This window comes from Vigna unguiculata, chromosome 10, assembly GCF_037176805.1.
Source record: "Vigna unguiculata cultivar grain cowpea cultivar isolate G323 ecotype 2 chromosome 10, ASM3717680v1, whole genome shotgun sequence".
Lineage (NCBI taxonomy): Eukaryota > Viridiplantae > Streptophyta > Magnoliopsida > Fabales > Fabaceae > Vigna > Vigna unguiculata.
The window spans coordinates 40,817,848-40,868,671 of record NC_140801.1 but is presented as its reverse complement, the minus strand read 5'-3'; the positions used below and the strand labels follow the sequence as shown (position 1 = coordinate 40,868,671).

Genomic DNA, 50,824 nt, shown 5'->3' with positions numbered 1-50,824 from the left:
TTTTGGAATTTATCATGCCACCCAGTGAAATCTAAGCTGTAACCCAGGATAGACCTTTTGGACAAATTACTTGTAGGATTTTTTTAATAAAATAATAATCCCTGGGCATTGGTGGACCCCATTTTGCTTCCCCCTTTGATGGCAGACAATATTTAATTTCTTTAACTCAGTGCAAATGTTATAAGTGAACCCCAAACATTGCTGGACCTTTTTGGAATTTATCATGCGACCCAGTGAAATCTAAGCTGTAACCCAGGATAGACTTTTTGGACAAATTACTTGTAGGATTTTTTTAATAAAATAATAATCCCAGGGCATTGGTGGACCTCAGTTTGTTTCCCCCTTTCATGGTAGACAATATTTAATTTCTTTAACTCAGTGCAAATGTTATAAGTGAACCCCAAACATTGGTGGACCTTTTTCGAATTTATCATGCCACCCAATGAAATCTAAGCTGTAACCCAGAATAGATTTTGGACAAATTACTTGTAGGATTTTTTTAATAAAATAATAATCCCAGGGCATTGGTGGACCCCAGTTTGTTTCCCCCTTTGATGGCAGACAATATTTAATTTCTTTTACGCAGTGCAAATGTTATAAGTGAACCCCAAACATTGGTGGACCTTTTTGGAATTTATCATGCCACCCAGTGAAATCTAAGCTGTAACCCAGGATAGACTTTTTGGACAAATTACTTGTAGGATTTTTTTAATAAAATAATAATCCCAGGGCATTGGTGGACCCCAGTTTGTTTCCCCCTTTCATGGCAGACAATATTTAAGTTCTTTAACTCAGTGCAAATGTTATAAGTGAACCCCAAACATTGGTGGACCTTTTTGGAATTTATCATGCCACCCAGTGAAATCTAAGCTGTAACCCAGGATAGACTTTTTGGACAAATTACTTGTAGGGTTCCTTTAATAAAATAATAATCCCAGGGCATTGGTGGACCCAAGTTTGTTTCCCCCTTTGATGGCAGACAATATTTAATTTCTTTTACGCAGTGCAAATGTTATAAGTGAACCCCAAACATTGGTGGACCTTTTTGGAATTTATCATGCCACCCAGTGAAATCTAAGCTGTAACCCAGGATAGACTTTTTGGACAAATTACTTGTAGGATTTTTTTAATAAAATAATAATCCCAGGGCATTGGTGGACCCCAGTTTGTTTCCCCCTTTCATGGCAGACAATATTTAAGTTCTTTAACTCAGTGCAAATGTTATAAGTGAACCCCAAACATTGGTGGACCTTTTTGGAATTTATCATGCCACCCAGTGAAATCTAAGCTGTAACCCAGGATAGACTTTTTGGACAAATTACTTGTAGGATTTTTTTAATAAAATAATAATCCCAGGGCATTGGTGGACCCCAGTTTGTTTCCCCCTTTCATGGTAGACAATATTTAATTTCTTTAACTCAGTGCAAATGTTATAAGTGAACCCCAAACATTGGTGGACCTTTTTCGAATTTATCATGCCACCCAATGAAATCTAAGCTGTAACCCAGGATAGACATTTTGGACAAATTACTTGTAGGATTTTTTTAATAAAATAATAATCCCAGGGCATTGGTGGACCCCAGTTTGTTTCCCCCTTTGATGGCAGACAATATTTAATTTCTTTTACGCAGTGCAAATGTTATAAGTGAACCCCAAACATTGGTGGACTTTTTTGGAATTTATCATGCCACCCAGTGAAATCTAAGCTGTAACCCAGGATAGACTTTTTGGACAAATTACTTGTAGGATTTTTTTAATAAAATAATAATCCCAGGGCATTGGTGGACCCCAGTTTGTTTCCCCCTTTCATGGCAGACAATATTTAAGTTCTTTAACTCAGTGCAAATGTTATAAGTGAACCCCAAACATTGGTGGACCTTTTTGGAATTTATCATGCCACCCAGTGAAATCTAAGCTGTAACCCAGGATAGACTTTTTGGACAAATTACTTGTAGGGTTCTTTTAATAAAATAATAATCCCAGGGCATTGGTGGACCCCAGTTTGTTTCCCCCTTTGATGGCAGACAATATTTAATTTCTTTTACGCAGTGCAAATGTTATAAGTGAACCCCAAACATTGGTGGACCTTTTTGGAATTTATCATGCCACCCAGTGAAATCTAAGCTGTAACCCAGGATAGACTTTTTGGACAAATTACTTGTAGGATTTTTTTAATAAAATAATAATCCCAGGGCATTGGTGGACCCCAGTTTGTTTCCCCCTTTCATGGCAGACAATATTTAAGTTCTTTAACTCAGTGCAAATGTTATAAGTGAACCCCAAACATTGGTGGACCTTTTTGGAATTTATCATGCCACCCAGTGAAATCTAAGCTGTAACCCAGGATAGACTTTTTGGACAAATTACTTGTAGGATTTTTTTAATAAAATAATAATCCCAGGGCATTGGTGGACCCCAGTTTGTTTCCCCCTTTCATGGCAGACAATATTTAAGTTCTTTAACTCAGTGCAAATGTTATAAGTGAACCCCAAACATTGGTGGACCTTTTTGGAATTTATCATGCCACCCAGTGAAATCTAAGCTGTAACCCAGGATAGACTTTTTGGACAAATTACTTGTAGGATTTTTTTAATAAAATAATAATCCCAGGGCATTGGTGGACCCCAGTTTGTTTCCCCCTTTGATGGCAGACAATATTTAATTTCTTTTACGCAGTGCAAATGTTATAAGTGAACCCCAAACATTGGTGGACTTTTTTGGAATTTATCATGCCACCCAGTGAAATCTAAGCTGTAACCCAGGATAGACTTTTTGGACAAATTACTTGTAGGATTTTTTTAATAAAATAATAATCCCAGGGCATTGGTGGACCCCAGTTTGTTTCCCCCTTTCATGGCAGACAATATTTAAGTTCTTTAACTCAGTGCAAATGTTATAAGTGAACCCCAAACATTGGTGGACCTTTTTGGAATTTATCATGCCACCCAGTGAAATATAAGCTGTAACCCAGGATAGACTTTTTGGACAAATTACTTGTAGGGTTCTTTTAATAAAATAATAATCCCAGGGCATTGGTGGACCCCAGTTTGTTTCCCCCTTTGATGGCAGACAATATTTAATTTCTTTTACGCAGTGCAAATGTTATAAGTGAACCCCAAACATTGGTGGACCTTTTTGGAATTTATCATGCCACCCAGTGAAATCTAAGCTGTAACCCAGGATAGACTTTTTGGACAAATTACTTGTAGGATTTTTTTAATAAAATAATAATCCCAGGGCATTGGTGGACCCCAGTTTGTTTCCCCCTTTCATGGCAGACAATATTTAAGTTCTTTAACTCAGTGCAAATGTTATAAGTGAACCCCAAACATTGGTGGACCTTTTTGGAATTTATCATGCCACCCAGTGAAATCTAAGCTGTAACCCAGGATAGACTTTTTGGACAAATTACTTGTAGGATTTTTTTAATAAAATAATAATCCCAGGGCATTGGTGGACCCCAGTTTGTTTCCCCCTTTCATGGCAGACAATATTTAAGTTCTTTAACTCAGTGCAAATGTTATAAGTGAACCCCAAACATTGGTGGACCTTTTTGGAATTTATCATGCCACCCAGTGAAATATAAGCTGTAACCCAGGATAGACTTTTTGGACAAATTACTTGTAGGGTTCTTTTAATAAAATAATAATCCCAGGGCATTGGTGGACCCCAGTTTGTTTCCCCCTTTGATGGCAGACAATATTTAATTTCTTTTACGCAGTGCAAATGTTATAAGTGAACCCCAAACATTGGTGGACCTTTTTGGAATTTATCATGCCACCCAGTGAAATCTAAGCTGTAACCCAGGATAGACTTTTTGGACAAATTACTTGTAGGATTTTTTTAATAAAATAATAATCCCAGGGCATTGGTGGACCCCAGTTTGTTTCCCCCTTTCATGGCAGACAATATTTAAGTTCTTTAACTCAGTGCAAATGTTATAAGTGAACCCCAAACATTGGTGGACCTTTTTGGAATTTATCATGCCACCCAGTGAAATCTAAGCTGTAACCCAGGATAGACTTTTTGGACAAATTACTTGTAGGATTTTTTTAATAAAATAATAATCCCAGGGCATTGGTGGACCCCAGTTTGTTTCCCCCTTTCATGGCAGACAATATTTAAGTTCTTTAACTCAGTGCAAATGTTACAAGTGAACCCCAAACATTGGTGGACCTTTTTGGAATTTATCATGCCACCCAGTGAAATCTAAGCTGTAACCCAGGATAGACTTTTTAGACAAATTACTTGTAGGGTTCTTTTAATAAAATAATAATCCCAGGGCATTGGTGGACCCCAGTTTGTTTCCCCCTTTGATGGCAGACAATATTTAATTTCTTTTACGCAGTGCAAATGTTATAAGTGAACCCCAAACATTGGTGGACCTTTTTGGAATTTATCATGCCACCCAGTGAAATCTAAGCTGTAACCCAGGATAAACTTTTTGGACAAATTACTTGTTGGATATTTTTAATAAAATAATAATCCCAGGGCATTGGTGGACCCCAGTTTGTTTCCCCCTTTCATGGCAGACAATATTTAATTTCTTTAACTCAGTGCAAATGTTATAAGTGAACCCCAAACATTGGTGGACCTTTTTCGAATTTATCATGCCACCCAATGAAATCTAAGCTGTAACCCAGGATAGACTTTTTGGACAAATTACTTGTAGGATTTTTTTAATAAAATAATAATCCCAGGGCATTGGTGGACCCCAGTTTGTTTCCCCCTTTGATGGCAGACAATATTTAATTTCTTTTACGCAGTGCAAATGTTATAAGTGAACCCCAAACATTGGTGGACCTTTTTGGAATTTATCATGCCACCCAGTGAAATCTAAGCTGTAACCCATGATAGACTTTTTGGACAAATTACTTGTAGGATTTTTTTAATAAAATAATAATCCCAGGGCATTGGTGGACCCCAGTTTGTTTCCCCCTTTCATGGCAGACAATATTTAAGTTCTTTAACTCAGTGGAAATGTTATAAGTGAACCCCAAACATTGGTGGACCTTTTTGGAATTTATCATGCCACCCAGTGAAATCTAAGCTGTAACCCAGGATAGACTTTTTGGACAAATTACTTGTAGGATTTTTTTAATAAAATAATAATCCCAGGGCATTGGTGGACCCCAGTTTGTTTCCCCCTTTCATGGCAGACAATATTTAAGTTCTTTAACTCAGTGCAAATGTTATAAGTGAACCCCAAACATTGGTGGACCTTTTTGGAATTTATCATGCCACCCAGTGAAATCTAAGCTGTAACCCAGGATAGACTTTTTGGACAAATTACTTGTAGGGTTCTTTTAATAAAATAATAATCCCAGGGCATTGGTGGACCCCAGTTTGTTTCCCCCTTTGATGGCAGACAATATTTAATTTCTTTTACGCAGTGCAAATGTTATAAGTGAACCCCAAACATTGGTGGACCTTTTTGGAATTTATCATGCCACCCAGTGAAATCTAAGCTGTAACCCAGGATAGACTTTTTGGACAAATTACTTGTAGGATTTTTTTAATAAAATAATAATCCCAGGGCATTGGTGGACCCCAGTTTGTTTCCTCCTTTCATGGCAGACAATATTTAATTTCTTTAACTCAGTGCAAATGTTATAAGTGAACCCCAAACATTGGTGGACCTTTTTCGAATTTATCACGCCACCCAATGAAATCTAAGCTGTAACCCAGGATAGACTTTTTGGACAAATTACTTGTAGGATTTTTTTAATAAAATAATAATCCCAGGGCATTGGTGGACCCCAGTTTGTTTCCCCCTTTGATGGCAGACAATATTTAATTTCTTTTACGCAGTGCAAATGTTATAAGTGAACCCCAAACATTGGTGGACCTTTTTGGAATTTATCATGCCACCCAGTGAAATCTAAGCTGTAACCCAGGATAGACTTTTTGGACAAATTACTTGTAGGATTTTTTTAATAAAATAATAATCCCAGGGCATTGGTGGACCCCAGTTTGTTTCCCCCTTTCATGGCAGACAATATTTAAGTTCTTTAACTCAGTGCAAATGTTATAAGTGAACCCCAAACATTGGTGGACCTTTTTGGAATTTATCATGCCACCCAGTGAAATCTAAGCTGTAACCCAGGATAGACTTTTTGGACAAATTACTTGTAGGGTTCTTTTAATAAAATAATAATCCCAGGGCATTGGTGGACCCCAGTTTGTTTCCCCCTTTGATGGCAGACAATATTTAATTTCTTTTACGCAGTGCAAATGTTATAAGTGAACCCCAAACATTGGTGGACCTTTTTGGAATTTATCATGCCACCCAGTGAAATCTAAGCTGTAACCCAGGATAGACTTTTTGGAGAAATTACTTGTAGGATTTTTTTAACAAAATAATAATCCCAGGGCATTGGTGGACCCCAGTTTGTTTCCCCCTTTCATGGCAGACAATATTTAAGTTCTTTAACTCAGTGCAAATGTTATAAGTGAACCCCAAACATTGGTGGACCTTTTTGGAATTTATCATGCCACCCAGTGAAATCTAAGCTGTAACCCAGGATAGACTTTTTGGACAAATTACTTGTAGGATTTTTTTAATAAAATAATAATCCCAGGGCATTGGTGGACCCCAGTTTGTTTCCCCCTTTCATGGTAGACAATATTTAATTTCTTTAACTCAGTGCAAATGTTATAAGTGAACCCCAAACATTGGTGGACCTTTTTCGAATTTATCATGCCACCCAATGAAATCTAAGCTATAACCCAGGATAGACTTTTTGGACAAATTACTTGTAGGATTTTTTTAATAAAATAATAATCCCAGGGCATTGGTGGACCCCAGTTTGTTTCCCCCTTTGATGGCAGACAATATTTAATTTCTTTTACGCAGTGCAAATGTTATAAGTGAACCCCAAACATTGGTGGACCTTTTTGGAATTTATCATGCCACCCAGTGAAATCTAAGCTGTAACCCAGGATAGACTTTTTGGACAAATTACTTGTAGGATTTTTTTAATAAAATAATAATCCCAGGTCATTGGTGGACCCCAGTTTGTTTCCCCCTTTCATGGCAGACAATATTTAAGTTCTTTAACTCAGTGCAAATGTTATAAGTGAACCCCAAACATTGGTGGACCTTTTTGGAATTTATCATGCCACCCAGTGAAATCTAAGCTGTAACCCAGGATAGACTTTTTGGACAAATTACTTGTAGGGTTTTTTTAATAAAATAATAATCCCAGGGCATTGGTGGACCCCAGTTTGTTTCCCCCTTTGATGGCAGACAATATTTTATTTCTTTTACTCAGTGCAAATGTTATAAGTGAACCCGAAACATTGGTGCACCTTTTTGGAATTTATCATGCCACCTAGTGAAATCTAAGCTGTAACCCAGGATAGACTTTTTGGACAAATTACTTGTAGGGTTCTTTTAATAAAATAATAATCACAGGGCATTGGTTGACCCCAGTTTGTTTCCCCCTTTGATGGTAGACAATATTTAATTTCTTTTGCTCATTGCATATGTTATAAGTGAACCCCAAACATTGGTGGACCTTTTTGGAATTTATCATGCCACCCAGTGAAATCTAAGCTGTAACCCAGGATAGACTTTTTGGACAAATTACTTGTAGGGTTCTTTTAATAAAATAATAATCCCAGGGCATTGGTGGACCCCAGTTTGTTTCCCCCTTTGATGGCAGACAATATTTAATTTCTTTTACTCATTGCATATGTTATAAGTGAACCCCAAACATTGGTGGACCTTTTTGGAATTTATCATGCCACCCATTGAAATCTAAGCTATAACCCAGGATAGACTTTTTGGACAAATTACTTGTAGGATTTTTTTAATAAAATAATAATCCCAGGGCATTGGTGGACCCCAGTTTGTTTCCCCCTTTCATGGCAGACAATATTTAATTTCTTTAACTCAGTGCAAATGTTATAAGTGAACCCCAAACATTGGTGGACCTTTTTGGAATTTATCATGCCACCCGGTGAAATCTAAGCTGTAACCCAGGATAGACTTTTTTGACAAATTACTTGGAGGGTTCTTTTAATAAAATAATAATCCCAGGGCATTGGTGAACCCCAGTTTGTTTCCCCCTTTGATGGCAGACAATATTTAATTTCTTTTACTCATTGCATATGTTATAACTGAACCCCAAACATTGGTGGACCTTTTTGGAATTTATCATGCCACCTGGTGAAATCTAAGCTGTAACCCAGGATAGACTTTTTGGACACACACATTGTAACAGATTAATATAGTTTGAGTGGAGCAGCATTTGTCACACAATTGTATATTGAAATGAACACAAACAAATGAATTTGTCATTCAGTACGACCCTGTCATTACCAATAACCAAAAATATAATTTTGTAAACAACATTCTTCATATATAAGGTCATAAAAAACTTGTAATTCAAAATATTGGACACAATAATAATTCCAAACTATTTCTTCAACCTCCTTATCCCATAACTCGCAAACGGAGTTCGAATAGAACGACTTTTGTAACGTGTGCGAGGTTGATGCTTCATTCGCGCATACATATTGCTTTCCTCCATTTCGTCACACATGTCATTGCTTTTATGAACTTCATCATCTTCCTCAACAGATTTGCCTCCCAAATCAAAACTATGATCATGTGTCGAAGAAGCACAACCATTGGTGTCATAACATGGATCATATTCCTTAGGCGGTTGTTTCCTCCTCTCCTTCATCTTTGTTTTTAGAATATCAATTGATTGCTTAAGTTCCTCAATAACAGCTTCTTGTTCTAAAATTTCACGCATAAGCTCTTCCTTCTCTTCTAAAAAACACCCTCCTTCATTTCTCCTTTCAACCTTGCCAAATCCACACCCATATTCATGAAAACCTTCTTGGACAACTACATGTTTAAGCTCTTCTTCTGACACGGCAACGTCATGCAAAACCTGCCATCATGAACAAAATAAACCAACAAGCAAACCAATAATAAATCATTCAATAAATTGATTGAGTAATAAACACAATCAAATTATAAATTATAAACAAAGATCAAACTAACCGCTTTCTTCTTCAAACTACGACTAACTATGGAATCCCCAACTTTAACATCCATCCAATGCAATATTCGTGGAAATTGACTGCTGGGAGTTCCTCCCTTTCTCTTCCAAATCAACAAATGCTCAAAAGCCCATACCTGTAACAAAATTTAAACAAAATTTTAACACCATTAGCGAATAATTCAAGATCATAATTAATAAAACAATCAATTAACGAATAATTTATTATACCTGTAACAAATAAACACAACCATCCACATGAAAGTATTTCGCATTTCCTTCGTCGCTCAACAACAATGAAGCAATACATAGACTCTCAACCAAGTACTCATACACAAGACTACCCCAATTATATTTTCCTAGACTTCCAAAGTCATCCACAATGTTGAACAATATCGGAAAAATTCTACCCCTACGACTAGACAATAGAAACTCACATATTCCTATCAAAACATACAATCTACAAAAATCAACTACACTTAAATCTCCAAGATGTTGCATTAAGAATTCATAAACCATTTTGACATCAACGTTTTCATCATCAAACTGTTTCCTACACTGACTCTGAATAAAACCCTCAGCCAAATCAATTTTAGTTCCAACAACCCGTAACCCTAAACCTAAGCATACATCTAATAAAGAAAATCTAACAATTTCTTTATTAAGGAGAAAACCTCCTATCCTCTCAACCCACACATTAACCAACTCATTTAGAAGATTTCTACTTATCTTCAGAGACTCTTTCAACTTCGGCATCCAAGCAAAGGGTGTTTGTTCTAGACAAATAATTTGTTCTTCTGTTAAGATCTTATTCAAAGAACCAAGAAAATGCGTTCGACATGAATGTCTAAAATAAATCTGCATCCACAAAAAAAAAGAATACATCAAGTCATTATTTAATACATATATTGAACAACCTTGTATGACAATTTCCAAACTCATACCTTCGTCTCAGTTGTACAACCATCGTCTTCACTGCCATCAGTCATGATTCCCAAATCAGATCTTCAGTTCACAAAAATCAATATAAATCAAATCATTCATAATGTATTCATAAACCATTTTCACATAAAAATTGCACACATGTATTCAAGTGCAATTATCAAATAACACAAACAAAACTAGTTCTGCAATATTAACCAACTGTTAGCTCAATCCACAAAACAATAATATGTATGTAGCCCCAACAAATTGCTCTAATCATTGCACCGATTGCACAAAACAATTGCACATATAAATAGACACGAACACAAACTAAGCGTGCCAAAAACTAGTACTTCAAAAAAGATAAACATGGTAACTAAGTCGCAGAAATCAACACTAATTGTAGAACATAATTTTAACAAAACAAAACAGCACAAATTGCACCACAGAAACAATAACATGGCATGAACAATGTTGAAAGAATATGGACCTTGCTCCTGGATCGTGCTCAGCCCGCCAGAGACTACTGGATCGTGCTCAGCCCATGAGACACAGAGGAAGGCTCGAAAATCCGTGGTTCAGTGTGGTGGATAGAGAGTAGGGTCGACGGATGAGGTTCAGTGGTCGACTGCGGCTTCAGTGGTTGGCCATGGGCTGGAGTTCGTGTACTAATTGAAAGTGAGGGAAAGATAGAGGGGAGGTTGAGGTTAGGTTATCAAATTGGGGAATTCGGAGTGTGGAGAGGGATTCGGGTTAGGGTTTCTCGCATGGAGGGGTTTTGGGGTTTGCGTCACTGAGGGAATAAATTCTCATAGGAAAATGGCAGGTGAGCCTCACCGGTGGGAGCAGCGGTGGTGACCGTTGAAATTGGGGCAAAATTTAGGTTAGGTTATGAAATTGGGGATTTGGGATTGTGGACAGGGATTCGGGGATTGACAAGCGAAGAAGATCACTGCGGTTTCTCGGGTTAGGGTTTCTCGCACACAGGGGTTTTGTGATGAGAACAATGACGACGGAAGGGGTTCGGGTGCGGGAGGGGATTTGTGGAGCGGTAAGGGATTTGAAGTCCTGGAGCAGAACTGTGTGTGGTGCGGGAAGGGTTCCAGAGGTGTGTGGGTGTGCGGGACGATGGTTGTGGGGCGCCGGCTTCGTGTCTGTGTGGTGCGGAACTGGGAGCTTTCGACGAACTGGGGAAAGGAACTGCGAGATTTGGGGAGAGTGGAGAAGCGGTGGAGCGCGGTGGAGAGTTTTCAAAAACCAAAAAATGTTAACGTTTGCGCTGGAGTGAGGAGTGGGAGAAGGCTGTGACAACACGCGCTTGTGCGGGAAATGTTGTCTCTGAATGCCAATTTCATTTTTCTGTTCAAAAATAAAAAAATAAAACCCAAATGCTGCTGCCACGTCAGGTGGTCATGAAAGTGGTAAAAATGGGGTGTCAATGTATCATTATTCTTATATAAATTATAAATCATAATCGTGCAACAACCCTCAAGAATTATTCATTACGTAAGATACACACTCATTCGTTTACTTTCCTGCAGTTAACACGAATTTCACCTTGATTCCCAGTGAGGGGCTGAATATTTCCCATCCTAATCATCGACTTTGCGAAATCTTCATAGAAATCTTCAGTATCGTAGCTGTACTGTTTGACAAGGTCATCAGTAGAACCACCATTGAAGAGTTCTTGATCAGAGTGAAGAAGCCCTTTCTTTTGGACCAAATTAGAATAATAGTTTTTGTCAAATTGAGCAGCAGTTGAGTCCAGAGGAGAAAGGTTGGAATCAGCACCAGCTGTAGGGCAAATGTATTTGAGATCTTTGGCAAAGTCTGGATCAATGTTGGAGTCGTTGTAGATATGAGCCCTAAAGGTAGCACACTGTGCATATCCGATGGAGTGGCCTCCAGCAAGAACAACAAGGTCCTTCTCATCAAGGCCATGGTTCCTGAAGTTGGTGATGAGTTGAGAGAGGCTGAAAAATGGTGCTGGAATGTTTGCATCTGCTGCTGCACGACTTGCTGTGGTGGAGTCTCTTCTCCCCAGTTTCACCTTCCATGATGGACCACCTAACTGCATCATGCATGCACATAATTCGCATAATCAACTTTCAGAACAGTCCAATTCAAGTCAAAACGATGGTAAACAGTACGCGAAGAAAGTTGTTGTTATCAGTTTATAATGAACTATTGTTACTCACCGCAACGACAGAGTCACGAGCTGCAACAGCCAATATGTCTGCGCAAGAAACAACAGGTTTCCCACATGCTTCGTCCACAGCCTGCTTGATCTCATCCACCACTTCAAACCCTCTAGCTGATTGGAAATTCGCATTTGAATTCTTCTCGCTGTCAATGGAAGATGTTGAATCTAGAAGAATCGAACCATCGCAGCCCTGAAATCACCCTCAGAAACCAAGTAAAATTTATCAGACTCATTCGAAACATGCACTATGTGGAGAATGCACATGCTGGACACAAGCATAGATTGTCTTACGTTAACAAAGCAATCATGGAAGTGCAGGCGTGTCAAGGATGCTCCCATACGACGTTCTTTCTGTACCGCCGCCTCCACAGCAGTTTTGATGGTGCTCAAAGCTTTGGGGCAAGAGTAGTCATAGTAATGAGATGACAAATTTGAGAAGGCTGAGGTTGCAAGAGCAGCATACACAAAGACATGCACAAGAACAAAGAAATATCCACGCAATGCCATTCTATGTTAATATGCAATAAGTGATTGATCAAGTTCTATAGTACTATGAATTTGTTTGGATTAAATGTTATTGCCCCATTGCTGTATTTATAGAGGCACTGAAACGTGTGCTGTGAAAACCTTTTTTTTTTTAATTGTTCCATAAAGAAATATTAATAACTTAAACTGCACCATATCATACCGTGTAATTTTGTGGACTGAGCCATGAAAAAGACCGTTTCACCTTGAAGAAACGTTCATGGTAGGTTTAAAGCAGAAATAAAAAAATCGTAGAAAACGAAAACTTCAATGATTGATTTAGTCCACTGAGGGTAGTTTATTGATATATGTAGGCCACCTAAAGCGAGTAATAACAAAGGAATATACAATGGATGCATCGTTTTCAACTAAAGCACTAGCTACGTACTATGATACGCCATTAACGTTGAATGTTCAAGGAAAGAAATTTCGAATCTTAGTTAATGAAGTTCTTATTTTATTATAAGCACGTAGAAGTTTCAAAATCGTGGACGTGCACCAAATATAGAAAAAGAGATTTAGTTAATGTAATCCTCCCTTTTTTACCAATCCCACCACCTTTCTTTAAAACCAGATCTCAAGTCTGTTTTTCATACAACTAATTCAAATTCACAAATTTAGCCAAATGATATAAACTAATATTTTTTAAATTTGAATATAAATTTTTCTTATAATTCTAAAAAAATCGTGACTTTATAAAGTAAACGAATAACAATAATATATATATATATATATATATATATATATATATATACATATATATATATATATATATATATATATATATATATATATTGTTGAATTATAATTTTGACAATTAGTTTAAAAAGAAAAATCCTATATAAAAAATAACATTAAATTTTTTTATATTTTATTAGCAGGTAAATTTATAAGAAAAACGAGACTATTGTAGAGGTTATTTTACTGGGTTATCAAGTCCCAAATTAACTTCTTCTTTCTTTTTTGGCTTTAGGATTCTTTAATCATAATAATCACATAATTACAAAGTTTTTCTTATTTGAAAGCAAATTACATATACAAGGTTAGTGATTTTAATGTCGTACGGAAGGTAGAGAATAGAAGGTCTAATAGAGAGAAAACATACATGGTATATGGGTAATGTACCAAACAGTAGTGTGGCCTAATAATAAGAATTGATACCTCTTGAAATATCAGTTTATGAGAACCTTCGAGGCAAATGAGGGTTAGCTGGAAGACGAGTTGCTATACAGAGAAGGTATTGAACTCCTAATGAAATCGAAAGTAAAATTTACTTATAAAAGAATTTTCGAAGTTTAAGTCAGTAAGAAAATATAAATTGTATGAGTGTACGAAGTATTTAGTATTAAGTAAGAGTTATCCTTCATATTATTAAATACTCATGTATATATATGGTTTAATAGGTCTATTAGATATGCTAATATTTGTCATGTGCAGGAAAGAATCATATAAGGGAGGAGTGTCGTGCCCCTCTATAGTAAATCGAGAATTGATGAGAATTAAATTAAGTATCATTTATTTTATTAGACACAATATTTGATGTTAATAAATAATCAAATATAATAAAAAAAAATATTAAAATATTTTTTATTTTCTCTCTCATTGTTTTATTAAAATTTTGATTCAAAAGTTGAAAGAGGATGATTGCCAAGATTTATTAAAAGGTGTGATATTGTTTTGTGAATAACATCACATTGATATTCCTCATTTTAATTCTACTTGTGTTGCACGTCATGATCATCACTACAAGAAAAAATATTTTTAACGGAGGTTTATTTTTACATTATCCAGGGTTAAAACCTCTACTAAGTTCTTTACCCGGGGTTTCGATTTCCCCCGCTAAACCATCCCTGGAGAATGTGTTAGTCGGGGTTTTTATGAACCCCAGGAAGCACCAATCAATAACGGAGGTTTTTTATCCTCTTGTATTTAACATAGGTTTTAAAACCTTAGTTAAGTTTTGTGGGTTTAAAACCCCGGTTAAAATATCGTGGATTTTGAAACCTTCATAAAATATCGTGGATTTTGAAACCTCCATAAAATACTATGGGTTTTAGAACCTCCATAAAATAACATAGGTTTCAGAACCCCCATAAAATACCCTGGGTTTTCAAAACCTTCGTAAAATACTATAGGTTTCAAAACCTCCGTAAAGTACCATAGATTTTTAAATTATTATTATTATATTTTTTTAATCATTTATCATTTATATATTCATATATATTTTTTCAATCACAATTATTTACATTTATTCTATTTTTTTAATCTATATTTAATGAAATTATACCTAAATAGATATAAACTCATCAAATTGACAAATTATTTATAAATGACTAAATGTATATCAAAGTACAACAAATATACGAATTCAAATTCAAATTCAAGTACAATATTAGTCAGCAAAAACTATCATGAAGTATTGTAATGGTTCTCAAAACATTAAATGATTCAATTAACTTTCACATTATATTATATTCTTCAACTATCACATATGATTTTCGTCATGTCCAGAACTTGTTGTATTAGTTGGCACACTTCCTTGATCAGAAACCTACAATATAAATGTGAATCATAATTACAAATATAAACTCTGAAAAATAAAAGAAGTTATGCAATCTTTTCCACTTTATTTCTTCCACTTTCATGTCTTCCAAACATACCATAAAATCAAAGAATTTGACACAGAAAAACATGGCTTTTCACTTTTAAGTCTGTACATTAAAGAATTTAATCCATTCCTAGAAATATTGTAATATCATGTTAAGCATACCTAGTGCTGACATAAGGGGAACTGGAGCACTCTACCAACAAAGATACACTTTGTTTACAGCTGCTCCCAGTACAAAAGAGTATTTAATTACTTAAATAATCATTAAGATCAGAGAAGCAATTTAATGGAGAATCAAACCTCTTCAGGATCAGTGTAATCTATTCCATATGCTTCAGAAAGTGTTGATGCCATACTCCAATATGCTTCCTGCACGCCTTAAAAATTTAGAATATGATTGATGTATTTTTCCTGATTCAATTGATGTATGTGGATCAGGTTACATATAAATAGAACTAGAACAAAATGGAAAAGACAAAGACCTGAAGAGCAACAATCCTTTATGTGGTGACATCCCCGGGAAAGAAAGACATGAGGGCATGCAAGATGCTGTGGAGAATTTGAGAGAAGAATATATGTGTTGTCTTTAACCCCAGGATCATGAAAGAGTAGGATCTTAGCACAATCAAAAGAACTAAAACTACAACAATAATGGTGTAAATAGAAATAAACACAGAAGGATTGAAGAACTGTGCACGCTCTTCTGATGTTTCATATGCCAGCCAATAATCACTCGCTATCGTAGAAGCTTGCCACAACACAGAAAGAAAGATTACTCCTCCAATGCCCCACCACCCAAAAAGCCTTAGTGCAATAAAGTTTATAGATATGAAAGCTAACATTCCCAATTTCTCTTTCCTATTCTTTGATGAGTTTAGAAACTTCATTGTCAAACCTGGGCTCATCAAGAGGATTGCTTTCACCATTTGCTTCTCTGTTATTAAACATTGCCTTCGGTGATTTCATTTGTTAGTTCAGATTTTCCCCAGGCGCGACCGCACCTTGCTCCACAAGTTTCATAGATGTCTTATGTGCTGCAACAAGAGCACTAAAATCCATTCTAGAAGCAAGTAGATCATTGTACTTCCCTGATTGTACTATCATTCCATCCCTCATCACCTTTTCACCAAACAAACATGTGTATTAGAAATTTAGAATCACTCACCAAGTTCGATTGGAGATTGACTTAGACAAAACATTAAAAGATCATAAAAAGGACTTGCCACTATAAGATCCACATTCTGTAGGAAGTCTACTTGGTGTGTTACAAGAATAATGGTCTTGCCTTTAAGAGATCCCCTCACACATTCTTGCATAGAATTACTTTAATTTAAAATATGGCTATACTAGCAAGAAACTTGAACTAGCCAGTGGTCCAAAAAGCATGAATTAGTATAACTTATAGAATGCTGAGAGTAGGAAACATAAAAAGATATAAGATAATGACCTTGAAATTTCAGTGCTAGTATGTGCATCTATAGCACTGAAAACATCATCAAGAAGATATATATCATAATCTTGATCAGAACTTTTTGTCTCACACCAAAAGCTTTATTTTTATGAATTGATAATGCATGCTTTAATTTCACATCACTAATTAATGTACACTTTTATATCATAACTTCTACAGCACGGACAAATATTTCACATGGTGAAAATATGTAAAGTGTTACCACAAAAAAAGTATTAACTTCTGAAAATAAGGTGTATTCACAGATAAACTAAACTTTCAAATCAAATTTTTCTAGTTAACAAAAATCTTCCATTGCTCATGCAAATAATTGTAGAGACTAGAGACTGGAAACATGTGAACTTGTTATCGTTCAGGCCTCTTCTATTTGCCAAATAACCATGAGTCACATAAAAATATATTTTCACTGTATAGCATGACAAACATAAAAAATTAGGTGAATACCTTTAGCATTGACCATTGATCCTTTAAAAGGCTATACTACGTGACATAAACTTTGGCCATTTAGCCCCACTAAATATTTCAACATGAGGCAAATATATCTTTTTAACTTGGCCCAAAACAAAGCGATTTTCATCTTTGACTCCTTTGTGAGAAATATCCTTAGCTTCAAGAGACCTGTTGCCAAGACAAAGGGTTCCAGTTTGGAGGGAACTTTGGATTTCCTAATGGTCTTTAATTTCATGCAATAAATAAAGGTTTGAATGGGATTATGGTCCAGATACTAACCTATATTATATACAAATAGAATGGTGGGGTGGAAGAAGAGAAACAAAATACATGCCACCACTTCAATGCATGACATTCTAACAAAAGTTGAAACACCTACCTGACAGATGATGATTCTGAGAATATGTTAGCCTCGTTACACTCTGGAAAGCAGAATCAATATCATCCAGTGTGAACAGATCGAACTCCGACACTTGCTACAAAAGAGCAAAATATTTTAATATAACCATCCAGCTATGAAACACACATTTTCCAAATTCTGTCTAGTGATTAAAAAGACAAGTGAACATATAAGAACATGAGAGATCTAACATCCTACAAACCAAGAAGCACAAAAAATCTTCTTCTCAACAGCAAAACCAAACAAACCAGTGCGTAATTTCACCTTTCTTGAAAGGTACTGGTCATACACAGTGAGAAGGCCTAATCTGTAGACAGGCTCAGTTGAATAAACGGGAGCAGAGAGTCCAAGATGCTTCATGGCATATGGGAGGACACCAAGGTGAAGTGTATGAGCATATTGTGACTTTATGGATGCGAAGTTTAAAAACACTTGGCAACTGAATCACTAGATCAAACTGACGAAAGATATATTTACTAGCATATTGATATATCAGGGAATAATGTGCTAAATGTACGAATTAACTTCAAATAATGTGCTAAAGATATATAACAAATATACGAATTCAAATTCAAATTCAAGTACAATATTAGTCAGCAAAAACTATCATGAAGTACTACAATAGTTCTCAAAACATAAAATGATTCAATTAACTTCCACATTATATTATATTCTTCAACTATCACATATGATTTTCCTCATGTCCAGAACTTGTTGTATTAGTTGGCACACTTCCTTGATCAGAAACCTACAATATAAATGTGAATCATAATTACAAATGTAAACTCTGAAAAATAAAAGAAGTTATGCAATCTTAAACATTACCGGTGCAGGATTGAACATAGTCAACTCAGGAGGCAATTGACCTTGATAATTTTGAGAAAAGAAGTTCATGATTGCATCAAGTCTTTTGTCACGTTCTTCATTTCGTTTATTTTGTTCATCCAATTGTGACTTTAATGCAGTGACCTATATTAGAACACAATCTATTATTAAAATCGTAAAAAACACATAAACATTATAAAACACTCAACCTATCAACAAAAAATATACTACATTTCTTACTCCTACTTATAGAAAACAATCCAAAGCAACACAACAACAACATTAACAGTGTCCAATAATATTCAACATAACAACATTTACAACCTTGGCATGACAATCCAAAGCAAACAACATCATATTGCTACACATGACAATCCAAATCAATAACCTGATTTTGCAATTCTGAATAAGAAGGACAAGATGAGGATCTCCCAAAATGAAAATTCCTAGTATATCCAAACACACGAGAAGGGCAAGGTCCCAATCCCATTCCTCGGACACGACCACAATGTTCTTTACTTCCTAGAACATGAGCTAGTGAATCTTCAATTGATATATCTTGTGAAAGGGAAGATGTATTTGTCTCATATGCTTTAATTTTTTCCTACAAATAATACAAAATGTTATCAATGAAGGTAACATTCAATTTGATTCAGTATTTGTCTTTAGAAAACTTATACTTACTCCAATCTCTCTTGCTCCATCATTCACAAATTCCCCATTAGCATGTTTATGTGTTGCTATCCAAACTTCTCCCCTACTAACTTTGCGACCAAGCTCTTGCTCCTATAAAACTTAAGAAAATCATGAATCATATATGATATAATTAAAATGATTGATGAATAAAGTTACCATCTCATTCTTCTTCCGTGCAATGCTCTTCGATCCACCTGTGTGAGGAACTGTTTGCTTCTTTCTATTATCCTTATTTTTTTGGGCAATTTCCTAAGCATATATGTAGAAAATTACTAAAAATAAGTAAAGTAACACTTAAAAGAATAGAAAAGATAGTTTTTATTACCTTAGTCCTTGAATTTAAACGGTAGTCAACAAAAGAAGCCCATTGGTCTCTATTCATTCCTTCTGGACACATTGTAATAATTTCATCTCTATTGCGTGTTCCATCATCTCTTTGTTGCCATAGTTGTTGTCTATACTCACTCCATTTTATGTTAAGTGATTTGAATATATATGTCACATGAGCATCAGATTCCACTAGAAACTTAGCCTTCAAAATTATTACACAACTAGTTTAACAACAATTGACATATAACAAGAATCAAAACATATAAAAGAAATTATAGGTCAATTACTTGAATGGTTTTCTTAAGTATATCTTCTTTGTAATCATTGGTAATCTTCCTCCAACTTTGATAGCTGATTGGAAAGGCATTAACATTTCTTGCAACACGACCTAAAAACCTATTCAACAACGCTCCGCTATCATCAATTGGTTGGTTGTCACTATTCCATTTCACAAGAATCCTTTCATTGGAAGATAAAAACCAAACATCATTCAATGTTAATTGTTTTCTAACTTGTGTGCCTTCATCATCTGTCAAAATACATATGAAATATATTGTTGGTTTAAGATAAACATAAAACACAAATACTATATGGCTTGGACAATTACACATAAAAATCAATAAATTAACAATCTTACCAATGACATCAACAAGCCATGACCTTTTACGTGATACATGCTTTGATTGATTACTTTGCATCTCAATATCCACATTTTCTTCCCCTTCACTATCAGATTGTAACCTTGGTGTTGATTTAGATGTAGAATCATGCACAAACTCATTTCTGAGTTGATTGTTAAATTCAAATTCAAATTCATGTGCAGAATTGGTCTTGCTAGTGGAGAACAACCTCTTCTTCAAACATTCTACAAATTAACTCAAGTCACTAAATACATAGATAATACATGAAATTTAAAAGTACCAAAATGATATGCAAATGAGACATCTTACTAGATTTAGATGTTGAAAGCATTGAATTCATGTGAGGTGGGGGAGGAGGATGCTCATTATTATTCTCTATAGGATGAGAATTCATGTGACCTGCTGCATAATAATTAGATTAATACACAAGAAAAAGCAAGATACTTTTTAACATAGAAATATAATCATCATACCGAATTGAGATGCAAATTGAGGTGTTATGCTGGACTGTGGCGGAAATGAAAGTTGAGGTGGATTACTAGGCCCTGGAGTATGAGTAGGTGAAATTTTTCAATTCTTACTGTAGGTGAAACCCGTGGTGAAACTTAGTCAACTTACTTGGGCAAGATGGATGAGGCACAGGTGGACACATTGTAGATGATGGTTGGCCACTTCTATTTTGGGTAGGGATTGAAACTTGGTCATTAGTCTTCTTCATGCATATTTTCTTCATCATCAAGAATTCTATAAACAATAACATTAATACAAGTCAATTCACATTCATTAAATTATGATTATCTAATATAATGCATGTATAAGTAATATGGATGATAATTTAAACAAAAACTAATATAGAATTGTTCAATTTCTCTATGACCTTGTTAATGGTATATTCCCTTCTCCATCTGGAAATAAAGTTTCCAAATTTTGTTGTTCAAATGGTTCACATTCATGGAAAGTGACATCATTATCTCCACCAATGTCATATAAGTCTCGTGGCTTTAGATGCACAGGAATGCTCCATTTTTTATCTGATTCATCCACTACATAATAAACCATTTGAGCTTCTGCAGCCTGAATGTATGGTTCGTCATCATCATTATCACCAATGTGTATTAAACGTGTAAAGTTTACTAATCTAAATCCCAAGTCATCTGTTATAATCCCTCTAGAAGTAGTTGTATCAGCCCACATACATTTGAACAAAGTAACAGAGAATCGACCATTATAGTTGATCTCAATTATATCTACCAATTTTCCATAATAAGGCACATCCCCAAATTGCATTTGATTGTCAATGCTACTTGCATAGCTCCTTGTCCCAAAAGTACCAAATATTCCACTATTTTGTGTTTTAAGTCCATGATCTCTCTCTAACGTACGAAACTTGAAGCCATTAACATTGTAAGCATTGTAGCGTTTTGCACAATCAATTGGGCCCATAGCTAAGAACTTTAAATCATCTGAGTAAGGTCCATTTAAGTCATTCTTTATCTAAAAAAAAAAGAAAAATATGATCAACATAATTGGATATCTTTAATATTATCAAATTTAAGAATGTAAATTAGACATACCCGACGAGAAAACCATTCCACAAATTCTCTATGAACCCTCTTATCTATCATAGAGGATGATCGTGTACGACTTCTTAATTGTCTTCGTACAATTTCTCTAAATTCTCTAATTTAAATAAATGAAATAATTACATGGTTAGTCCTCAATGTAGATGAATTATAAAAAGTTGTAAAGATAAAGTACTTACTGAAGAAAAGGGTTAACTTGGGCACAATTAGTCAATACATGACGATGTGCTTGTAACTTTTCCTTTGTTGATAAAGAGAAGTAAGTAAAACCCCCAACTGGTTTTCCAACTGGTGGAAACAAACCACTTACACTAGATGCCATGGTGTCAGGTTCGTCATCAACACGCCTTATTCGATTAAATATAGTCTCAATTCCATCTAAATATCTAGAACAAAAGGTTAAGGACTCTTCAGCTAGGTAGCCTTCAGCTATTGAGCCTTCTGGTTGAGCCTTGTTACGCACATAAGACTTCAATTTTCCCAAATATCTCTCAATGGGATACATCCACCTATATTGGACAGGTCCTCCAATCTTGGCATCTTCCACCAAATGCACAATCAAATGAACCATGACTGTAAAAAATGCAGGAGGAAACAACATCTCCATGTGACATAATGTAAGAACAACTCTATTTTGCAATTGGTTAAGTTCATCCACTTTTAAAACTTTATTGCACAAGTGCTTAAAAAAGGAACACAGATCAATCAAAACAGAGCACACTTCTTTAGGGAGCGTCTTCCTCATTGCCAAAGGTAAAAGTTGCTCCATTAAAACATGAGAATCATGACTTTTCAATCCTGCAAGCTTAGATTGTTTGACATCAACACATCTACTAATGTTACTTGAGTAGCCATCTGGAACAGTGATGTTCTTCAATGTTTTCAGAAATATATGTTTATTTTCTTTTGTCAATGTATATATAGCCGGAAGATATCTGTTATTTGCATCAGGCCAAAGATCAGGTCTAACACCCCAATCTTTTAAGTCATTTCGTGCCTTTAGGTTGTCCTTTGACTTTTTACCTTGGTTCAACAATGTATAGACTACATTATCACATACATTTTTTTCAATGTGCATAACATCTAGATTGTGGTGCAATAAATTGTTCACCCAATAAGGAAGTTCAAAAAATATACTCTTTTTTCTCCATTGTAGAGGGCCATCAATAGGGTGGTGACCTTTCCGTTGTCTTTTCCCCCGTTCCTCAATTTCTGGTTCTTTCCCAAATACAATATTAAGATTCTGAATTTGTTGTAAGACATTTGTTCCTGATATTCTCAAAGGAGGATTTCTAGTTTCCACACTTCCATCAAAACGATTGCGGCATAATCTAAATTTGTGCCCTGCATTTAACCAACGTCGATGATTCATGAAACAAAATTTACCCTGAATCTTCTTAGGAGTTGTGTCAAAATTACACCTAGGGCAAGCCAACCCAGTATGTGTGTTCCATCCAGATAAGGTTCCAAGACCGGGAAAATCACTAATAGTCCATAATATAGCTGCATGCATATGAAACACTTCTTTCTTATGTGAATCAAAAGTTTCAACCCTAGTGTTCCATAGCTCTTTTAATTCTTCTATTAATGGCCTTAAATATACATCAATATCATTTCCTGGTGCTCTTTTACCAGGAATGATCATGGAAAGAATGAACGAACTTTGCTTCATACACATCCAAGGAGGAAGATTGTAAGGTATAAGTACAATAGGCCAAGTGCTATGACATGTACTCAAATCACCAAATGGATTGAACCCATCAGTAGCCAAACCAAGTCTGACATTTCGAGGGTCTGAAGCAAATTGAGGATTCATTAGATCAAAGTTCTTCCATGCTTCAGAATCACTTGGATGCCTTAATATGCCTTCATGTGTACTTCTTGATGCATGCCATTGCATATGCTCAGCTATTTTAGAAGACATAAACATTCGTTGTAAGCGTGGCTTCAATGGAAAATACCTCAAAACTTTAGCTGGAACTTTCTTTTGTCTTTTAGTAACACCAACAATACTATTGCTCTTCTTTGTTTTCTTCCATCTAGATTCATTGCATTTCATACAAAATTCCCTATCTTTATCTTCTCCATAGTATAACATGCAATCATTTGGGCAAGCATCAATTTTGGTGTAATGAAGGCCAAGCTTATTAATGATTTTCTTAGCTTCATAGAATGAAGATGGGATTTTAGCATAATCAAAAGCATCTGCTAACAACTCCAGTATCATTGACATTGCTTTGTCAGTCATTCTGCATAGACATTTGATATGGTACAATTTGAGCAAGAAAGAAAGTTTAGAATATTTGTCACATCCTTCATACAAACTTTGTTGTCCCTCATGCATAAACTTCATATACTGAGCAATTTCATCAGGCATCATGTGGCTTGATTCAGGTCGCATATTCTCATGATTATTTACAAAATTCCCGAATGCATCATTAACCATGCCACATATGGGATCATTAGCAAAACTTGTATCCTCATTCGATTCGAAAATTGGAGGTGTTGAAATCGTATGTTGTACATAATTTGTCTCACCATGTAGAAGCCAAAATGTATACCCTTTTGGAAAAGGATGAAGAATTAAGTGTTCATATGTTGCTCCTCGAGTTTGCCATTTGTTAAGATTGCATTTCGGACATGGACAAATTATCTTACCCTCCACGCTCTTATTAGCAAATGCAAAGTCCAAAAATTTTATTCAATCCATCCATGTATTGTTGTGTATTTCGAGGCAAATCAATCCAAGACTTATCCAAATCCATTAAGAATAGTCTGTTAATGATAACAAAAATAAATTTAATAAAGAAAAAAAATGTAACTAATGATATAAGAATAGAAAAATTTAATAAAGAAAAATCCAAATCCAAGACTTGTATCAATTCTAGTCAGAGGACAAATGTGAAGGGAAAAAAGTATTGTCATAAGGTATAGATGATATCATTATCTATTGCAGATTTTGATTATCTATCGTTGATTGATGTTGCTTAGGATTTGTTGTAGATTGTATTTTAGTAGGTTCTGGGACAGAAAAATATAACTTCATACTTTTCTACAACATTTACCACACTTTATAGTAGTTTGTGCTGTAAATTTAAACAATATTGTTGCAATTATACAAAATGACTCAAACAACTAAGATTATATATTGAGATTAAATTAATTCAGACCACTTTAAATTGAGGTAGTTATTTTAGTTTATTTTAAAATACGTAATTAGAATTAATAAAAATATCAATTTCTAATAATTATTTTAACCATCTGGAGTTATTATATAATCAATTACTTCCATTCAAAAATAACTACTTATTTTATTCTTCAGAGATGAAAACATGTGACTATATTAATTTAATTAACTACAGTCAACATATACTTTGAATTAAATTAGTTAAATTAACTGAGGCCAAAATTCATATTTGAATTGATAAAATTAAAGTAATCTCCAATAATATAATTAAATAATTATATAATTAACAACTACTTCTACCCCTAAACTCCAATCAACAACTACTTCCACCCCTAAACCTAATATTCTATCACACTTCAATTTTTCAGTATGATAATCACTTTTAAATTCAACCCCTTTTTTTATCTTTTAAATTCAAGTATATAAAGTATATATAGTACATACATAGGTAAAAACGAAACTTCAGTGGATACTCTGTTGTGGTATATAAGTGCATGTAGTATATATATATATATATATATATATATATATATTTATATATACATCTACATATACATCAGTGGATAGAAACTTTCTCCTCTCTAAGGCTCCTCCTATTTATTTCATTCCCTGTCATGCTGCCATTTTATTTTCTCATTTTGCTTCTCTCACCATAATAATAACCCTCTTATGTTTAACTCAAACCTTCATAACTCTTCCCCTCACTCCACCAAAACACCCTTTACTTTCCTCGCCATTCATTCTTCCTCCACGTAGGTTTCCACAAAAACCATTGTTGGATTCAACACTTTCTTAATCACCTACACATGGGTAGCTACTCATATCTTTGATTTTGTATAACCGTTTCCCATTCCAGCATGAACATTCCTCCATGTAAATTGATTTTCTTGAAAAGTTGTATTTTAGTTATCATATTGATGATATCCTTTTCAGTGGGAACCTTCCAAATTGGAGCTTCTCAGTGATAGCGATGTCGACCGTTACTTCTCTAAGCTTGATGATGAAGAATGGGAAGAATTAGAACTTCCTAAAAGGTTCAAAAATCTGCCTAATACGTTCAAAAATCCACAAAAACCTCCGTTACCAAATCTCCATTAAAATTAATTTTTTTTGTAGTGGAAGTACACCAAATACGTTTATGCATCCTAATATCAGGTTTCTTGTAAGTCAGCTTTATCTCATATTAACATTTAATGTGTGCCGGGGGTTTATAGACTTTTAAAGCTGAGATAATTGAGGTTTCCCAGTGCAGCTACATTGAATGCCACGCGGTATTGAGAGCTACAGCACATAGAGGTATTGCCCCAGCTATGAACTGAATAATTTCCCCTTACTCCTTCAGTTAATGCTCTTGCTGTCAACTTTTGACTTGGCTTCCTCGTTTACTAGTTTAAGTCAGCTCCTCACACACCCTCACCATACCTTTAACCTCTCTCATTTTACCTATAAATGTACATCACACAAAGGTTAGGCTTCGACACATGCTTTAGATCCTATCAAGTAAAGAGGAACAAAGGAAAACGACCTATTTTCCTTTAGAGCTCAAGAGGCTATAGAAAAGTAGAAACACAAGTATAAAGGCTGTGAAATAAAAGAGAGAGACAGCAAGGAGACATGGGAAGACTACCTTGTTGTGACAAAGAAGGAGTCAAGAAAGGGCTTTGGACTCCTGAAGAAGACATCATTTTGGTGTCTTATATGCAGGACCATGGTCCTGGCAATTGGAGGACAGTTCCTACCAAGACAGGTTAATCAGCCCTCCACCCAGTTTCATGATTTTCTGTACTGTTGGAGTTCTTAGATCATCATTTACAAAAGTTTTTGATTGAAATACAACTTTTTCATTGTTTTATGTAATTACTTAACTGAGATCTGAATTGGTTTTTCTTTTGGGATTTTGTTCAGGGTTGTCAAGATGCAGTAAGAGTTGTAGACTTAGATGGACAAATTACCTTCGGCCAGGAATCAAACGTGGTAACTTCACAGAACAAGAGGAGAAGATGATAATACACCTTCAAGATCTTTTAGGGAACAGGTAAAAACCATATTGATTCCAAGAAGTCTTCTGGTTTTAGAAAACATTAAAATTTACATTGAGTTTTGAAGATTTGTTTATTTTTAAATTTTGACTTGGGAAGTTCTTTGGATCTACAATCTTAACTTAACTAGAAGACATTGACTATGTTACAGATGGGCTGCAATAGCATCATACCTTCCACAGAGAACAGATAATGACATAAAGAACTATTGGGACACCAATTTAAGAAAGAAGTTGAAAAAGTTGCAAACAGGTTGTGAAGGTAGCATGGGAGATGCGTTTTCAGGCTCAAGGCAAATTCCTAGGGGGCAATGGGAAAGAAGGCTCCAAACAGATATCCAAATGGCGAAGAGAGCTCTGAGTGAAGCTCTTTCCCCTGAGAAACCATATTGTTTATATGGATCAAACTCAAACCCTTCAGATAGTAGCAGTTCCTTCTCTTCCACCAAACCATCTTAATCTTTGTGTTATGCTTCGAGTGCTGAGAACATAGCTCGCATGTTGAAGGGTTGGATGAAAAGCCCACCAAAGTCCTCAAGAACAAACTCATCTGTGACTCAGAACTCCTTCAACAACTTAGTCGCGGCAGGTGCTTATACTGCTTCTAGTGGAGCAAAGGGACCGAACAGTGTTGAATTGTCTGAGAATTTTGAATCCCTATTTGAGTTTCATCAGTCTTTGGAATCCTCAAACTCTGATCAGTTGTCTCAATCGTTTTCTCCCGAGGCCACTGTTTTGCAAGAAGAAAGGAAGCCTGATATTGGTGCAGAAATAATGCCCTTCTCTTTGCTTGAGAAATGCCCTTCTCTAACTCGCTTAACCTTTCCTTCTCTCCCAGCAACAGATTCATCTACTCCTTACAAGAAACAATTTGTTGAGTTGATCTTGAACCTCAAATATTCCATACTTAATGTACTTATAAGCATGCTTCCCAACAAGTTCCTCAAATCTCCCAAGGAAAGTTCCATATGCTGGCAACAAACAGGATGTTTTCTATGGATTTTATTATTTTCTCCCTTAACTCCTCATCACAGACAGACCATGCAGACAGAATGTTGCATGTCTCATCAAAGTGTTCGTTGAACCAATAAAGGTTGTCTTTCATCAACTTGGCTGCAACACTTGGATCCAAATTGGAACGAAGAAGAATGAGGGAATAACTGAAAGCTCCTCCAACAATGACTAACCATAGTTTTATTTTCATGATTTGTACAGTCAAAAGTCCACAAAAAAAGTACAGAAGATCAACCTCAAATCCTAAATGACTCAGTCTAGACAAGCCTAGAGACATGATACCAAATGCAACACTCGAAACAAGACTATATACATCTGGTTTCTCTTTCACATATTTATCAAGGAGAAAGGAGTATACACTGGTGACCAGCAAAGTAGAAAACGTTATGTGAGCTTCCAAACAGTTGGAGTACTCCCATGTCTTTGCAAACAAGGTGGAAAGGGAGATTAAGAAACTGAAAAGAATTTAAAGAAAGATCTTCCACCAACTCCAATTTCCAATTAAATGATTGAAAAAGGAGTTGAAGGCATAACAGACAAGTCCAACAATAGAGGAAGAAAAACACACAAATCTCCATACCTTTGGCTGATGTAGCATGAGCACTGTGTATTTTCTTAAGCACGGTTTACTTTCAGGAACAGGAACAAAGATGTCGACCACCGTTGGAGATGCAAAGCTACTGAAGGATGAAAGAGCAACAGAAACACACTTTAGATTTCAGAAAATGCGGCACCTATAATTGAATCTCTGAACAAAAACAAGCATCAAGGATTTCAAAGTCAGAATTTAACCACAAAACGAAAAAATTTGAAAACCTAAAGAAAAGAAAGGGAACACCATTACTGTTTGGAAACAAGGTGAAATCCGAACGAAATTGCGAGCAAATCGTTTGGAAGCAAGGAAGCAACTACAAATGCAACTGGTTTTACTGAGATTGAGATTAAGAGTGAAATTGAGAGTGAGATTGTGAAAAATGGATTTCGAACATACAAACTGAGTTTTTCGAACGTTGGTATAGCGTGTCTGTGTTGTTCGAACGTACGAAGTGATAAAAAGGTTTTTTAAAAAAATATATAGAAAGGATATGGAAAAAAAATGTGGAGGGAATTTTTCCTGGGGTTCATCAGAAAACCTCTAGTATTTATCAAAGGTTTAGAAAACCTTCACTATGTGTAAAAATTACCTGAGGTTTTATAACCTCCATTAATAAATCTCCATTAAAATTAATCTTTTTTGTAGTGCATTCTCCACATAAAAAAGATCATGTTATTGTGGAACATCATTTCTAGGTGAATATATTTTTTGTTATAGCCGATCAAGAATTAAATATAAATTTAGTGAGCAAACAATCAAACTTTTAACTCTAAGCAATGTTTTAGTTCCTAAGGATGGTTATAAATATTTTAACATTGATATGCACTCTTGTGAACAAATATTATCCTTTATATTTTAGTAAGAGGAGATTTTCAACTTCAATATTTTATTGTTGATGCTTCTAACCATCTAGATATGAAGAATTTATCAACCATGTTTGAATTATGTTAATCTTTCACAAGAACGGGAAAGTCCAGCAGATTTTACTTGATTGATCATTTAATTCATCTTACTTTAACTCTTCATGTTTAACACAGAAAGCTAATTTTCTACAATGAAGATTTATTAAAACAAGATTGTAGAATAAAATGGAAGATGAATTTATTTCCGACAATATGGTTATTTACATTTAAAAATAAATAATTGAAAATTTTAGTTTTGATTCCATTATTAAAGAGTTCAAGAATATGAAGGATCAAAGAGAAAATCCTTTAGATGTAAGTGATTTGTTCTATAGTTACCATTACACTAAATTATGTATTCATTTTTATTGTATTAGTGACAGTAATTAAATATATAAAATTTTGAAAGTATTGTTTTGGTTCTCCCCAAAATATTGATCAAGATCCGCCACCGGATATGTGATAATAAGATAAGAAACATATGATAAATTATCATATTTAATCAAACTTGAGTTGGGCCAGTATTGTCAATCTTTTGATTGAGGAGTTGAAGTTCTCCTGATTTTGTGCTTGGAGGGCCTCCATGTCCTTATGGTGCTAAGTAGAAGCATTTTCGTGTCCTAGCGATGTTGAACACGTATTTACTCGTACTGTTGAATGACGTTTTCAAACTAGCTTTGAATAGCACTAATAGCATTAGTGTCCATGTCACTACAAAAAATATATATATTTAATAGAGGTTATTTTGCAGAGGTTATGAAAACCTCCATAAATAAACATAACTTAAGGTAGTTTTGATAGGTTCTGTAAAAAAATTAACAATAACAAATAATAGCAGGGGTTTTAATGTTTTTCTTTAGAGGTTTATGACCTCCTCCACTGCTTATACTACATCTTTCAGGTTTCACTCTTTCCCTCACTTTTTTCAGCTTTACCTCCTAGACTTTTACTGTTTCTTCTCTCTGAATTTCAAGTTCTTCTTCTTCTCGACAATCAGAACACAACACCTAAAATGTGTAGATGTTTTTCTACTCCACACAATGAATGCATCAACTTCCTCCTTTACCCCTCGCTGCGCTCAAACGCCGTCAGGATTCCGGCGAGGCTTGTCCACCATCAATGTTGACAGAACCGCCATGCATTAGTTGTTGGCCATTCCTACACTGCGTGCCACTTCCTTGTGCGCCTCACCTAGGGTTCGAACTGCAATGTGCTTGCCCCCCACTCGGATTCACTCTCGTGCTTATCCACTCTTCGTTGCTAGATTTCGCTCTTCGCCACTACTCGGCTCTCGCATCAAATTAGGAATTGCAGTGAAGTTAGTACTTGAACTTAACCTATCTTCGATAATTTGAAAAATCACATGTGTTTCATTTTGGTTCCTATAGAAGATATGTATTTGGTTTGCTCTATTTCCCTTCATTTAGCTTGTGCGAAGGTTTTCTAGTACTGTGTTTGTATTTGATTGAGGTAGTGTAATTGTTCTGTTCTAGTAGATTCTTGAACAAATTGATATAATATCTGCTTGTAATGGCTGAAGGGAATATATCAAAGTGCAAAAGGTGGCTCAAAGACTAGGAGGTACATAATTCTAATAACTTCTTTCTATGAATTTTAGTTACGCACGTTAGTAATTGGTTTTAGTATTGAAATGGAGAATGCCTTTCTAAAACCAAATGTAAATATTATAATTTAATCATTGCAGATCCATTTCAAATCAGCTAAGAGATGAGAGGGGATCGTGTGTGGTGGTCCGCAAGTCGTTTGGTTGTGATTTCCTAGGTGAGGCAGTAATAGGGGGAGAAAAACAACAGAAGAAGAACGAAGTAGTGGATAGAAAGATTCGCAAGGCAAGTGTTGGGTGATATTGAGAATTTGGCCAATGTAAGAGGAGTTGTTAAAGTCAAGCCTCATGGTCCCATCACTAGGTTCCCTCTCACTTTCTCTTTATCTCTTTCTTTCTTTTACAATCACTTTTTCATTTGGTTGTTTAGAACAAGCTGTTGAGGTTAATATTGATGTGATATTACTATGATTCTAAGTCAATAAAATGTTAAAGACACTTCTACTGTTAGTGCAGAATAAAATGCTTCTTTGAGAGATTTTGGTTACCTAGATGTCTTGGTAAATGAGAGTGATAGTATGAGAATTGAAGTTTACATAGTTAAGATAAGGGTAATATATTTCTTGCATGTTCTGCACCAACATTTCTTCTATTTGGAATGGAGACTAGGTCATGGTAAGTTCTAAATTTCTTTTTGCTGCTGCTTAGGTAATATATAAGGGTTATATCCATCATTAGTTTTTTCATTATTTCCTATGCTATTGGTGTTATATTTAATAAGTAGTTACTCTTCTTCTCCGACCCTCTTTTTTGTGTAGCCTCTTAGAATTTTCTTGTCTTCTCTCCAATTCAGAAATAGTCACCAGATTTGAGGAAACATAAGTGCTTTAGGGTAGATTTCTCTCCTAAGGGTTAAAAGAGTGAGCGAGTATCTTAATGCTTTCCAAACTAAATTCCACCTTTATTCCTACTTCTACTTTGTCTGATGCTCCTCAAAATTGTAGATAACATGTGGAATGATGGATTCTCAATTTTAGGCTTTTCTTGATGCTACTGAGTGTCTCTATAAAGCACAAAAGCTTGCCGGCAAACCTGCTGGAATTATCTCCAGCACTCGATACCAAGGTGGTCAAGAAGAGACTACAATGTAATAACACCCTCTTTTTGATTGTAATTTCTTATAATTTTCAATTCCTTGATTTGAATGAAAGAGTTTATTTTCTTAAATTTTCAATACATTATTTATTGATTGTGATGGTATCATCCCTCTAGTTCACCGTGGAATGGTATTTGTTCCATTTGGAATAAGATTTACATACAACCATGAGTTTGAAAATATGGAGGAAGTGAAAGGTGGAAGTCCTTATGGTTCACGAGCATGGTTATTACTTCTGCATACTTTGTGTGTTTGACGCAAAGAAAGCTAATAGATTTGAAGCAATCACTTCCTCTAGGTCAGTAACAGAATTTGTAGTTTGGGATTGTATGTTTATCATGGTGTGGAGTATCCGACTTTGACTCTGTATATGCCAATAACCAATCGTGATATATCCAATGGTAATCATAACTGGTTAATTGGCAAGAGTTCTACTTTTATCTCTTTCTTTACTTCTTAGGTGTACTTTATTTGTTTGTTCCACTAAATATTGGCTTAAAAAATTGAATGATATCAATAAATTTGTTTTTTAATTGCTGGTTTCGTACATTCAACCATTAGATGGAGTACATAAGAGCTAAATGCCAGTCAAGGGATGGAAAATTGCTTGCAATTGGTCACTCAATGGGGGGTATCTTGTTGTATGCAAGGCTTTCACGTTGTTGTAAGTCCCATAGATCTGCTGCTGATTTATTTCTTCTACAAAAGTTACTTTTTATTCATGATTTATTTGGTAGACAAATGAACATATTGCTTGTTTTGTGGTGCAAGTTTGTTCACAAAAAATTTATCATAATTGCTTTGTGTATTTCACTTTCTATTTTAATTTGATATTATATAAAACCTTTAGCAATAAAGGTCTGCAGAAAGGTAGTAACAACCTTAATTTTACTTCAACAACATCACTGCAAGAAATAATCACTCGATTCTAGAATTCAGTGGTCAAATGCAGAAGAACTCTTCTTTAATGTATAGATTAAATAATCCTTTTGCAATGGTAGTGGCATCAGCAGTCAAGTGCTGCAATTACAGCATTTAATTCAGTGTGCATCATTTGAAGGAAATTATGAACCATTTTGATCTTGGGCATCTTTTACTTTATCCATTCCTTTTTTATTGAGTGTGACATATTTGTAACTTAATTATTGTACACATCACTATTTATTAACAAACAAACAAAATTTAGCTGTTTTACCACAACCAATGTGGAAGGTATTTTATAAATATCTATAGCTATGCACTTTCCCTCTTTTACTTGTGATAAATTTTATGGACAGGTTGAGATCTTGTGTGGAAGGAACATTGTTGTGAATTATGATCTGTGAAGGAACCTATTTGCAAATTATTTCTGTGAATCAATGTGTTGATCAATATTTCTGTGAACATGTTGCAGCAATAGACTGTTGTTGGAAACAAATTAAAGAACCTATGATGAAACTTTACACTGAAACAACTGATGGATCCACCATTAAAGACAAGGAGACTACACTTGTTTAGTGCATTATGAAACAACTCTGGTAAAGAAGCTACTATCAATGTTAATCACATAAAAAAATGTCTATTTTCATATTAGTGTGAAGTGGGGGATTGCTTATTTCTCTTGCATTCCATATCATGCCTATGTTACATAGGAAGCCATTTGATCTTCTACTTGAAAGTTACAATTTAGCAAATTTGTGAAGAAGAAATTTTTTTTGTTAGCCAGTTGATACACTATCTTATTTCTAAGTTCTGTAAAATTTATTGCTTAGTTTAAAGTAAATTAGATGGTAATGTGTTTGCTCACATGTTTCAACTATGCGAGGTTAAGGTGTACTTGAATCTCAAAGAAATGGTCATTGAAAAGTTATTATTACATGGTGATGAAGGTTAGATTGCAATAAATGAGTGTTATTAGTCATCTGTGTGTTTTCTGTTCTGTCTTTGATAATGAAGTTAAAGCCAAATTTAAAAGATTGGAGTCCAATGGACATTTTAAATCAAGATTCAGTCCCAGATTTGCAATAAGATGATTGACACAACACAAAATTTGACCACCACTCTTAATTAGACATTGATACTTTTTCAAGTTTTCCTTTTTTGCTTAGTCTGTTCAGTTTTTATTTTTATATTTTTAATTTGGTTTCGTTGAATCTTCTTGTTACAGAATACTTGTTTGATATGTTGTAAATGAAGCATATTAATGTTGTTGATGCAACTATAATGACTTTTCTGAATTGTTTGATGATGTTGGATTTCATTCTAATTCTAATGTTGATCATAGTAGGGTGCAAATATGATTACATGCAGTTTGATCAATAATCCATGTGGAACAATTGCAGGCAGATTTGATTGCTCCCAATCGAAGACTTACTTGAAACCTGCTGAATCAACACACATGCAACCTGTTGTTACCAAGTTAAAGAGAAAGAAACACTTTAAGTTCAAGTAATGCCACATGCACTTACTAGTTGGATTGGAGCTGAATAAAAGAGTTTGAAGGGTCAATTTACCTACTAATTGATTTACCAATAGGATTAATTAGTTAGTAGTTAAGTTGAACCATGTGTAATCATTTAGTTTTTAGTTTTCTCATATTGTTTCCATGATTCTATGCATGTTTCAAGTCTTCTGTGGGCTAGTTCCTAGATTCTCAAAACTTTGTAATGTTGCTTTCATATTTCGTTAATACAAGTTGGATGTTTCTTTCCAATTCTTCTTTCTTTCTTTGTTCATGAATTGTTCTAGTCATTTTAATATTTGATTTGTTGTTTTCTGCCAATTTTGTTTTCATTAAAAATAGTTGGAAATAAACGAGGTTTCAAACCTCCACAAAATAATAGTCAACAATAGAAGAGGTTAAAACCCTCCACAAAACAACCTCCGTAATATAACTCGGATACCAGGGGTCGTTCAAAACCTCCGCAAATAGTTTGTGGCAACTCTAACTATGGAGGTTTAGAAAACCTCTGCAAATTAATTTGTAGAGGGTGAAAACCTCCACAAATTGAAAAAAAAAAACCTCCACTAATTATTAGTTTCTTTGTAGTGTGTCAACTACCAAGGATGTAGATGTTTGAATATGGCATAAAGTGACTACCATATATCTTGTAGCTAAGAAAATATTTTACCCATGTCCCACAGTGGACGCCAAATGTTCTTACCTAACACTGATGAGTATATGCCATTTTCACCTATATGTTATTTTCCTACCTTCTCACATCAACCTATAAAAAATATCTTTGAATATTTTTATATTTCTTTAAGGCTTAAATATGCATTTAGTCTCTATTTTCGTTTTTTTATTTAATTTAGTCCTCATTTTTGTTTTGTGTTCAATTAGGTCCTTGTTTTCGTCAAACTTTTATCAATTTGGTCCTTTTTACTAACCGTGTTTAAATAGTTAACATTTTTTAATAGTACATGTCATGTGTCAGCTCCTGATTTTTTTTATTATTTTTTAAATTTTTAAAATTTTTTAATTTATTTTTTAATTTTTTTAATTATTTTTAATTTATAAAAAATTGTCCACGTTTTAAGTCATAATTGTGTCACATATCAATGTTATTGTCACGTTTGAGTTGTAGTTGTATTATTATTGTTTTTGTTCAATTTAGTCTTTATGTTTGTTATTTTTATTCAATTTAGTCCATATATTCATTATTTTTATTCATTTTCGTCCCAATTTTGGTTAAAATGAATCAATTTCGTTCCTTTTAAATTCATGCTAAATATAATATCTTTTATTAAAATTATACTAATATTTTTTTAAAGTTGACATTTTTATTAACTATTTTTGAAATTCAATTATAAATTATTAAATTAAATTATAAATTGAATAAAATTCTTATATTTAATAGTTAAATAGAATGCAATTATTTAAAATATTATTAGAATATAATTATTAATTGTTTTTTTAATATTTATAAATACTGATATTTTTAAAATTGATATTTAGAAATATTTCAAATATTAGAAATATTTTAGAAAAGTAAATTAATATTTATAAAATTAACATTTAAATATAACACATTTTAAATTTTAACATATAAAATGCAATAAAAATGTTAAATATTTTATATTTAAATGTTAATTTTACAAATGTTAATATATATTTTTAAAACATTTAATAATTAAATTTTAATAATATTTTAAATAATTATATTCTACTTAACAATTGAATCTAAGAACTATATTCAATTTATAATTAAATATAATAATTTATAATTGAATTGCAAAAATAAATAATAATAATAATAATATCAATTTTAAAAATAAATATATAATATTTATAAAAATAAGTAAATTTGGTCTCAAGTTGAAATGGAAAAAATTATTCTATTTACAAAAAAAGTGGGACTAAACTAAACAAAAATAATAAATATAGGGACTTAATTGAACAAAAATAACGAATATCAGAACTAAGTTGAACAAAAAGAAATAATACAACCACAAAATGACACGTGACACTAACATTGACACATGACACAATTGTGACTTGACACGTGGACAATTTTTTTGAAATCAAAAAATCAAAAAAACAAGGAGCTGACACGTGGTATGTACGGTTCAAAAACGTTAACTATTTAAATCCCGTTAGTAAAAATGACCAAATTGATCAAAATTTGACAAAAATGAGGACCTAATTGAATACAACATGAAAATGATGACCAAATTAAACAAATATAGCGAAAATAGGGATCATTTGTGTATTTAAGTCTTTCTTTAATCACTTACTGAAGAAAGTTAAAAAAAAGGTTTAATTACTCAGATAGTACCCACTTTGGTAGAGGTGTGTCAATCTGGTAGCCGCTTTTAAAAAAGTGTCAATTGCATTTCACCTTTTGAAAAAGTGCTTCAATTAGGTCCCTTTCAGACGGAGTTGACTAACGCCATTAACGACGTGCCACATGTCACTTTAGCGTTTTTTTGATTTATTTTTAATTTATTTTAATTTATTTTAAATTTTCTTTTTAATTTTTTAAAAAGTTTTTGAAACATAAAAAATAAAAATGCCACGTGTCAGGTCCTTGTGTGTGACATGTGGCATTATCAGTGCCATGTGGCATTGCAATGCCACGTGTTAGTGTCACTATCAGATGTCATTGTGTTGATTTCGATTTAGTCCTTATATATGTCTTCTTGTTTCAATTTAGTACCTACTTATGTGTATCTAATTCAATTTTGACCTAATTTTTTTAATAATTAAAATCTATTTTTTTAAAATTAAAATTAATTATGTATAAAATTTTTACAAAAATTAAGTATTTGATATTTATATTAAAATTTAGTAGTAAAAGTCATTTTATTAAGTCATTTTTAATACAAAAAACTAGTATAACATTCATACAAATAGAAATTTTTTGGTTTAAAATGAGTAAGAGACAATATTGTTCTATTTTGGAAAAAAAAATAATTAACAAAACATGAGTTCTGAATAAAAAAGTAATTAATAAAGTAATATTTTAAAAATTCGTTTTTAATAAAAAAAATATTAGTATAACATTTATACAAATAATAAATTTGGTCTGAAAATGAAAGAAACAATATAAATATTAGTACTTAATTTTGTAAAAATATTTATGCTTAATTAGTTTTAATCTTATAAAAAATAGATTATAAAAATATTTTAATTATTAAAAAAACTTGAGACAAAATTGAATCAGATACACATAGGTAGGTACTAAATTAAAACCAAATGACATATATGGGGACTAAATCGAAATCAAGACAATTTCATCTGATGACACTAACATGTGGCATTGCAATGCCACGTGTCACACACAGGGACCTGACATGTGGCAATTTTAATTTTTTTTTCCAAAAAATTAAAAAAAAATTAAAAAAACCACAGATTGACACGTGGAACGTCGTTAACAGCGTTAGTCAACTCCGTCTGAAAGGGACTTAATAGAAGCACTTTTCAAAAGTTGGGATGCTATTGACACTTTTTTAAAAGCGGGTACCAGATTGACATACCTCTACCAAAGTGGGTACCATCCGAGTAATTACACCTAAAATAAAGTGGGAGGATGGTGATTACAATATAGTTATTACATATAGTTATCTAGTTGTCCACCTTGCTAGTCTTTCTTTAATTTTAAGAATCATATTTTCCCACATTTTCCTCTTTCTAGAATTACTCCCAGTCAGGATCCCTAATTACTTGAATGATAATATCCTCTTAGTGAAGTTCAATATCTTAAAATACATTTTATTGTCATCACATTCTTCATTGTTTTCTCACAAATGAAATCATTCGCAAATTGCAACGTTTTTTTCCATTAGCATTACTTATCACTTTTACACCATTTATGCAATTTTGTAACTTTTCTTACTACACTAGTGCAGAATTGCATTTTTACCTCGCCTTATATGCCTCGGTTGGTCAGGAACCGAAGCATTTAATGGCGCGGTGGCATTTTTGTAATTTCAGGCAACTTTTATGCCTCGGTTCAGCAAAAACCCGAAGCAAAAGAGGGTTATATGCTTCGGTTCAAAAAAACCGGTGCCAAAAGAGGGTTATATGCCTCGGTTCCAAAGACCCGAAGCCAAAAATGTGGCTGAATATTTCAAAAATGCCACTAACCATTACGTCTTTGGCCTCGGGTGTCATTGAACCGGGGCCAAAAAGGGCTATATGCCTCGGTTATTAATTGAACCGAGGCCATATAGTTTAATTAGGGTTCAAAATTCGCGAACCCCCTTTTCTTCCCCGCGGTGCATTTCTCCTCTCTCTCTCTCTTTCTCTCTACAACCTGCTGCTCCAGCCACCCACCACCACCACGCGAAGCTCTGCAACCATGTTGTGCTGCCACTGTGCTGCTCCAGCCACCGTCTCCGCAAGCCGTTGCCGGTGGCTCTGGCGGATCGGGAAGCTTGCAAGGTTGTGACAAGCTCTCGCCTGTGGCTCTTCTTCGCTCGACAGATCTGCCGGCACCACGGCCTCCGCTTCGACGCCGTCCCATCGCACCAGGCGCCGTCGATGCTTCCTTCTCAAGAAGACCTCGACGCCGACGCGATCAAGTGCCTACCATTCATCCTGCACCAGCGCGCGGCGGCGGAGGAGTCGGAGTGCTGCATCTGCCTCAGCGCGTTCATCGACGACGCGAAGCTGAAGGTTCTCCCTGTATGCGAATACAGCTTCCACAGCGAGTGCGTTGAGCGTGAAGGTAGCCGCGAAGGAATCCACAGTGGGTTTACTGTTCAGAATGTGAGAAGGAAAAGGCTTAACCCCTCCTTACCGTCGATGCTTCCTTCTCAGGACGACCTCGACGCCGACGCGATCAAGCGCCTACCGTTCATCCTGCACCAGCGCGCGGCGGCGGAGGAGTCAGAGTGCTGCATCTGCCTCGGCGCGTTCATCGACGGCGCGAAGCTGAAGGTTCTCCCTGTATGTGAATACAGCTTCCACAGCGAGTGCGTTGAGCGTGAAGGTAGCCGCGAAGGAATCCACAGTGGGTTTGCTGTTCAGAATGTGAGAAGGAAAAGGCTTAACCCCTCCTTACTTGGGACTTTCGAAGCATCAAAGGAACAAAGTAAGAACGGGCATTAATTATGCATCTGCTGGATCTGGTGTTCTGCCAGATACCAACAACGTAAGTTAATGTCGCCCCTGTGTTTGAAGTTCATCATCATTCGGGTACTTTTTGTCTTTAACATGATGTACCCTTTTTGGTTGCAGGATACGTCTTTGACACTAGACAAACAAATTAAGTTCTTCCATAGGACTATTAAGCATAATTTGCCAAAGACGTTCACCGAGAATGAAGAATTAGAGAAGCATATTTCTAAATCCTTGTTTTTTGTCTCTACGGGTGTCAATGATTACTTCCACATTGGAACCTTCCGCGGCAACAAGATGGGTACTGATGGGGTATATGGCCTCAGTTCTTACCATAACCGAGGCCAAAGGCTCTGCGAAATTTTTAATTAAAAAAAATATTGTTGAACCTATGGCTCTGGTCCCTCTGCAACCGAGGCAGAAAAGTGTTTTTACGGCCTCGGGTGATAACCGAGGCCAAAAGGCACCCCCTTTTGGCCTCACCCCAATATGCCTCGGTTCTAAAACCGAGGCAAAATGACAAAAATAACCGGGGCCAAAAGCCCTTATTACACTGGTGCTAACATTGTTAACCCTTCAACCACTACCAAAAAATTAAGAAAAGGGCTAGTGAATTTCATTATTTGAGTTCTTTTGTTGGAATGAATTCATCTTTGAAGTTCTTACTAACAAGTATAGTTGTTGATACTAAACACCCTCTATCTAGTTAGCCTGTTTGTTAAAATCCAACCTTTCCATCATATAACTTAGAATGTTCCATCTTACTAAACCATAAGCTTTGCAAAGTCTACCTTTATAAACTAACAAATTTTCTTTCTTTGTCTTACTTTATCTACTAATTCGTCTGCAACCAAAATACTATCAAGTAGATTTCTACCATAAAAAACAATTATTGAGTTTCATTTGTGACACTGAATAGTATTTTTTTAACTTATATGCTAAAACCTTTATTATTAGCTTATGTAAACTTACTAGTGATACGTTCACTACAAGAATGTTGTCATTGAACAGAGTCGATCAAAATAAAATATAAAGAATAGAGTGGGTCAAACTGACTCTAAATAAATGAAAATTAAAGACTAAATAAAATAATAATAATATTCGACATTGTATGGGTTAAGCTGACACTTCAAAATATTTTTATTTATATAAGTGTTCATCAAGCCAATGCTAGGTAAAAAAAATAAATAAAAATATTAATGAAAGAGTGGGTCAAAATCATTCCAAAATGGACTCGAATATTAACCAACAAATGAAAATAATAATATATTAAACATTGTCTGGCTAGGTTGACGCTAAAATATGGTCTTTTATTAATACAAGCATCAGTCTAACAGACACTAATTAATATAAATAAACAAAATTTAAAAACATTAATGATGGAGTGAGTAAAGTCTATGAACGCAAATTAAAAAAATAATAATATTAAACATTGTAAGTGCTAGGTTGATATTAAATTTTTTTTAATATAAGTGAGTTGTATTTATGAATAAAAAAATAAAAAGTTAATGATAAAGTGGGCCAAGCCCACTTTAAAATTGGTGTAAATTAAACAATAAATAAATAATAATATTAAATATTGTATGTGCTAGACTGACATTAAAAAATAATTTTTTTTTTATTATAAGTGTAGGTCTAGTAGACGCTTAGTAAAAAAATTAAATCATAATGGTAATGGTAAAGTAGGTCAAACCCCCTTTAAAATGGATGCAAATTTAAAAGTAATAACATTAAATATTGTCTGCGCAAGCATGTATTTATGGATTAAAAAGTTAAATTGAATGATGCAATTATTTCACATTTCACACATTTTGCTTTCCCACTTTCAGTAAGCCCACATGAAACATGTCCCTCTCTTTTTTTCCATTTTCACGAAACCTGCTATATAACACTACAAGAATGTCTCAAATTAGCTGTAAAAAAATTGCGTCTACATCAAGTATGACGCTAAAAGCGTCGGTCATATGTCGGCTAACCTGACGCTACACAAGAAAAAAAAATATAAAATATTTAAATTGGAAGTCAGATAATATATATTAATATTTTATATTATTATTTAAATTTTACGTTGCATTTAGCGTCTTCGAAGACAACGCAATAGAGTCGCGCAAGTTTGGGATGCATAATGTCCACGTTTGTTGCATCTTTGTTGACGTTGGGTCTAAGAAAGAGGAAAAAAAATGAGAAATTAAAAAGATTCACGCATATTAAAGTTTCCCCCTTTTATTTGGAGTCCTGACCTTTCAGCTAGCTCGAACCCACTTCGCACGCAATACTTCGAAAAAGAAGCTACATTTTGAGAAGAAGTTGCATTTCTCACTTCTTCGAGCAAGAAGCTGTATTTCTCACTTCTTCGAGCAAGAAGATGCATTTCTTACTTCTTTGAACAACGAGGTGCATTTCTTTTTTGTTGTTCCAGCTGCATTTGTGTACCACATTTATTTTCCAACTTCATTTCTCATTTCTTTTGCAGTGCACCTCCGAACTCCAATCTTGTCCGACCTCCATTTCCTATGAAGATCGGTGAACGAATGAATTTCAAGGTTCGTGGAGCTTGAGCGAATCCCCACTTGGTTGTTGATTTCACAAATTCAAACAGGAATTACTAGGTAAGGTCAAAACACCTCTCTGATTTGTTGATTGTGAAACCCTAATGTATCCCAATATTGAAGTCGAACATGATTGGGAGTTACTAGCATAGACATGTGTTTAGCCTGTAGAAAATGGTATTGCATCATTGCCAAATGGTTTTTTATGGCTTTCTTTCAGTTCTTGCCAAAGTTGGTGTAGAGGATAAGAATTTTCTTGCAACCCTTTTGTTATCCATTCACCATCACTAGTACGGTCTTACCATTCTTGTGCCTTTTTCCACCTTGCAAGTCACATTTGTTTTGAATCTTTCTCTACTTTCTTGTCCTAGTTGTGTAAGACTTTGATGGTTTATGAAAGAAGTGTATGCTCAATCCATCTCTTGTTACTCCTATCAGACACATGAACCACACAAAATGAAGGTGAACTGAAAAACAAAACCCCAGTTTTTTCTTTTATATATTAAGTATAGTAAAAGTTTCTTAAACTTTTTCTTGGTATGTATGTAACTTTTTCTTGGTAAAAGAAAAAGAAGAACATGTCAACCTCATGTTACTTTTTCTTGGTATGTATAATATAGATATATTAGCTGTAATGTAACTTTGTTGCATTTTTGTTATCAAGTCATGTGGGTGTTACCTTCAACAGTAGGTAAAACAGGTGGTGCTTGGTTGAAACTAGTTTGCAATTAAGCATGGTCGTACAAATTTGTGTGTGCAAGCAATTGTGTTATATCAACAGCTACCTTAGTCCTTTCATGTCTTGTTTCACTTTTTGCTGCAAAAGCAAACTCTAATTTTACCAAAAGAATGTTGAATTCTGTGAATCATGTTAGCTTTGGTCAGCTATGCAAGTGAGACATTCAATTCATTGATTTGAGAAAAAAGAATGTAGAACTTTAGTAGTAGTATGATAGTGAACATTGTAATAGACTTATTGACCAATGTAATCACAATCACTTTCTGGACAAATATTTGCTTCCTTTATTGTTATATTTTCAAGTACAATGTTGTTATAATTTGATGCTCAAAATTATCACTTTTGAAGTTGAGAGTAATTCTTGTTGAAGTTGGAAAGAATATGATTTATTGTATATATGTATGTTATTTATCAGGTTTAATATAAAAACAGAGCATGCAAATACATCAAATTAGTTTGCTACTTTATAGCTTGCGTCGGCCATAACGTCAGCTAGGCCCACTCTACATCAAAACTAATTTAAAATTCATGCGACTATGCTCACGCTATAGCGTCGCATCTAGGGACGAGTAAAACCACGCTATAGCATCTACATAAGGAGGACTCTATAGCGTCTACAATTGGCCGACTCTATAGTGTCTCCATACGACCCACTCTATAGCGTTTACATAAAGTTGACTCTACAACGTTTACAAAAGTGTACTACCATAGTTGTAACTATGACCGCAATCGTAAGCGCAACTACTATTCAAAATTGATAGTATTTTGAGGTTGTGAAAGAAATAGTTTTGATGAGATAATGAAAATTGTAAAAATAGTAGAATGTGAAAATAGTAGGTGAAATTGTTGTGAGTAATTTGTTAGATGTTGTCTTGCTTACAAGTGGTAGTGTATATGGGTATTTATAGACCCGTATATTATTCTAGAAATTGCTAGCTATAACTTCTGTATAATATTCTAGATTTTCTACCTACACATAATGTTATGATTTTTACTTCCTATCTTTAAACTTTTCTATGATGTTCTAGAATTTGCATTGCATTGCATGATATTTCAGTATTTCTATTTTAGAATTTTCTATATTTTTCTAGAATTACATTATACTTTAATAAAAACCATCATCATGTTGCGTTAGTAAGCGTAAAGTTATTTTCTGCTAACACTGTTTCACTTTATCCGTCAAATATTCACAAGAGCCCTAACAAGCCATAAAGAGAAACAAGGCTGATCAAGCTTGGCTAGCATATTAAGAATCCCAATTGTGAACATACAATGGAACCCATTTATTCCATACACATAGCACTAGTTTATCAACGTTTATAAATATTCGCACAAATTAAAAAAGAGAATGAGTACATACTTAGGAATTGTTGACATATATAAATGGAAAATGGATTTTAACCTTGAAATTTCTAATACATAAGTATATATGAGCATATACCTCACTTTTAGTTTCGTTTAATAAGAGTTCACTTTCCTGCAATTAACACGAACTTCACCTTGATTCCCAGTAAGAGGCTGAATATTTCCCATCTTGACAATAGAATTAGCGAAGTCTCGGAAGAAAGCTTGGTTGTCGTAACTGTACTGTTGAACAAGTGCATCAGTAGAAACACCATTGAAGAGTTCTTGATCAGAGTGAAGAAGTCCAATCTTGTTAACCAAATTAGAGTAATAAGATACGTCAAAGTTGGCGGGTGTTGAGTCCAAAGGAGCAAGGTTTTGGTCACCGCCATTGACAGGGCAAATGTATTTGAGATATTGTGCAAAGCTGGGATCGATGTTTGAGTCATTGTAGATGTGGGCCTTGAAGTTAAAACAACGTGCATATCCAATGGTGTGGCCTCCAGAAAGAACAACAAGGTCCTTCTCATCGAGACCATGGTTCTTGAAGTTGGTGATGAGTTGAGAGAGGCTGAAAAACGGTCCTGGAATGTTTGCATTTGCTGCGTCACGGCTTGCTGTGGTGGCGTCTCTTCTTCCCAGTTGCACTTCCCAGGTTGGCCCACCTAACTGCATAATTATTGTTCACAATTCACAAATTGTTTCATTCATATGTTATTAGAAAAACGTATGTGCTATATTTGAGCATGGACATAGAACAGATTTCAGTGACTGAAACTTCACACACGGTATGTCATTATCACCCTACATACGCTGTGACGTCCAAAATAATTTTATAGGTGGGTTGAGATTCAACCAATGGGTTATTTGGACTTGGTGTATCCCTAGAAAGTAATAAAATTATTCTATTAGGTTTCTGTACGTAATACATGGCTTTTGACTTTGGTGTAGGAAAGTTATCCCAAAAGGGAACATCGTGTATATATTTCCCTGGAGACTAATTCAATTCAAAATGGTGTAATCACCGTAAAAAAAATATTAAATACGATTTTGGTATCTCAATTTTAAATGAAAATTGAAATTAGATTTTTTTTTTAAATTTTTGTCTAATTTAGTCCTTAAATTCTAAAACTCTATAGATTTAATTTTTTTAATAATATTTTGTTAAATTTATTTAATATTTTAAACAGGTTTCATGATAACATTTGAGTTATTTATACAATTTGATATATTTTTACTTTAATATTAATTAAAAAATTATCATAAAACCTTTAACAAATTTAACAAAATTTGACGGTGAAATGTTAAGAATTAAGAACATTATTTAATATTTTATCAATTTTTAAAAATTAATAAGAAAAAAACACTTCTGTTGTTGTTGGCAGAGATATAAAACTTTTATATTTAAAACGACATAAACATTAATTAGTGCATCCACCAACTGTGTAATAAACTATATACATCGATTAATTTTATAATAATCATAGAGTAATTAACGTTTAATTAATTCAACATTTTTGTGTTAAAATTACTCACCGCAACAACAGAGTCACGAGCGACAATAGCCAGTATATCTGCACAAGAAACAACTGGTTTTCCACATGCCTGGTCCACAGCTTGCTTGATCTCATCCACAACTTCAAATCCTCTTACAGATTGAACATTTGCAAATGCATTCTTTTCACTGTCAATGGTGGGTGAAGGGTCTAGCAGAATCGAACCATCACAACCCTGTTCAATCACCATCACAAAAATGACATATTAAGAGAGAATAGTGGTAGATGTATATGAACACATGCATAAACTATCAAGGTACATACATACATATATATATTTGTTTGGTACAACCTAGGTACATAAAAACACATGCATGCAGAGTCTTACGTTAACGAAACAATCATGGAAGTGCAAGCGCAGCAATGAAGCGCCCATACGGTTCTCTCTCTGCACTGCAGCCTCTACCACACTCTTGATGGTGCTCAAAGCATTGGGGCAAGAGTAATCGTAGTAATTAGGTGTCAACTGAGAGAAACCTAAGCTTGCAACAGTTGCAAACACGAAGGCATGGAGAAGAACAGAGAAATACCATCGAGATGCCATTTTATTTATTACTATGTAGTGAATGCTGAAACTGATATTATGTATTGGAATTTAGCTGATTTTTCTGTGGCCACATTAGTTGCATTTATAAAGACACCAAGACGTGTGCTGAGAAATGAAATATAGGATATTTTATTGTTGATTCATAAAAATTATATACAAATGAACTGCACCATATCATACCTAGTGATGGTGGACTGAGCCTATGAAAAAGACCATTTCACCTCAACGAAATCTTCATTTGTCGGCATGGATTAGCAGTTAAGAAATTGATCGTAAAATAAAGAATAGTTGAGTGATTGATCTAGTCCACTGTGTTAGTTGATAATTTATGTACGCACGCCAACTACAAAAGAATAATGACAAAAATGGTGTAAACTGTAAAAAGGGCAATATGCACGGTATACATATCTATTTTTATTAAATCAATAAAAAAAAGAGTTTTAATCACTTCTTCAGAAAGGTAATTAAAAATGTAATGTTTTTCTTAAAAACGAATTAATGTAATTTCCTTTAATAAATATTGCCTATTTTTTTTTCTCTCGAATGAACTGATCATATAAGTGAAAATTCTTCTTGGATACCTATGTGTGATTTGGAAGTATGTCTAATATCATATTTGTAATTATATATATTATTTAGATGGATAGGAATAAGAAATAGAGATTGAAGTATAAAATTTAGAGAATTATACTTAGGAGAAAATGGTTTTTATGTTGATATTCAAGTGTGATTTTAATGAGAAAGTTGAGTATTGAATAATGATAAAAACTCAAAAATTTATTGTATTAAAATTTTGGGTTGACAATAATGTCAATCTCTCATGTTATTAGTATTGTTTGTTACCTCATTAAATTTCTTTATTAAAGATTCATGGGTGGTATTAGAATCAATGATTAGTCTTGATGAGTGGTTCATATGAGTACAGTATAACACCAAAGTCTTCCTATAAGAACGAAGATTCATAAAATTATTGTCTTAAAATTTTGAATTAAAAGTTTTGTCAATCTCTAACATGAATTAGACTCTCGTTTCATTAGTGTTGTGTCTTCTCATAAATCTCATGAAACATCAATCATGCTTCTTTTTTTTTATATAAAAGTGGAAGATCATTTCTCCTTCCCTATCTCCTGCCAATTGGAAGACAGTTTGCTAGATCATACAGGTAATTTTTTTTTTTATTTTAAATAAACAGTGAAGTTTCATATTTTTTTTTTTTTGCATTCTCTTATTTTTATTTAGCTTCACCTTATTTTTATAGAAGAAAAACAGAGAGAGGATGGGATCTGAACAAGTGAACATACATCACATATATTCTTATTCTTTGCTTGGAGATTTGTATTCCTAAAGCTAGTCATAACAAGCTGAAAAACTTGGTGGAGATTGTTTTTATAATTATGAATATTTTAGGTGTTCCAACCTTTCTGTCGTTATTCCACATCTCTACAAACTTGATTAGCCTCTCTTTGAAACCTGATGAAGAATGTATCTCTGATATTATTGCTGATATTATTTGCCAACTTTATCCCACATTTCAAATACTCCACAGAAAGATAGGAAGCTTCCTCTCTTATGCTTTTATGTTTATAATGCACTCTTCCATCAGGGCGGATTATAGTGGTCGCCCGGTTTAAATTACACGTAATATATATGGAAACTTATCTAAATTAAATTAGGTAATTTTTTTTTCTTAAATTATAATATTTAATATTAATAATTAATAAAATATAAAATAAAATACAATAAATAAATAATAATAATAAATTATTAAAATATTTTTTTAATATTTTTTTTCTCCTTATCTTTTTATTATTTCTGTCATCATTTCTCATCTGTTTAACCATTAGTATATATTTTTATCTATAAGCTTTATATATATATATATATATATATATATATATATATATATATATATATATATATATTAGTATATATTTTTATCTATAAGCTTTATATATATATATATATATATATATATATATATATATATATATATATATATATATATTCATTCTTGTTTTATGAAAATAGAAGGAAGAATGACTAATTATGTATTTTTTCATAATTGATTTTTATTTGTGACTTGATTATCATATATTTTTCTTTTAGTAATTACGTCAATTAAATTTTTATTTGATTTTGGTAAATTTTTAGTCTTAAGTTGTTTTTTCCTTTTAAAAAGAAAATTATGTGTATTTATTAAGAATAAAACATAGATTCATTTTCTAAAATTGATAAAAAAAGGAAACTACTTGTGAAGATGAAAACAAAAAATTCAACTTTTTCACATAATTTGAAGTGTGATATTAATGATGCAATTGTTTAATTAGAGGAGCTCTCTCACTACAAGAAAAAAATATTTTAGCCACCAACGAAGCTAGTGGCTAAATAGATAAAATTGGTCGCTAACACCCTTAGTCATCGAATTAGCATCGAAAATAGTAGTGAAAAATCTTAGTCACAAAATAGTTAATCACCGATTTCAAAACCAGTAGCTAAAGAACCACTGAAATTGTAGTCACTAATCGAAACATATTTTCAATTTAATTATAGGTGAAGAGTTTTATATTAATTCTTTTGAACACATGAAAACTTCCTCAAATATGCAAATATAGGAATATTCAATGAGTGAAATAGAAGAAGTTAGAAAAACATATTTAAAATGAGATTTATATCAAATACAACTTCAAAACTATTATTTTTCTAAAAAAAAACATCAAAAGAGATTTCAATACTAAATTATATACTTTTGTTATATTAATGACAATAATTAAATATATAAATTTTAAGTACATTATTTTGGCCATTCTAAAACTTTTGGTGAAGATTCACCATTATCTCCCATAATTAATTATACTACTTTCACAATTACTATTTCGAGTCACTACATGAAAAACACTAGGGGTGGGCATGGATTGGATTTTTAATGATCCAATCCACATCCATTCTATATCCAAATAATTGGATTAGATTTTTGACCCAAATCCATTTCTTTAGCAAAAGTAGTTTGGATTTTTTTAAAATCCAGATCCAAATATTTGGATCAAGATTTAAATCCAATCCAAATATATAGATCAAGTTCAAAATCCAGAATCCATTTTTTATAAAAGAAATTTAAATTGAATTTTTTAAAACTTGTGTCATTAAGGCCCGAATGACCCGGATGAGATCGACGACCCGGACGGGCTCGACGACCCAGACGGACCGGACAATCCGAACGGGCCCGACAACACCAACAAGCTCGACGACGTGAACGGGCCAGACGACCCGAATGGGCCCAACAACACGGACGGGCCAGACGACCCGGACGGACCCGTCCAAACAGTCGGGCCCAATCGGGTAGTCAGACACGTTCGAGTCGTGGGGCTCATCTAGGTCGTCGGGTACGTCAACATCGTCAGGCCCGTCCGAGTTGTCGGGCCCATCCAGGTCATCGATCATGTTCGGGTTGTCAAGCCCGTTTGGGTCGTTAGGCCCGTCCGGGTCGTAGGCCCCGTCCAGGATGTCAAGCCCGTCTAGGTCGTAGGGCCCATCCGGGTCAATGCGCTCGTTCGTGTCGTCGTGCCATTTGGGTCGTAAGGCCTGTGTAGGTTGTCAGGCTCGTCCTAGTCATCGGGCCCATTTGGGTCGTCTGAGTCGTCAGGTCCGTCCGGATCTCCTGGATCGTTCGGCCCATTCGGGTCGTCCGGCCCGTTCATGTCGTTGTGCCCATCCGGGTCGTAAGGCCCATGTAGGTCGTTAGACCCGTCCGGGTCGCTGGGCCCGTCCAGGTCGTCCGCCCCATCCGGGTCTTCGGGCCCGTCCGGGTCATCGGGCTCATCTAGGTCTTTGGGCCTTCCTGACCCGTTCGGGTCTTTGGGCAGCCTGACCTGTTTTCGTCATTGGTCCTACCTGGTCCGTTCGGGTCTTCGGGTCCGCGTGACTCGTTCGGGTCTTCGGGTCCGCGTGACCCTTTCTGGTCTTCGTGTCCGCCTGACTCGTTCAGGTCTTCGGGCCCGCCTTACCCATTCGATTCTTCGAGCCCGCCTGACCCGTTCGGGTCTTCGGGCCTGCCTGACCTGTTCAGTTCTTCGAGCTCGCTTGAGCCATTCGGGTCATCGGGCCCGCTTGGCCCATTCAGGTCTTCCAGCCCGCTTGGCCTGTTCAGATTTTCAGGCCTACCTGCCTTGTTCGGTTCATCGGGCTCACTCGAATTTTCTGAATCGTTGGGCCCAATCGACTCGTTCGATTTGTCGGGCCCACCTAGCCCGTTCATATCTTTAGGCCCGCCCAACCTCTTATGGTCGTCGGGCCTACCCGATCTGTATAGGTCGTCGAGCAAGGCTCGTCCTTGTCTGAATTTAGAATAGTCCATCTCAACCTTTAGTTTAACCCAACTAAAAAATTTAAATTGAAAATTTGGATTGGATTTTTTGGATTA

At 34.5% G+C, this 50,824-nt stretch overlaps 5 protein-coding genes and 2 pseudogenes across 5 annotated transcripts; 1 reads left to right on the top strand and 6 right to left on the bottom strand.

Moving 5' to 3' along the window:
* Nucleotides 1-8,423: 8,423 nt before the first annotated feature.
* Nucleotides 8,424-9,881, bottom strand: LOC146883209 (uncharacterized). The gene is made up of 3 exons (XM_085667476.1): nt 9,249-9,881; nt 9,020-9,154; nt 8,424-8,906 (listed from the first exon to the last, which is right to left on the bottom strand). Exons 1-3 carry the CDS (start codon nt 9,879-9,881, stop codon nt 8,424-8,426), a joined length of 1,251 nt encoding a protein of 416 aa, XP_085523602.1.
* Nucleotides 9,882-11,407: 1,526 nt separating this feature from the next.
* Nucleotides 11,408-12,651, bottom strand: LOC114167365 (peroxidase P7-like). The gene is made up of 3 exons (XM_028052438.2): nt 12,436-12,651; nt 12,140-12,334; nt 11,408-12,012 (listed from the first exon to the last, which is right to left on the bottom strand). Exons 1-3 carry the CDS (start codon nt 12,649-12,651, stop codon nt 11,461-11,463), a joined length of 963 nt encoding a protein of 320 aa, XP_027908239.2. The 3' UTR covers nt 11,408-11,460.
* Nucleotides 12,652-18,156: 5,505 nt separating this feature from the next.
* On the bottom strand, nt 18,157-19,531 carry LOC114181051 (uncharacterized). The gene is made up of 6 exons (XM_085667827.1): nt 19,445-19,531; nt 19,276-19,368; nt 19,108-19,209; nt 18,812-19,027; nt 18,424-18,567; nt 18,157-18,346 (listed from the first exon to the last, which is right to left on the bottom strand). The coding sequence occupies exons 1-6, from the start codon at nt 19,514-19,516 to the stop codon at nt 18,281-18,283; spliced, it is 693 nt and encodes a 230-aa protein (XP_085523953.1). The 5' UTR covers nt 19,517-19,531; the 3' UTR covers nt 18,157-18,280.
* A 1,263-nt stretch (nt 19,532-20,794) lies between these two features.
* LOC114180659 (uncharacterized) lies at nt 20,795-23,936 on the bottom strand. The gene is made up of 4 exons (XM_085667826.1): nt 21,853-23,936; nt 21,665-21,770; nt 20,968-21,584; nt 20,795-20,834 (listed from the first exon to the last, which is right to left on the bottom strand). The coding sequence occupies exons 1-4, from the start codon at nt 23,919-23,921 to the stop codon at nt 20,795-20,797; spliced, it is 2,832 nt and encodes a 943-aa protein (XP_085523952.1). The 5' UTR covers nt 23,922-23,936.
* Nucleotides 23,937-26,474: 2,538 nt separating this feature from the next.
* Nucleotides 26,475-29,366, top strand: LOC146883207 (myb-related protein 306-like; annotated as a pseudogene).
* On the bottom strand, nt 27,842-28,510 carry LOC146883208 (uncharacterized; annotated as a pseudogene).
* A 14,971-nt stretch (nt 29,367-44,337) lies between the features above and the next one.
* LOC114166256 (cationic peroxidase 1-like) lies at nt 44,338-46,466 on the bottom strand. The gene is made up of 3 exons (XM_028050972.2): nt 46,189-46,466; nt 45,841-46,035; nt 44,338-44,973 (listed from the first exon to the last, which is right to left on the bottom strand). Exons 1-3 carry the CDS (start codon nt 46,402-46,404, stop codon nt 44,419-44,421), a joined length of 966 nt encoding a protein of 321 aa, XP_027906773.2. The 5' UTR covers nt 46,405-46,466; the 3' UTR covers nt 44,338-44,418.
* Nucleotides 46,467-50,824: the final 4,358 nt, after the last annotated feature.

Excerpts from the sequence above, each read along its gene's own strand:
- LOC114180659 (XM_085667826.1), bottom strand. The coding sequence starts at position 23,921 with ATGACTGACAAAGCAATGTCAATGATACTGGAGTTGTTAGCAGATGCT. Across the intron at positions 21,771-21,852 it reads CAAGTTAACCCTTTTCTTCA|AGAATTTAGAGAAATTGTAC; the intron begins GTAAGTACTTTA and ends TATTTAAATTAG. Across the intron at positions 20,835-20,967 it reads GGGAATATACCATTAACAAG|AATTCTTGATGATGAAGAAA; the intron begins GTCATAGAGAAA and ends TATTGTTTATAG.
- LOC114181051 (XM_085667827.1), bottom strand. The coding sequence starts at position 19,516 with ATGTGTCCAGAAGGAATGAATAGAGACCAATGGGCTTCTTTTGTTGAC. Across the intron at positions 19,369-19,444 it reads GTTTAAATTCAAGGACTAAG|GAAATTGCCCAAAAAAATAA; the intron begins GTAATAAAAACT and ends ATATATGCTTAG. Across the intron at positions 19,210-19,275 it reads CACGGAAGAAGAATGAGATG|GAGCAAGAGCTTGGTCGCAA; the intron begins GTAACTTTATTC and ends TAAGTTTTATAG.
- LOC146883209 (XM_085667476.1), bottom strand. The coding sequence starts at position 9,881 with ATGCAGATTTATTTTAGACATTCATGTCGAACGCATTTTCTTGGTTCT. Across the intron at positions 9,155-9,248 it reads GTTGTGTTTATTTGTTACAG|GTATGGGCTTTTGAGCATTT; the intron begins GTATAATAAATT and ends ATTTTGTTACAG. Across the intron at positions 8,907-9,019 it reads GTAGTTTGAAGAAGAAAGCG|GTTTTGCATGACGTTGCCGT; the intron begins GTTAGTTTGATC and ends TCATGATGGCAG.
- LOC114166256 (XM_028050972.2), bottom strand. The coding sequence starts at position 46,404 with ATGGCATCTCGATGGTATTTCTCTGTTCTTCTCCATGCCTTCGTGTTT. Across the intron at positions 46,036-46,188 it reads TCCATGATTGTTTCGTTAAC|GGTTGTGATGGTTCGATTCT; the intron begins GTAAGACTCTGC and ends GTGATTGAACAG. Across the intron at positions 44,974-45,840 it reads CTCGTGACTCTGTTGTTGCG|TTAGGTGGGCCAACCTGGGA; the intron begins GTGAGTAATTTT and ends ATAATTATGCAG.
- LOC114167365 (XM_028052438.2), bottom strand. The coding sequence starts at position 12,651 with ATGGCATTGCGTGGATATTTCTTTGTTCTTGTGCATGTCTTTGTGTAT. Across the intron at positions 12,335-12,435 it reads TCCATGATTGCTTTGTTAAC|GGCTGCGATGGTTCGATTCT; the intron begins GTAAGACAATCT and ends GGGTGATTTCAG. Across the intron at positions 12,013-12,139 it reads CTCGTGACTCTGTCGTTGCG|TTAGGTGGTCCATCATGGAA; the intron begins GTGAGTAACAAT and ends TGCATGATGCAG.